Here is a 72,089-nt window from a genome sequence, read left to right as displayed (position 1 = left end):
AATGGCTCTTTGCTTTTCTGAGCACAAGTGTCATCTCTTTATTCTGTCTGCTGGGGATAACTTCCTCCATTGGAAACTTATTATGTTGGGGGCAACCCTGGTTCAAAGACCACTTCCTTGGTGCTATTTTTATTCTTCCCCAAATGGGTACCTGATTTTCCAGAAAATTTTCTAAATGAAAAGAAAATTTTCTGCCCCAGTTTGACAATCTTTCTTGTGGCATGCATTTCCGACATCAATGCCATTTCCTTTACCTGTTTTAAACAAAATTTGTTAGTTTAAAACGCGGTGGTTGGTTGTGATACTCCTACTTGGGATGGCTTTCCCCTTTCTCCTTCCTTGCTTTGCATTCCACAAGGGACGATATTATTTGCTGAGGATAATCCTTTTCTGCTAGGGATATCCCTCTTCTTTCGTGGCATGGCTCGGAGACTTGCATTTTTCCGACCTTTTAGTCTCGCATGAATTTTCCAAGTCATGCTTATTGCTCTCCTTGTTTGTCCATGGGTCTTGGCCTTGAAGTTTTAATAACCTCTGATTTTGGCAAGGATATCCCTTTTGACACTCGTCAATCCTTTTGTCAATTCCCTTTTGCTGGGGATATCTTTCTTGACACTAGCCTTGTGCTCGTTCCTTGCTGACTATACCACTTGAATGTACTAGCCATATCTCATCTTGCATAATTGGAAAGCTGATGGCCTATTTTGAAGTCATTTCCCACTGGTTCTGACCAAACAGACTCTACTGGGGAATTTTCTATGAAAGGAGAAAGATAAAAAGGAACAGAATAAAAGACAAAGGAAAAATATGACTCTTTAACAAAAGAAATTATAAAAACCTATCAAACGCAGACACCGACTCTAATGGTCATGACATGCATATGTGGCCTATCCTCCGTCGTCAATCGTCTTTCAAGATCTTCCCTTGACTATCCTCCATCTGATAACCAATCTTATTCGACTTGTAGTGCCCAAAAGGTTTTCACCATCAAGTCTCTCTCATTTTGGTTTTTCTCTCATCTTTCATCGCCTTATGGTGTCCGTGAAGATTTTCACCGATAAGACTCTCTCATTTATATCACTTTCCAGCTGGGGATTTGGAGTGTTGCCGGTATGACTCTCTCTACTGGAGATTAGAGTCCTTTCTGTTGTGGAACAGAGTGTTATGTTCACCGGTAAGACTCTCATTTGTATGACTTGGCATCTTTTGCAGACTGATCAGAAGGTCTTTCTTTGGATCGTAATGTAGGTTTTTTGGATAGGCTTAGAAAGAAAGGGTATTAAAGGCTAAAAAACAAATCAATTTGGGGTTCAAAATTACAACCTTCGAAATCATATTTGTTTATAACAAGCGCAACCCTTGCCCCAGTTTCTTGCTTGGGGATTATTTATTAATTTTTTATTTTATTTATTACACCATGCATATCATGCACATTATGCACACTATGCACCCTATGACCGAGCCGTGAAGCGCCTACGTATCCTCTTTGAGGAATCAGGTCAAACGTAGTTCCCAATTCCTCTGTTTTCATTTGACTTTTTTTTTTTTTTATTGTTATCATTTTTCTTTTCTTTTCCTTTTTTTCGTTTTTTTTTGATTTTTTTTCTTTTACCTTCCAGGCTCGTATTTCCTAGTCGTTGTTATTGATTCCGAACGAGGGGTATGAAAGAAAATAAATAAGGCTCAAAGGGGGGTAACGAGGGATAAAGTGTTTAGATAGCAGAACAAAATGCCTTCGTCATTCCAGTCTTCAAAACATGCCAAATGCAAACAACACAATTGATCATAGATTTATAGTCTCTTCCGATGGTGTTGGACTTGACAATTATGTTAAACACTTGCTTTTTCATTTGTCATTTCTAAAGCACCGTTGGGCGACACTCTCATTCTCATGAACGACCCTCATGCCAATTTGGCGAATCTTGCATTTAACGATTTTCTTTAAGTTTACTTGCCCCAATTCCACATGACTCGGGCTTTAAATAATCTCAAACTGTTCTTATTTCCCTTAAATGCTTTGATCACCTCTCCGGAGTTTTATAATTAACTTTTAAGACTAGGCCCAAACTGTGTGCGCATGTCATGTCCCTAGAATCGGCATTGAACAAAAGAAAAACAAAAGATGACTGGAAACAATAAAAGACCGGCTTTTGTATTAGACTACCGGTGAAATGGTTTGAATAATAAAACAAACAAAACAACCAGAATAAAATCCTAACACAACCTCGACAAAACTTAAACAAACTGATATGACAAACTGGAAAGATAAGAAGGTTTGACACAAGACAATATTCGGATTACAACCCTAAGAATAATCCGGACAACAGAAATGACAACAAAATAAGCCACCACAAGCTTCTCTTTTGCTAACCAAGGAACGGAGCGTCCTCCCATTTTATCGAAATTGACATCTTTAGCCACTGAGCTTTGCATCAGTATTGTCCAGCCCATTTCCAACTTCGATATCATCAACCTTAGTCAACAAGTCCCAATAGGATTCGAGTGCTTCTGTTATCATGTCTGATCCCCGCAAAGTGTGCTTCTGGGTCTTGTATTTCCGGCTTACCACAAACCAACCACCTTCTTTCTTTGCGATTCAAAACAAAACAGGTTAGAATGGACTCAGTTGGTCCCCATTATTAACAACATCTTTTTTTTCATTTTCTTTCTTTTTTTCGATTTTTTTTTTCATTTTTCCTTTTTCATTTTTTTTCATTTTTTTGTTGTGGTCGAATCTTATGGAGATTGCCTACGTATCATGACCCCGCATGAATCAGACCTTGCGTAGTTCGGACCAATAAAAGATGAACAATACTAATCATTTTTTTTCAATTTTCATATTAAAATAAACTGGGTTTCAATGGTTTGAAGATGACCTACAAACTCGAAAATCAAACAACCCACATATTTTAATCAAAAGATTTTCAAACTCAAAAACAAACGGCCAGCTTCCTTTCCCCGTTTGACAAATGCAATCAAACGGCTATTTTTGCAAATGTGGCCCCTTCCAAATTTTGAGGCCGAAGAGGATTATTTTATGACACTTTACACACTTGTTCGTTCTTTTACGAAAATAGCCTTTCGACAACTGAAAGATATTCTAAGGCTATTTCGGCAAGAACGGTTTAAGACGCGGCCAAAGCTGGCTTGACTTATTTTTGACTAAAAAAAATTCAAATGGTATTCACCTGACCGCTGACTCTTTTTTTTTTTTTCAAATTACAATAAAAACCGGGTGTTGCAAACACGGCCCTTCAGCACCTCGGGGACGAAGATTTTTTTTTTAAGGCCGTGTGGGTCAACTGGACCAAAATCCTACACATGACCCAAAAAGTGGCTGTTTATGCAAAGTCAGCCTTCCGGCGTCCTTTTCGGGAACATTCGGCTATGTCTTGATAAAACAGCGTCACCCGATTTCTTTATGACAAAATTAAAATTAGACATATTTTTTTGGCTATTTTTTTTAGCAAAGGGGGAGGCTGGACACTGCCCGACTTATTTATGACAAAATTAAAATTTTGACACGTTTTTTATTTATTTATTGGTTTTTGGCTATTTTAGCAAAAAAAGGTGGGAGTTGGACCCGATGAGGGTTGCCTACGTATCTCACATCCGGTGAGAATCAAACCAGCGTAGTTCGGGCAGGTTATGAATAAAGTAAATAAACTGATTTTAAATTATGATTATTTTTTTTTTTGTAAAAGAACTGCTTTAAAAGAAGAAAGGAAGTATTTTTATATATATTTTTTTGGATTTTTGATTGATTTTCTTTTTGAAAGAAAGACTTCTAAGAATTCCTTTTCTTTTGATTTGAACTTTGAGAATTTCAAAAGTAAAAGGAAGATATTTTTTTTTTATTTTTTTCTTATTCTAAAGAAGAAAGAAAATATTTTTTGGAATTTTACCTCTAATAAAAGAAATGCTTTCTAATTTTTTTTTTGAATTTTGAATTTTCTTTTCAATTTTTAAAGAAGAATGAAAATATTTTCGGATTTTTTTATTTTATTATATATATTTTTTTTAATAATTAAAAAGACTTTCTAAAGAAGTCAATAATGGAAAATATTTTTGAAATTTTTGTTTTGAAAATTGGGAGTCTAAACAAAACTTTTCTAGACATTTTTGGCAGGACAAATATTTTTGCAACGAATAAAGATATATGTACATTTTTTGAAAATAAAGAAAAACTTTTTGGATTTTTTTATATATATATATATTTGCAACAAATAATAAAACCACTTTCAACGCCCGACTCTTTTTATTTTATTATTTTGAATTTTTCAGAAACGAATAAAAAAAAACTATTTTAAAAGTAAGACTCTTTTTCATTGTCATTTTCAGGGGAAGACAAACTATTTTCCTTTATATATATATATATATATATATATATATATATATATATATATATATATATATATATATTTATTTTTATTTTTTTTGAAAAATAAGACAGAACAACGATTTTCTTTTTTTTTTCTATTTTTCTTTGCTTTTATTAAAACAAACTAATAAACATTTTTTTTCATTTTCTCAAAATTTCGACAGAGTTTTGACAGTATTTGGGCTTTGTTTTTTTTATTTTTTATTTTTTTTTTCAAAAATAAACAATCAATTCCCCAACCGCTATTTTTTTTCAATTTTAAAATATTATTCATGATATTCAAAAGTCAGTCAACACACAAATCCGGATCAAATAAATGCGCAAGTAGCAGCAAGTAAGATGCATCAGGATGATCATTTTTTTTTGGTACACCTGTCCTAGACAGACCCAACCCTTGTGTTGAGTCTCCAAAGTCAAATGCACGTGATGCAAACAATCGCTCCTACTAGGGATCCGACATGAAGGTGAGTTATTCTAAGTGAAAAAACCTGAGGCATATTGATCTAGCCCTGGCTTACCCAAACGGACAGTTTGAGCCGAAGCGGGGGCAACGTACCGGGAGCACGAAAATCTACCCGGCCTAGTTACTTGTCCCAACTTCGTCTTATTTGGTATGACTTTAACAGAAAGGTGGGCCACGCGCACGTGTGCACCATAAATTTAGAAGACTCAGAAAGAAGGGGGTTTCGTAGCAGTTGTATATATTCATAATTCAAATAATATTAAAGCGGTAAAAGTGTCATTTAGCACATTGGGCATATATCATGTAAAAAAAACAGATAATAAATAAAGCCAACTATAACAATTATTTTAAGCTCGAATTCTGGAACCCTGAACCAGTGGTTCTGGGTTTTGTCCCCAGCGAAGTCGCCAGAGCTGTCGCACCTCCTTTTTACCGCGCCCGCGTGGGTGCAAGAGAGTTTTTTCCAATTAAAGGACAGTCGAAACAGGATTTATTTTCTTATTTCAGAGTCGCCACTTGGGAGATTTAGGGTGTCCCAAGTCACCTATTTTAATCCCGAATCGAGGAAAATAATGACTCTGTATTACAGTCTGCGCACCAGAAATTCGGATAAGGAATTCTGTTAACCCGGGAGAAGGTGTTAGGCATTCCCGAGTTTCGTGGTTCTAGCACGGTCGCTCAACTGTTATATTCGGCTTGATTATTTTGATTTGCTAAATACATTTTTATTGCATGATTTTATTGTTACCGCTTCTATTTAGATTTAAAGTCCCTTCTTTGAATCGAATCACGCGTACGTATATTCGTGTTATAAATTATATTTTTTAAAACATGCGGAGTTGTGTCACGCGCACGTGTACACAATAATATAGATAATATTTTTATTAAAATAATTATTTTCGAAATTATGCTTTAAATAAAATCAAGAATATTCGCCCTTTTTGTATAATTAAGTAGTGAACCTCACATCTCGGGTTTTTATGAAATTAATAATGATATTCTCCGAGAAATCCCTTTTATTAAATATTCGATCGAAGTTGCGCGAACGCATAATCCGAATTGCCTTTAGAAATATAATTAGGTTACGCGAACGTATCCCTAATCACAAAAATATTCTTGATGGTAGTATAAATTTGTTTACAAATGTTTATTGCATCCATCTATTTTAAATGTAAGAGTCATGAGAAATCATTATTTGAGATGCCTCTAAATTCCTTGAAAAGAATTCACAATTCATTAAGTGTTGACCGCAAATTATATTTTTTACGTGTGAATTATATTCCTCAAAAACCATGAGTTTAAAGAGTAAAATAAAAATAAAATAAAAATAAACAACGTGTGATTAATACTACCATTTTTATGGTAAATACAATATTTATCTACCCAAAAAAAAAACGAATTGCGTATAAAACTTAGGAAAAACAATTGATTTAATAAATGAAGTAATATTTTTTTTGAAGAATTTTCATTGTTATATTTGGAGCAAACGCTATTTACACATTTTTTGACTTAAAAAGTTACAATCTATAAATCTCATCCTTCTTTTACACCACTTGTTTTTAATCCGAGGTTATAATTGTTTGGTTAATTTTGCTTACGAAGATTGGGTTTGAGATAAATAAACCAATTCTTATATTCTGCCTATGCGAATATTTGCAAACGTTAACTCTATATTTTGTAAAAAAATCATTGACATTATTTCATATATTAAAAGAAATGAGTTGATCGCGTTCCTAAAATAACTAAGCCATTTGTTATTAAGAAAGAGAACTAATCTACCAATTGATTTAATACTATATTAACCAACTAAAACAAAACTGAAACTTAAACTAATAAAATTTAAATGAGTAGAAGACATCCTTATAATCAAACTTCATTTACTTGCCATGTTGAAGCTTTTCATGACATGAATTTTCAGATATGTACCTGATATTGGAAGCAAAAGAAAATGATGATGAGAATCAGCAGCAATAATAACAGTACAATAGCAACAACTGCCCAGCAACAGTAACAACCCAGTAACAGACCAGTGGAGTAGTAATCCCAAAAACAAAAGCTTTAAGCTTTAAATGAAACAACAACCATTAATACTAATTTCTAACAAAGAAAGAAAGCAGTAGATTTTTTTTTTTTTAGTTTTATTTTTATTTTTGAAAACTTAAATATTTTTCGGAATTTTTCTCTCTTCTATTCTCTATCCGTTTTTTTTTTCTCTCTATCTGTATTCTTGTTCCCTTCATTTGTCTTCAAGACTTCACATATATAACACATCCCATAAACCTTTCAATTAATTAAAATCAATACTTTTTCTCTACCCAACCCATTATCTTTCCACTCATCCCCATTACATTAAATAAACATATCACACCACCCCATTATATTTTGTCCCCCATGCTTTATTTAAAATAATGCAAGGTTCCCCTTTAATTTAAATCTTGTCCCCCCTTTATATTAAATAATCATATCACAACCCACCCCATTTCATTTTGTCCCCCATGCTTCAAATAAACAATTTCAAAATGTACAATTCCTAAACTACCCCTTCCGACCTTACTGAAATTACCAAACTACCCCTGAACGTACTACAAATTTACCAAATTACCCATCAGCTATAACACATCATTTAATCAAACATAACCAAAATATAGTCAATATGATCAATTTCTAACAATGTTCAAACAACAATATGAACATGGATGAACATCATAACAACAATATCACATGAACATGATTTTAACAACAAATCACATGAACACAAATTGAACAACAAAGAACAACTAAAATTTGATTGAACAATATTTTGGCAACAAATAATTCTATTTTCGGATTCAACAACAACAACAAACAAAGTATGAAGATTTCTAAATTCAACCATATTGAACTTAAAATCAACTCTAACAATATTACAACCAACAATTCCTATATTAAACTTAAACAACAAGATTATGAGACAAATTCAAGAAATAATCATAAATGATAAACAAGAAATCAAACTATACAAATTTCGGATTCAAGAACAATCAAACAAAGTATGAACATGAATTGAATCTATTTTAAGACAACAAACATGACGGATTAAACGATTAAAACAATATATTCCTTTAATACAACTAAATTCTTTAAACAAATAACAAGATCGACGAAGAAACAATTATGAACTTAAACTTGAACTTAACAATATTAACAATTTCTAACAATACATACACATGAAACAAATTGAAGAAATAGTTGATTAAATTTCAATTTGAATCTAACAAACATCAAACTAACAAATACTTACTTAAACAATAAAACAAACATGAAATAAACATGAAAACAACTAATTAAACTTCCAATTTAAAATCTGAAAATTAATTTAACAAACAACACATGAACATGAACTAAAAATTAATTCAAACGATAAACAAAACAAACATTTGTTGATTTTAGATTTGAAAATATCAAAACAAAATACGGACAACATAAAACTCAAAAACTACTAACCGGATCGAAATGAAATATGTACGGATTGTTTCGACGAACCTCGAATGGGAATGAATCTGTCCGGATTCGACAACAAACTCAACAACGAACTCAAGACGAAGCTTGACGACCTCGGCTGAAACTCGACCAAACGATATGGTGGCAGCAACAACTGAAACAAAATAAGTTGCTCGTCGTGGCAACAACGCAGCAAAACAAGGCGGGTTTGGACGTAGCGAAGCAGGAGGAAGACGCTATGGTTTCAGAGAACGGACAGCAGCAGCCATGTGCGATGGAGGTCGAAACTAAGGCAACAACTATCATGGATGTCGAGCTTCAAACTCGACGCCGGAGAAGACGAGACAGTAGCCATGGTTACGAGCAGCAGCAGCATGATGGAGGGGACGGAAACAAACTACCACGACTAGGCAGCCATGGATGTCGAGCTCAAGCTCGAGCTTGACGAAAGACGAAGAAGATGAAGTGACGACGCAGAGATAGCTACGCGGACAGCAGTAGCTATGGTTCTTGGGGTCGTTTGGTCATGACGAACTGTTTGTTGATGGTGTTTGGATGAGAGGGGGTGGGGTAAAAGGCAGCCATGGTTGTGCTTTGGAGTTGTGAGGAAGAAGAAGGAGAATAGGGGGGGGGGGGGCGAATGGCTTTCCTTAGTTTTTAGGGTTTTTTCTTCTTTTTTTCTTTTGTTTTGTGTTGTAAAATGTAAGACAAAGGGGTTTGGGTCTTTTGGGTTATGGACTGGGTCGACCCAGTTCGAAATGGACTGGGTCGTAGGGAAGATTGAGCCATTTTTTGGGCCTATGGCTTGAAATTGAAGAAGAGGCCCAATTCCGACTTTCTTTATATTTTCGCTCTTTTTCTTCTTTTATTTTTCTAAAACTAAATTATAAAAATACTTAAACTATTATTAAGAACTAAATTAAGTTATAAAAGCACAAATTAACTTCCAATAACAATTAACGCACAATTAAGTGTTAATTAAGCATAAAATTGTATATTTGGACATTAAATGCTAAAAATGCAAACGATGCCTATTTTTGTAATTTTCATTTTTTATAAACAAATTTAATTACTAACAATTGTAGAATTAAATCCTACATGCAAAATGCGACGTATTTTTGTATTTTTTATTAATTTAACAAATAAGAAAACACAGACAAATACAAATAATTATCCAAAAATATCACAAAAACACTCAAAATTGCACATCAAGAAAAAATCATTTTATTTTGCATTTTTTTGGGAGTATTTCTCATATTGGGCAAAAATCACGTGCTTACAAGAATCACTACCGGGGCTTCAATAGACTCGATAAGGGGAATAGAACGGCGGGGGGATGCTTCTTCTTCATCATCATCAGAAATGATGCGTCTTCGAGCCCGTGGCCTTGTTATCAAAGAGCCCCCGTCTTCCTCTTCTTCAGAGCCTTGGTCATTAACGACTTTTCTTTTCGATGAAGAACTCAAGATTATTTCTTAGGTTCTTTCCAAAGAGATACGAGAAGCCGTGACCACCTCGGCAGTAACTCATCGAATAGCAAATCCTGATAGAAAGAAGGATTGAAATTAGTTCAGAGAAATAAAAAAATATATGTAAGATAAAAGCTCTTACCATGAGTTTTTTCTTTCCAACCAAATCGTTGAGAATGGTTTTCCAAGATTTACCATCCATTGGCGCAATCTTCAATAGCTTGTCTACCCAATCACGGAAATTGGGAACATCATCTACAACTCCCATAATTGCTGAAAAAGAAAGGCAAAATTAGAAAAATCAACAAAATTGAAGAAAAAGGTACGAGAAAGTTAGAAGACTCACGTGCAAAATTCCACTTCTCAGGGAAGGGAACGTTCTCATTACCCACTAAACCAACAGTGAGGGTAGCAACAAACCTGGCATACCAGCCACGGTCTTTGTCATCTTTAGGGCTAACTAGAACTCTTTTGCTCCCGGCTACTAGTGTAAAAATACCATTGCGAAAGAGTCTAGGGAAGTAAAGGTGAATTAGATGCGGGAAAGTAAAAGACACACTGACTGTGTTAGTCAAATGCCTCAAACAGGCGACAACCCTCCATATTATTGGGCCAATTTTACCCAAGCAAACATCAAAGAAATGGTAGAACTCGAGAATAATAGGATCAATAGCAAGTTTGAATCCTAAAGTGAAAGGGTATGTATAGACAAATGAAAATCCGGTTAAGTAGGAGGTAATTCTTTGATTCGGATTGGGAATAATGATAGGAAAGTCATGATCCCAATAGCAGTCTCTACGAACTAAAGAAATCAAACCTTCAGTAATTTGAGTGGGATAGATATCAGTACAGTCTAAAGAAGATACTTGATTTCTAAGAGATTCTCTGTCATTGAAAAAGGATAATTCTGCAGGAACTATTTCTTCTACTAAAGGTTCACGAAGAGGTTCAGAAGGTTCTTTACCCCTAGAAGAAGATCTTTATGAAAGAGAACCCGTAGTTCTAGAAGAGGGGCCAGAACTAGGCGAAGGAAGAGAAGAACCACGCAAGGATGAAGATCCCAAATTACGAAGCCTACCTCATCTTCTGCTCATACTGGGGACATCATGGAAGTTATCATCTATGGGGACCCTTCTAGGGTTAGGGTTTGATGAAGACATGATGATACGATGAAGAAGCAAAAAGAGATTTGAGAAAATGGGATGTTCAGAAAACTTTATGTGGTAAAGACAAAGAAGGAAGTTATATTTATACTGATAAACAACCGCCAAAGGAAAATGTACAATGATGGAAGGACCATAATAATGATAATTGACACTTCGTGAATAGTGAAGCCGTGAAAAAGCCTTAAAAAGATCTGCAAAACTGCAGAACTAATGAAAAGATGACACGTGTGAAGAGTATTAAATGGAAGTGACAATTAAAGCATCGATTCTGTCATAGCATTAATGGTGACAAAAACTCTCATTTTTAATGAAATCCACTTCCCAAATATTCAATCGATGAATAAATGGCAAGTGGGGGACTATCTGTATTGGAAAAATTGAGTTTACATATTAAAGTGGTGTAAAGATGACGTGTCATGACACATAGACTGGTCAAAAAGTTACAACTGGCAAAGAGGCACGAGTTGCAACAGATACGAGCAAAGGCAAAGGAAGAGGCACGAGCGGTTATGTAAAAGACTCAGCGCTCGTGCTTATTTAAATCCAAGAATTAAGGGGAATGAATCTGGCATTACATGAGAGTATAGATACAGTATTTATCGAGCCTTAAATACTAAAAACGTTAGAGAATCTGTATTAAATGCACTAATTATGTAACGTAGCATTTAATGTCTTTAATTGTCCATAATGGTCTTATTATGACAAAGGCAAAACGCATATCCCCAAAATAACTATAAAAGGGGGAGAGTGGGTCAATTGTAAGACACACGAAAAACTATCTGAATATACTGGTTTACTTGTGTTTCTTCTGATTAGATCATTGCTAGTAAAATTACTCTCTTTCATATATACTTTTGACTATCAGTAACCCGAGTTCTTCTAAACTTAAAGTTTTGACCGAAATCTCATTTTTTGGTTAAACAATTATATATTGCCACTGTAACCGATGTTATAGTCATATTCGTCATGCAATAGAAAAACATTTTTTTTTCTAGGAAAAAATCAAGTTAGTCTATATGCACTTCTAAAACCAACTGTGAAAATATATAAGATGCTAAATCGTTATAAAAGCGGCAAAAGAGTTGATGAGGGAACATTATGAATTGAAAATAACAAGACCGATTTAAATTTTAAAGCTAATTGAACATAGTAATAGTTAGGAGATTTAAATAATTAAGAAACATAGGAAAAAACAAATATCTAAACATAATAGTATAATCTATGTGCAAGAATGTACAAATTTTCATGCAAAAATATTATGTTTATCTCTTAAAAATTAACACTGATGATGTATTTAGAGTATATTTCATCCTCAGTCAGGATTCAAAAGAATCAACTCGATCCTCAATTATATATGAAAGTACAATCCATTTCTGAGTTTTTGCTGATGCAAAATCAATCTTGAGATAGTATGGTTCAGAGTTCAGATTCCCATTTTGTTACCAATGACTCGTAAGGAATGTGCATTGGTCGGGTTGATTCGGGTTTTTTAAATATCAAACCAAACCAATTGTGTCGAATTATTAAATCTATAGACTAAATCAAACCAACAAAAGTTGGCCTTTTCAATCTCAAGTTTTTCGATTTTCTCGTTTTTTGGGGGGATTTTCCCGATAAAATCTTCATAGTCCAAAACATATAACTTGTGCTCCAAATATTTCTTTGGTCCTTGGAGGATACAACTATACAAGGTGTTACTCAAGAAAATAACACAAAATAATGTAGATGAGTCATGATATTGTACTAAAAATATTCAACAATAAAAAATAATAAAATCCTATAGAACAAATTTTGCTAATTAATAAGTCATAATAAACTGAACATAATCTAAAAGTAGTAAGTCATGCTAAATTAAATACGACTAACAAGTTCTAAATATTAATTACATAACTAAACAATAAAAAAATAAAGAAGTCGCGCAATTTTAGTGTCTAAACAAATGCAAAACTAAAAAATAGATATCAACACTTATCATTCCTAATATTGAGTGGAATTTCTTTTGTTAGTATTATATTGACTTAGTTTTGCTTCGGACTTTATTTGAGTTACTAATACTAATAGATTATAAAATGGACCATTTAAAAATTCGAAGTCCGAGCATGAAATAATACGTTAAAAAGGAGAACTATGAAAAAGTTTTAAAAATATTTATAAATTACATTATAATATAAAATTTTATTTATAAAATATTTTAAAACTTGTATACATGTAATTTTCGGGTTGATTTGGTTTCGGTTTGATTTTTTTTAGTTAAAACCAAATCAAACCAATTATGGTCAAGTTATTTTTGGGGTATTATCACTTTTAGCCGGGCCAAAAATTATTTACATCTGGTAGCCGAAAAAGTGTATACAATTTGTATACTAATATTTATATATAACATACAAAATGTATATATATACAAAAAATATACAAATTTTTTACATTTTTTCGGCTATTATTTTTACCTGTACAATATCATTTTTACTTATTTTTTCCAACACCAAACCAAATCATAATCGGATTTTTTTCTGATATGACTCGGATTATCGATTTGACGGGGTTTATCCGTATCTTCTGTATTCCTCCTATCTATTGGGAATAGTCAGAGACAAATATAACAATCTGCAGTCCTGGGAAGGGCTAATAGTCCATCCAAAACGATGAGTTATGCTAACGGCTAATGGCAAATTATTCAATGGACGACCCACACGTAATATATTTTTTCAGGCACCAAACTGTCGGTGAACCTCACTAAACGCCTAGTTCTAGCAATAGTCCAAACCAACGTCTAGTTTTGCCATCCAAATATATGGAGACGTATTCTCTTATTCCATCCTATTAAGTGTTGCGACTTTCATGGATTTTCTGACACCTACTGGAAAAACAATGGAAGCAGTTTGGAATGTAGAAGACAAATGGAGAATATCAACCCAAGGAGCTGTTGCAGTATTGGTAATGTGCACCTGTTCCTTAGTTATTGGAACCTGCATTATTGCTGCTTTCAGGAGAAATATTGCAAGAAAGAGACCAGAAGATGAAGAACGGTGCATGGATGACTCAACAAACATAGACTGTTCGGAGCCACGTGAAGAGTTGGGTTCGGTGAAGGAGGCGCTAACGAGCACTGTACGGTGGAGCCAGAAAGAGAAGCTTCCACCATTGCTCGTTAGTCCAGGTCAGCTTGAAGTTGATTTTGGGATGCAGCAGAGTCACGGTTCAAATTCACCTATGTGGCAAAGGCCTATACTAATGGGTGAAAAGTGTGAGCTACCAAAGTTCAGTGGACTTATCCTCTATGATGAGAGAGGCCGGGCCACTTCGCCAGGCCGATAATGGATTCAACTATCATCAGGTAAACATAAAATGATTAAAGGCAACACATCAGAAAAACAACTAATACTAGTGATCCTGAAGCATTTGCATTTTCTCATATATTTCAGTTTCCATTGCTAGCTTTGAAAGCATACATATAAGTAGTGGCGGAGCCAGGAACTTTAACAAGAGGCTTCAAACAAATGCAAACACACACACACTGAGTAATACACTTAGCAATCTCGGGATTTTCATTCAACAGCTTCTTTAGAACTGAGTAATACACCGAGTCTAGTCTATTATTAATGAGAGTTAGTAAAATAGATAATATACCAGCTTCGTTAGCACTATGTCTAGTGTAGAACAAAGAACGTACAAATTCAATCGCAATTATATGTTATACCATGAATTACTTTGTTTTGAAGTAATTCTACATCTTCATTCCATCCATATCAGAAGAATGAGTTTGAAAAGGAAAACAGGAACAAGATAAAGAAAACGTGCATTGTGGATCCACACAAAGTTCTCCTGTTTCAATTTAGCAGAATATATGCAGAAAACAGATACTATTCAGGAACCAGGTGTAGTCGAAGGCGTCCAATGACTAGGAAACTGCAGTCAGCTTGCGCTTGGCTTCCCACCATTCTCCATACAATCCGGCGAGCACTTATTCTCACCTAGGACAGACAAAATAAAGGGATTTGCACAAATTAAAAGTATACTCCTTATTTAAGAGCTTGAGAAAGAGAGATATATGTTCACAAAATGCACATTTGGAGATGATTAGTAATAGAATCTTCTGGATAAAACAGATGCTAAAGGGATCGAGCATTTACCTTTCTGCGTAGGTGAACGGATAAGACACCACTTTCTTTTTAATATGTAGTTCACGAATCATGAATAAGACACTACTAAGTGTTCAGTAGAGTCTCCCGTTGAAGAATTTTTGTAATATGCATATAAAAGCAATTGTACGACTCCTAAAAGTGTTCCAATGCCATTTGGCACCTGAAATTCAAGTAGAGCCAGTTCGTAAGACAGGCAAGAGAAATAGGGTAAGACATTTGCATTTTTTATAAAAATAATTGAGTCTATCTTGCCCTAATATACTAGGGGAAGCAGGTTGGCATCCCTCTTTTTCTTTAACCCCCGGTATAATGTAAGAGGAGAAAGAAACTCACATATATAAACAGATCAAAACTGAAAGTTCCATACAAAAAGAAAGAGGCACTCATTAGGAAGGTGGAGAGGGACAGGTAAAATGGCATGAATTCGACGCTCCTGGTCCTGATCACCAGATTCTGGAAGACGAGTTAGTCAGTGAATCGGCAGAAAAGCATTAGAGAATAAGAACTTGATAGAAATATTCGTAGAGAATCCGAATGTCAACTATCAGACATACAATAATAAACAGTGGGGAGGCAAACATTGATATGAGGGAAGCACAACTCAGGGAGCCAATAATGATGCGCCGGAGTTGAAGGTCAAGTATAAGCAAGCTTCCAATTACAATAATTGCAAATAGGCCAAAGACTGTGAGTATGCATCCCAGCATCCTGAACTACAAACAACATTGATGGGCATACAATTTAAAAGGTTACTTAATGAACAAGTGGAACATCTGAAAATTTGTGGAACTGCTTTAAATCAAAATACAAAAGAGGATTATTAACCTTTTTCTCTTTCTCTGTATGCATTACAAAAAGTACAATGTAGGCAAGTTGAAAAACAGCACCAACTGAATTGACTGTTGTTACCAACAAATTGTCAGGAGATACAAGAGGTGTGCCGTACCAAGCACAGATCAAGCAGTTCAAGAGCCCATATATGTATGGCAACCCCGAGAACTGTTCGGTTGATTGATTTCTCATTATTCTCCTGAATGTAGGTCTGAGAGTAAAGATAAAATGTAACAGATTATGGGAAAGAAGTTGTTCAATATTATGGAAGTGCGGTAAAGCAAAACGAACTATGCAAAGCTTAAAACTTACATTGGAGACAGGAACAACCCAAAAGCAAAGATGTTCCCTGCAACGAGCAGCCAAGATGGTTAATTTTTCTCTTGAGTCACTACAAAGCTCAAGAATAATTTTGCTAACCTCATTTAGCAAAAAAGGGAAAAATTACGCAACTAAAGAATGACCTAAGAAATAAAGGGTATTATCTCACTGTTCCTTTACAATCTATATCATTTTAAGGCAGAGCATAGGACTCCAATGTGTTTGAGCAATTTTGTTTTTAACATGAAAAACACTTCATCAAGAGTTTAATCTGAACAAGTTTTAGCTCAAATGGAGCTTCTAAAATTGCTCTAGGCCTAAAAGTTGGACACTATTTGAGGTCTACAACTGTTTGCCCAACTATCAAATTAAGTTATGCTAGTTCTATACATGGGTGGATTTATAAGCTAATTTATGGGGTAAGTGAACCATGGACTCTCCACCAAACTAGATATTTCATGTATGTATTTTTCTGGAATTAGTCAATTATTTTCTGATGGCACCCATGCTCCACAAAAGCTGAATGGTGCACTTGGTTAAATAATGAGTTATTTACCCAAAACATAACTATATTGAATTCAGAACGTAACTATATAAAATTCAGAAAGTAAGTATGCCCTTCAATCTTCATTAGCAGAGTTAAAAATAGTTGTTTGCTTAGCTAGCTTAATTTATTTTCCAGAAAGTAAGATCATTTTGTCAAAGAAGAAAACTAGTTCCATTGATAAAATTCAGGACTGTCTTCTAATTGCACGAAGATGTTTGCAGAAACCCACAAAAAAATACAAGCCCAAATCTATATGAAAAAAGGAGTGTAATACAGAGAGAAACTGAGGTGTACCGGCGATTCCAGCTGCATCTTTACAAATTTCCAGAGTTTGAGACGAAGCCAAAGGAACCATCAAATTTTGACACCCCAAACACTTTAATCTTTAAACTCCAAGAAGAAAAGGCCAACGACTTGTTTTCTTCTGTAACGCTGTACTTTAAAGCTTAGATGTTAAAGAACCCACTTGCATTAAAATTTCTTGACAAACATTAATTGACTATTTGGTCAAGCTTAAAAATCAGCTTTTAAAAAAAAAAAAATTAAAATAGAGCAACAATTATTATTTGGCTAAATTTTTAAAAAGTACTTCTAAATATATTTTCTTAAAAGTATTTTTCAAAAAAACATTTTTCAAAAAAAAAACTACTTTTTCTACTTATCAAAAACTATTTCTATTTCTACTCAAAAATTCTTTTTTTCCCCTCTAAAAGCTTATAAAAATGTCTTTAACTTTGGGCAAAAAGCAGTTTTAGCCCAAAAAAATATTTTTGACTGAAAAGAAACTTGATCAATCATGCTATAAATGCTAAAAATATTTTGAAGTATTTGAAATTAATAACAAGGAATTGATGTGTTCAATATAAAATTATGAATAAACACAATTTTCATTAAAATCATTGAACTAATCCTAAAATTATTTAAAGAAGAAACTTAATATAAGTTTCATATTTTCTTTACACGAGAAAAGACTAATGGTAGAAATGTAATAGAGAGATTAGCGATCCATCGCGTAAATTTTTCTATACTATAACTATAACTACTAGTATTAGTACCCGCGCGGACACTAACCATGTCAAATATTTGAGTTATTTGGATTATATGTAAATAATCTTAAATTTTAAACCTTCTCGACAAATATAGATAATCATTGAATATTAATTAAGAAACACTACATGAAAAAAATTAATCATTTCTCAAATCTCCTAGTTATAATTATACATTTCTTTTTTGGTACAATTCTCGCCGGTGTCATTGGATCCTAAAAATAGTCAGGAAGTAAAATAATAATTCATATTTATGGCAAAACAATTAAAGGTTGAGACTATGAAGGGCTCTTTGGATACGACTTGACTCTTTTACTACTACTTGAACTCTTATTTGGTGTGTTGATATCTTACAAAAAATATTTCGATTTTAAAATTTCAGTTTCTAAAACTTTATTTTTCAATAATAATTATTTTTATAATAATATAAGTGAAAATATTATCCTTAATTCAAAACTCATTTTAGTCGGCTATCTAAAAATTTTAAAAAAATCTTCAGCCAGTGATTTTTTTTTTCACAGTATGACTCCATTTTGATTTTTGATATTAACCATATTAGATATCTGAGTTATTTGAATTATATGTAAATAACCTTAAAATTTAAACCGTCTAGATAATTATAGATAATCATTAGATATTAAGAAACACTACACGAAAAACAGCTAATATTTTCTCAATTCTCGTAGTGATAATTTTATTCTTGCACCATTTTCATTGGTGTCATTGGGACCTAAAAATAGCCATAAAGCGAAATAATAACTCGTATTTATGGCAAAGCACAAAAGTTGACACAATAAGAATGATTCTTTGGGTGACTTTTTTACTACGACTTGAACTCTTATTTGGTAATGATATTATCTTTCAAAAAATATTTCTATTTTGAAATTTTAATTTCTAAAACTTTATATATATATATATATATATATATATATATATATATATATATATATATATATATATATATATATATATTTCAATAATGATTATCTTTATAATGATGCAAGTGAAGATATTATCCTTGATTTTTTTTCACTTTAATCGGCTATCTAAGAATTTAAATAATTCCTTAGCCAGTGAAACTTTATTTCAGTATGACTCCATTTTGAGTTTATCGATATCTCTAGCCAAAAATTTTGAATTTTGAATACCCTATATATACAGATTTTAAAATATACTTTTGTTACACTTGAAATTCACTATAGAAACTATCAATTAAAAAAGAATATCCCTCTTGCTGAATTCGAGAAAAAAACCTTTCACATAATCAAGTGATTCAAAACTAATATTCTACAACGAAATATATTATACCCTTGCAATGTTGGATTGACTGCAGCTAAATAAAGAGGTTTCAACTTATACCCTTCAATTCATAGAAGGTGCTAAATTGAAATTAATGATCGCAATTGTACAACTAAGGTTTTGTTATTTGTTTGATGTCCATTTATACAAATTGACTCTTCAAACAAACATTCTTCAAAAAGAAAAAAATTACTTTTTTTTGAATATTGATAGATTTTTGTGATGTTTCTTTCTGATATTGATAGCCTGTATCAATATTGATAGCATGTATGTGCACTTCATTATATATGTAAATAAACTTTTATTCGATTTTTAAACTCTTTTTTGTTATCTGGGTAAACACAGATATGTCCTATATATTACATTAATTTTAAAAGAAATTTGCTTTATTCAAATCTAAGTATAGTGTTTTACATAACTATATTTTAGGGTTTTAAATGTGAAAGAATTTTATAGTTATATGTAGTAGTTTTTTTTTCTTTTATTTCTTTGCCAGAGGCGAAGTAATATTTAAATAATTAGAAAAGATAATAAAAGTTACTTACATAATTGCATATGATTATTAATCGAATTAATTATGATAACATGAAAACAAAATATAATTTTTTTTAATTTTAATTCAAATTTTAAAAGTTTGTCTATAAATTCAAAATTATTCTTTAATTCAAAACTAACATTTTCTCAAATCTCGTAGTGATAATTTTATTTTTGCACCATTCTCATTGGTGTAATTGGAACATAAAAATAGTCATAAGCGAAATAATAACCCGTATTTATCGCAAAGCATGAAGGTTGATACAATATGAACGATTCTTTTACTATGACTTGAGCTCTTATTTGGTATGTTGTTATCTTTTAAAAAAATATTTCAATCTTGAAAGTTTAATATATATATATATATATATATATATATATATATATATATATATATATATATATATATATATATATATATATATTGTCACGACCCGAATTTTCCACCCTCGGGAGTCTTGATGGAGCATACTAGTGAAAGCTAGGCAAACCAACCATTTGAATTATTTACCCTTTTTTCCCATTTTAATCCTTTTACAATTAATAACCAATAATTGAATAACAGTGGAAATCTAATAAGCGAAAGACTGAAATGTAATAATTTAAGAAAGATGCTAATACCAATCCATACAATAACTACCCAAGACTGGTGTCACAATTCCACAGACTGTCTAGGATTACTACAAATAAAAGTCTGAAAGATTTATTACAACACTGTCTCTGAAATATATGAAAGAAACAGACTAAAAGGATAGGAGAAGACGCTAAGGCCTGAGGACGCCTGCAGGACTACCTCAGAATCTCCCACTGGCTTGAAGATAGCCACCCAAAGCTACGGTCCGAAAGCTGTTGCTCCAGGATCTGCACACAGTGCAGAGGGTAGTATCAGCACAACCGACCCTATGTGTTGGTAAGTGCCTAGCCTAACCCCGGCGAGGTAGTGATGACGCTAGGACCAGACTACCAAATAAACTTGTGCAGTTATATCATATACAACAAAAAATAAAAGAAGAAATGTACAGTTAAGGATGGGAGGGTGTCACAACCCGGATTTCTCACCCTCGGAAGTCGTGGTGGCGCCTACTGATGAAAGCTAGGCAAGCTAACTGTTTGAACAAATTACCTTTTTCCCATTTTAATCCTTTAAAAATTATGAAACAATAGCTTATAGACAATGGAATTTAAACAAGCGGAAGAAATAATAAAACCATTTAAATATATCCAATACAACTTCTTAAACAAAGACTACCCAGAACTGGTGTCACAGCTTCACCGACGGTCTAGGAATACTACAAACAAGGTCCGAAAAGTAAATGCAACACTGTTTCTGAATTACATAAATGAAATAGGGAGAAAGGATAGAGGGAGACGCCAGGGCCTGCAGACGCTTGCAGGACTACCTTGGATCTCCCTATGGACTGAAGGCAGCTACTCAAAGCTAAGGTCCAAAAGCTACTATGCCGGGATTTGCACACAGTGAAGAGTATAGTATCGCACAACTGACCCCATGTGCTGGTAAGTGCCTAGCCTAACCTCGGCGAATTAGTGACGAGGCTAGGACTAGACTACCAAATAAATCTAAGCAGTTAAATTATATACAACGGAAAATAGAAACAGAAATGTACAGTGAAGGATGGGAGGGGAAAACATGCTGTGGGGAAACATCAATTAAAAATAGAAAGATAGTAAGTAAATACGAGGAACAACATATCTCAATTATCAACAAGAATCAGAAATCAAACAAATGCACGGCATCACCCTTCGTGCTTTTACTCTCGTCCTCACCATAAGAATCAATATATACTGCACGGTATCACCCTTCGTACTTTTACTCTCATCCTCACCATAAAGTCAATATAATCGACACAGAATTGTACATCGTGCGACACGACATCACCCTTCGTGCTTTACACTCTTCCTCACAAAATCATATACGACATCACCCTTCGTGCTTTAACACTCTCTCACCAAAACAATACACGACATTACTCTTCATGCTTTAACACTCTTCCTCACAAAATCATACACGGCATCACCCTTTGTTTTTAACACTCTCTCACCAAAACTATACACGGCATCACCCTTCGTGCTTTAACACTCTTCCTCACCCAAACAACAATCACAAGCAATAGAGGCAAGGAAATAAATAAAATTACAATAAAATCCCGGCAAGGGAACAATAGTTCAACAATCAAATCTCGACAAGGGAACAATATCAAAAGCATCAACATCCCGACAAGGGAGATAGCATTAAAAGCAACAACCGACAAGGGAGAAAATGTAATAATTCTCTTCTCTTTTTCACTTTTCTTCGCAACTCACTTCAGAACTTGAGCCAACGCTCCTCAATGTTCAAATATCACTGTTACTTCCACGGATTTGCCCAACAATATAAATCATCAAAAAGGGCATGAACAATATAAACGATGTCATAATAATCATAATATAAGACTCACGGGCATGCTTGACACCAACGTATAGATACTTGTCACCATGCCTATACGTCGTACTCAATAAATAGCACATAAAAAATAGGACACAACTCCTAATCCCTCAAGCTAAGGTTAGACCAAACACTTACCTCAAAGCCACGGACACAATTAAGCCTCAACTACCGCTTTACCTCTTGATTCCACCACCAACTCGCTTGTATCTAGCCACAATTTACTTAACGATATCAATAAATGCTAAATGAATCAATTCTAATGCATGAAAATAGGTTTTATGAATATTTCCTCAAAAAGTCAAAAATCGACCCCGGGCCCGCTTGGTCCAAACCCGAAATTCGGACCAAAAGCTGATTACCCATTCACCCCCGAGCCCGGATATATAATTGGTTTTGGAATCCGACCTCAACTTGAGGTCTAAATCTCCAAATTTCAATATTCTTAGGTTTTACCCAAGTCTCAACACGTAGCAACTAGGATACAACTCCTAATCCCTCCAGCTAAGGTTAGACCAAACACTTACCTCGATGCCACGAACGCAATTCAAGTCTTAACTATCGCTTTACCTCTTGATTCCACCACCAATTCGCTCGTATCTAGCCACAAGTTACTTAACTATATCAATAATTGCTAAATGAATCAATTCCAATACATGAAAATAGGTTTTCTAAAGTTTTTCCCAAAAAGTCAAAAAATTCCCCCGGGCCCACATGGTCAAAACCCGAGGTTTGAACTAAAACCCGATTACCCATTCCCCCACGAACCCAAATATATAATTTATTTTTAAATAGGACCTCAAATCGAGGTCCAAATCCCCAAAATTTGAAAAACCTAGGTTCTACCCAAAACACCCAATTTCCCCCATGAAAATCATTGATTTTGAGTTGAAATCATGTGAAAAGATGTTAAAGATTAAAGAAAACAAGTTAGAAATGACTTATAATCGATTTGGAAGAGAAGTTATCTTTGAAAAATCGCCCAAGAGTGTTTTGGTTTTGAAAGGGTTTGAAAAATGGAAGATTTTCGGCTAAGTTATAAATTTGCAGGTTGCAGATGTCGCAATTGCGACCAGGGTTCGCAATTGCGAACCCTTCAGAAGTCTGCTACCTTCGCATTTGCGAACCCTGAGGAATCCAAGCCTCTTCGCATTTGTGATACTGCCTTCACATTTGCAACAATTACTTCGCATTTGCGACCAAGACAGCCCAGGCCACTTCTCGCATTTGCGACACATTGCTCGCATTTGCGAGCCATGCAAAGCCTGCAGGCCTGCAACATATAAGCAAATTCCTAAGTTAAAATTCCACCCCGTGGCCTATGCAAAACTCACCCGAGCCCTCGGGGATCCAAACCAAACATGCACACCAACCTAAAAACATCATACAGACTTGATCATGCAATCAAATCCTAAAAATAACATCAATAACTATGAATTTACCCCCAAAATCAAATGAAATCTCATGAACTTTCAATGTTTCAAAATTTTCAACTACGGTTCCGAATCACGTCATTTCAAGTCCATTTCTTACCAAATTTTACAGACTCGACTTAAATCATATATAAGACCTGTACTGGGTTTCGAAACCAAAATACGGGCCCGATACCATCAACATCCAAACATTTTTCATTTCCAAAAACTCATATATATTCTAGAAAATAATTTTCTTTAAAAATTCCTTTCTAGGGCTTGGGACCTTGGAATTCGATTCCAGGCATACGCCCAAGTCCCATTTTTCCTAAGGACCCTTCGGGACCGTCAAATTACAAGTCCGGGTCCGTTTACCCAAAATGTTGACCAAAGTCAAATTAAATTCATTTTAAAGGCACTTTTTATCATTTTTCATAGATTTTCACATAATGGCTTTCCAGCTATGCGCCCGGACTGTGCACGCAAATCGAGGTGAGACAGAAAAAGGTTTTTAAGACCTCGAAATACAGAATTTATTTCTAAAATAAGTGATGAACTTTTGGGTCATCACATTCTCCAGCTCTAAAACAACCGTTCGTCCTCGAACGGACATAAGAAGGAAGTACCTGAGTCGGGGAAAAGATGGGGATAACGGCTTCGCATATTGGACTCAGACTCCCAGGTTGATGCCTCAGCAGGCTGACCTCTCCACTAAACACGAACAGAAGGAAAACTCTTCAATCTCAACTGACGAACCTTCCGGTCTAGAATAGCTATCGGCTCCTCCTCATAGGACAAGTCCTTGTCCAACTAGACAGTGCTGAAATCTAACACATGGGATGGATCGCCATGGTATTTCCGAAGCATGGACACATGAAACACTGGATGCGCGACTGATAAGCTCGGCGGCAACGCAAGTCTGTAAGACACCTCTCCCACTCGATCAAGAATCTTAAACGGGCCAATGAACCTAGGGCTAAGCTTGCTCTTCTTCCCAAATCTCATCACGCCCTTCATAGGCGACACCTAAAGCAATACCCGCTCACCGACCATGAATGCCAAATCACGAACCTTACGGTCGACATAATGCTTTTGCCTGGACTGAGCTGTACGAAGCCTATCTTGAATGATCTTGACCTTGTCCAAGGCATCCTGTACTAGATCCGTACCCAACAACCGAGCCTCTCCCGACTCAAACCATCCAACCGGCGACCGATACCGCCTACCATATAAAATCTCATAAGGAGCCATCTGGATGCTCGATTGGTAGCTGTTATTGTAGGCAAACTCCGCTAAAGGCAAAAACTGATCCCAAGATCCTCCAAAGTCAATGACACAAGCTCGGAGCATATCCTCCAAAATTTGAATAATGTGCTAGGACTGCCCGTCCGTCTAAGGATGAAATCTTGTGCTCAACTCAACCTGTGTGCCCAACTCTCACTGAACTGCTCCCCAGAAATGTGAGGTAAACTGCATACCTTGGTCCGAAATGATAGACACGGGCACACCATGAAGACGAACAATCTCCCGGATATAGATCTCAGCTAACCTCTCGAAAGAATAGGAGACTGCCACATGAATGAAATGTGTTGACTTAGTCAGCCTATCAACAATAACCCACACTGCATCGAACTTCCTCTGATTCCGTGGGAGTCTAACAACAAAGTTCATAGTGATACGCTCCCACTTCCACTCGGGAAGCTCAATCCTCTGAAACAAACCACCAGGTCTCTAATGCTCGTACTTTACTTGCTGACAATTCAAACACCGCACCAAATACGCAACAATATCCTTCTTTATCCTCCTCCACCAATAGTGCTGCCGCAAATCTTGATACATCTTAGCGGCGCCCGGATGAATAGAGTATCGGGAACTATGGGCCTCCTCTAAAATCAACTCTCGGAGTCCATCCACATGAGGCACACAAACTTGACCCTGCAACCTCAAAACCCCATCATCTGATAATGTAACCTGCTTGGCACCTCCGTGCTGCACCGTGTCTCTAAGGACACACAAATGAGGATCATCATACTGCCTATCTCGGATACGCTCCAATAAATAAGAATGAGCGACTGTGCAATCTAACACACGGCTGGTCTCAGAAACATCCAACCTCACGAATTGATTGGCCAAAGCTTGAACATCCAAAACAAGCGGTCTCTCACTGACCGGAATATAAGCAAGACTGCCCATACCGACTGACTTCCTACTCAAGGCATAGAACACCATATTGGCCTTTCCCGGATGATATAAGATGGCGATATCATAGTCCTTTAATAGCTCCAACCACCTTCTCTGCCTCAAATTTAGCTCTTTCTGATTGAACAAATACTGCAGACTCTTGTGATCCGTGAATACCTCATATGACACGCCATATTGATAGTTCCTCCAAATTTTCAATGCGTGAACAATGGCTACTAACTCCAAACCATGGATTGGATAGTTCTCTCATGAATCTTCAACTGACGTGATGCATAAGCAATGACCCTGCCCTCCTGCATCAATACCGCACCAAGTCCAATACGAGATGCGTCACAATAAACTATATATGACGCTGAACCTGTGGGCAAAACCAACACTGACGCCGTAGTCAAAGTTGTCTTAAGATTCTGAAAGCTCGCCTCACACTCGTCCGACCACCTGAACTGGGCCCCCTTCTGGGTCAACCTGGTCATCGAGCTGCAATAGATGAAAACCCCTCCACAAACCGATGATAATAGCCTGCGAAACCCAAGAAACTCCGGATCTCTGTAGCTGATGCGGGTCTAGACCAGTTCTTGACTGCCTCTATCTTCTTTGGATCTACCTGAATACCCTCTACTTATACAACATGACCCAAGAATGCAACCGAACTCAACCAGAACTCACACTTCGAAAACTTAGGATACAACTGACTATCTCTCAAGGTCTGGAGAACAACTCTCAGGGGATACTCATGCTCCTTCCGGCTACGGGAATAAATCAAAATATCATCAATGAAGACTATCACGAATGAATCCAAGTAGGGCCTGAACACTCAGTTAATCAAATCCATAAAAGCTGTTGGGGCATTGGTCAACCAAAATGACATCACCAAGAACTCATAATGCCCATACCGAGTGTGGAAAGCTGTCTTAGGGACATCGGATGCCCTAATCCTCAACTGATGGTAGCCAGATCTCAAGTCAATCTTCAAAAATACCTTGGCACCCTGAAGCTGATCAAACAAATCATCAATCCTCGGCAATGGATAGTTATTCTTGATTGTAACCTTGTTCAACTGTCGGTAATCTATACACATTCTCATCAATCCGTCCTTTTTCTTAACAAACAACACCGGCGCACCCCAAGGCGAAACACTAGGTCTAATGAAGCCTTTCTCAAGCAAGTCTTGCAACTGCTTCTTCAACTCTTTCAACTTAGGCGGGGCCATACGATACGGCGGGATAGAAATGGGCTGAGTGCCCGGAGCCAAATCAATGCAGAAGTCAATATCCCTGTCGGGTGGCATACCCGGCAGATCTGGAGGAAATACCTCAGGAAACTCACGAACAACAGGCACAGAATCAATAGAAGGAACCTCGGCACTAGAATCACGAACATATGCCAAATAAGCCAAACACCCCTTCTCGACCATACGCCGAGCCTTCATATATGAGATAACACTACGGGTAGAATGACCAGGAGTCCCTCTCCACTCCAAACGAGGTACACCGGCAAGGCTAAGGTCACAGTCTTGGCATGACAGTCCAAGATAGCGTGGTAAGGTGATAACCAGTCCATCCCCAATATGACATCAAAATCAACCATGTCCAGAAGTAACAAATCTACACGAGTCTCAAGACCCCTAATCACAACTATACATGAACGATGGACTCGATCTACCACAATAGAATCACCCACCGGTATAGACACATATACATGAGCACTCAAAAAATTACTATGCATGACCAGATACGATGCAAAATAAGATGACACATAGGAGTATGTAGATCCTGGATAAAATAAAACCGAAGCATCTCTACTACAAACCAGAACAATACCTATGATAACTGCATCGGAAGCCTTAGCCTCAGGCCTGACTGGAAGAGCATAACATCGGGGCTGGGCCCCTCCACCCTAAGCTACATCTCTAGGATGACCTGCTGCTAGTTGGCCTTCATCTCTAGCTACCTGACCTCCACCTCTAATACCTCTACCTCCACCTCTAGCACCTCTACCCGCACCCCTAGCTGGCGGAGCGGGCGGTGGAACACCTGGCACCTGAACCATGGCACGGGAGCCCTGCTGCTGCGACTGAATACCCACTAATCTCGGAAAAGCCCTCCAAATATGACCATACTCACTACACTCAAAGCATCCACCTGAGTGTTGTGGCTGAGGAAACTGAGACTGACCCTGGCGGCCTGAATGACCACCTCGAAAACTTTGGAACGACAGTGCACTAATAGGAGCTGGTGGTGCACTGTAGGACTGCTGATCAGAATACTATATATGAGAACCACAGCTACCTAAAGCACTGTGAGAAACCTGAAGTGCTGACTGGAAAGGCCTAGGAGGATGACCTCTACTATACGAATCTCTGCCTCCAAATGAGGCGCCACTGAATCTACCTGAATGACGAGGTCTCTTATTAGACCCCTGACCACCTCCCTGCGATAGAACCATCTCAACTCTCCTGGATACATTGGCTACCTCCTGAAAAGAAATCTCACTCCCCATCTCGTTAGCCATCTGAAGTCGAATAGGCTCAAAGAGTCCCTCAATGAACCTCCTCACCCTCTCTCTCTCGGTGGGAAGTATGATAAGAGCATGCCAGGCCAAGTCGATAAATCTGGTCTCGTACTGAGTAATAGTTATAGAACCCTGCTGGAGACGCTAAAACTGCCTCCGATAGATCTCTCTCTGAGTGATAGGGAGAAACTTCTCCAGAAATATCTGAGTAAACTGCTCTCAAGTCAAAGCTGATGATCCGGCTGGTCTAGCCAAGCAATAATCCCTCCACCAAGTCTTGGCGGATTCAAATAAGCAAAAAGTAGCAAAGTCGACCCCATTGGTCTCCACTATCCCCATGTTTCACAGAACCTCATGACAACTGTCTAGTTAATCCTGGGGATCCTCAGAAGATGCACCGCTGAAAGTAGTAGTGAAGAGCTTGGTGAACCTGTCCAATCTCCATAAAGCATCGGCAAACATAGCTGCTCCATCCCCGGTCTGAGCTACCACACCTGGCTGAACTGCTCCAACTAGCTAAGCTACCGGAGTCTGAAACTGGGGAGCCATCTGCTCTGGAGTGCGAGTAGCAGGAGTCTGTGCTCCTTCTCCAGCCTAAGAGACGGCTGGTGCTACAGGAAGTAAGCCTGCCCGGGTGACATTCACCATAAGGCCTACTAGACAGACCAGAGCATCCTGGATTACTGGGGTAGCAATGAACCCCTCTAGGACCTGAACTGGGCCCACCGGAACTGTCTGAGCCGGATCCTCATCATCAAACTCAATCCGAGGCTCCGCCGCTGGTGCTGCTTCTCTGGGCTGAGCTCTGCCCCTACCTAGGCCTCTTGCATGGCCTCGACCTCGCCCTCTACCCCTCGTGGGAGCTATTGTTGGGGGTTAGGGCTGCTGATCGGTGGATGAGGAAGCGCGTGTTCTCGCCACCTGCGAAAGAGCAGAGCAGAAATTCAATTAGCACTGAGAAACCAAACCGCACGATAGGAAAGAATAGATGTAAAGCTTTTCCTAACTCCGTAGCCTCTCGGGATAAATACTGACGTCTCCGTACCGATCCCTTAGACTCTACTAAGATTGTTTGTGAATTATGAGACCCATGTAACCTAGAGCTTTGATACCAACTTGTCACGACCCGGATTTCCTACCCTCGGGAGTCGTGATGGCACCTACTAGTGAAAGCTAGGCAAACTAACCATTTGAATTATTTACCCTTTTTCCCATTTTAGTCCTTTTGCAATTAATAACCAACAATTGAATAACAACGGAAATCTAATAAGCGGAAGACTGAAATGTAATAATTTAAGAAAGATGCCAATACCAATCCATACAATAACTACCCAAGACTGGTGTCACAATTCCACAGACTGTCTAGGATTACTACAAATAAAAGTCTGAAAGATTTATTACAACACTGTCTCTGAAATATATGAAAGAAACAGACTAAAAGGATAGGAGAAGACGCTAAGGCCTGAGGATGCCTGCAGGACTTCCTCTGAATCTCCGATTGAACTGAAGGCAACCACCCAAGGCTATGGTCCGAAAGCTGCTGCTCCGGGATCTGAACACTGTGCAGAGGGTAGTATCAGCACAACCGACTCCATGTGCTGGTAAGTGCCTAGCCTAACCCCAGCGAGGTAGTGACGAGGCTAGGACCAAACTACCAAATAAACTTGTGCAGTTATATCATATACAACGGAAAATAAAGCAGAAATGTACAGTTAAGGATGGAAGGGGGAAACATGCTACGGGAGAATATCATTTACCAACAACAACTCAGGAGAAAGGCATAAAGAACAATTTAAAATTCGCAGCAGAGAGAATAAGGAAACCGTAACAAATCAATATCCACTTTTATCCTTTATTATTGTGGCAAACAACCCGATCCAAATCATAAAAACACTGTTGCGGCGTGCAACCCGATCTATATATAATATTATTGCAGTGTGCAACCCGATCCAAATATAATATTATTGCGGTGTGCAACCCGATCCAAATATAATATTGTTGCGGCGTGCAACCCGATCCAAATATAATATTGTTGCGGCGTGCAACCCGATCCAAATATACAATTCAACACCAATCACAAAAGAGTCCCGACAAAGGAACAAATAAGGGAACAACAATATCCCGGCGAGGGAACAATATCAAAACATCAACATCCCAGCAAGGGAGATAGCATTAAAAGCAACAATATTCTGGCAAGGGAGACAACATAATAATTCTCTTTTCTTTTTCACATTTACTTCACAACTCACTACACAACTTGAGCCAATGCTTTATAAGGTTCAATTACCACTTTTTACTTCCACAATTCATTTTACAACTTGATCCAATGCTTCTCAATATTTAATTACCGGTACTACTTCCACAAGCTTTGCTCAACAATAGAAATCATCACATAAGGCATGAACAATACAAACAGAGTTACAATAATCATAATATGAGACTCACGGACATGCTTGACACCAACGTATAGATACTCGTCTCCATGCTTATATGTCGTACTCAACAAATAACACGTAGCAACTAGGACACAACTCCTAATCCCTCAAGCTAAGGTTAGACCAAACACTTACCTCGATGCCACGAACGCAATTCAAGTCTCAACTATCGCTTTACCTTTTGATTCCACCACCAATTCGCTCGTATCTAGCCACAAGTGCGAACCCTTCAGAAGTCTGCTACCTTCGCATTTGCGACAATTACTTCGCATTTGCTACCAAGGTAGCCCAGGCCACTTCTCGCATTTGCAACACATTGCTCGCATTTGCGAGCCCTGCAGGCCTGCAACATATCAGCAAATTCCTAAGTTAAAATTCCACCCCGTGGCCTATCCAAAACTCACCCGAGCCCTCAGGGCTCCAAACCAAACATGCACACCAACCTAAAAATATCATACGGACTTGCTCGTGCAATCAAATCCTCAAAATAACATCAATAACTATGAATTTACCACCAAAATCAAAGAAAATCTCATGAACTTTCAAAGTTTCAAAATTTTCAACTACGGTTCCGAATCACGTAATTTCAAGTCCGTTTCTCACCAAATTTTATAGGCTCGACTTAAATCATATATAAGACATGTACCGGGCTCTGGAACCAAAATACAGACCCGATACCATCAACTTCCAAACATTTTTCATTTCCAAAAACTCATATATATTCCAGAAAATAATTTTCTTTAAAAATTTATTTCTCGAGCTTGGGACCTCGGAATTCAATTCCGGGCATACGCCAAAGTCCCATATTTTCCTATGGACCCTCCGAGACCGTCATATCACGGGTCCGGATCTGTTTACCTAAAATATTGACCGAAGTCAGCTTAAATTCATTTTAAAGGCACTTTTTATCATATCTTTTATAGATTTTCACATAATGGATTTTCGGCTACGCGCCCGGACTGCGCACGCAAATCGAGGTGAGACAGAAAGAGGTTTTTAAGGCCTCGGAATACAGAATTTATTTCTAAAACAAGTGATTCCATATATATATATATATATATATATATATATATATATATATATATATATATATATATATATATATATATTATATTTATAATGATGCAAGTGAAGATATTATCTTTAATTTAAAATTTACTTTAATCGGCTATCTAAAAATTTAAATAATTCTTTAGCCAGTGAAACTTTATTTGAATATGACTCCATTTTGAGTTTGTCAATATCTCTAGCCACAGATTTTAAATTTTGAATACCCTATATATACAGGTTTTTTGGTTCATTAAATCATCAGATGTTGAATTAGTTGATTGTTATTATATAACATTGCATATATTATCTTAAAATTGCTAAGTAATTTTTTCTCGATACTATACTTGGCTTAACTTCAATGGAAACTACTCAAATTGTATTTAAATTCAAATTCGAATATCATAGCAGTTTGCTAGTAATAGTGATTTTTTAAAAATGACACACAATGTAAATTAAAAAAAATTCTAAAATGTCCTTATCTTATGATCTATGTATTTTAGTTGAAAAAAATATTTGAAATCGATGAGATCAGCTTCCAAATTTATTATACTCAATAAAGATGAAATAGAAGAAAAAATGCGTTGTCATCTCTTAATTTTGATTTTTAGATTTTTCATATATATTTTTCTATATTTATTTTTGCTTTATCTTATTTTTTATTTCTTTCTTTCTTTCTTTTGTTACAAAAAATTAATTTAATCACTATAAAAGGATGAGTTTTAATTGAAATATTCTACTTAAAAACTTTATTTATATTTTTAGTTCTTTGTTGAAATTCTTTCATATGTTTCTTTTGGCTTTATTTAATCAACCTAAATAGGTACTCAACCAACCACTTAAATTAAAATATTGAATGATGTGTAATTTATATATAATATATGTATAATTATGTGTGTCGGCATATTATCTATGTATATTAGCTATAAAAAGTAAACAATTAATCTGGCCGGATATTTATGTAAATATTCTATTAGATTTCGGTTTCTTAATTTTATCCATGATATGACTTCTATTATAATAATTTTAAAAACTCTTTACTAAAATTCAAAAATATCTTATCTTTTTTATTTTTAAAATTACATTGTCTTTTAAAAAATAATATCATTTTGAAATAATTTGTTTATATTTTTTATTTAAGAAAATCATGTCATACCAAGGAGGATGTTAAAATAGGCTAAGGGAACGAAGCCCAAGCGAAAATAATCAAAAGCTACACAAATCCTGAAATTACCAAAACCCGACCCCGGGGCCCACATCTCAGAATTCAATAAGTTTTACATCAATAGATTCCTTATCTCCCCACGAGTTCATACATATGAAAATATCTTAAATCCAACGTCAAATGGTCCTTCAAATCCTCAATCAAAGGTCTAAATCTCCAAGCCTTGGTTCTTCAATTTTTAGCTTAATTTCCATGATTTCTCAGGTGGAATTCACATAATAATTGAGTATTAAGTCCAAGAATCTTACCTCCAAGTGATTCCCTTTGAATCCCTCTTCAATCTCCTTCAAAAGCTCCAAAACGACCAACTATGGAGGAAATTAGGCCCAAAATCGCGGACAAGATGAGCTTACAAACCTTCTGCCCAGGCATTAATTCCTTCTTCGCAAACGCGGTCAAAGCCTCACCTTCGCGAAGCACAAAAATAACTTTGACCAAAATCCTCTTACGCGAACGCGACACGACCCTCGCGAACGCGATGCTTTACCCAGACGAACCCTCGTGAACGCGTTCAAACCATCGCGAACGTGATGGGTTAATTCCACTGAAGCTCAGCCTCTCAATTCCTTCTATGTGAATGTGACTACATGCGTGTGAATGCGATGCACAATCTCGCAGCCCTTCGCGAACGCGAAGGCTAAATTTCCACCTCCCTCAGTTGAGGCCCCTGGGACCTCAACCCGAAACTCACCCGAGGCCCCCAGGACCTCAACCAAAGGCACCAACATATTCCAAAACCTTATTCAAACTTGTACCAATATTCAAAACACCTCAAACAACATCAAATCGACCAAAACACCTCGAATTCAAGCTTAAGTTTCCAAAATTTTCCAAATTCCGCTTTTGATAAAAAACCTAACCAAACCACGTCCGAATGACTCGAAATTTTGCACACACATCCCAAATGACACAACGGAGCTACTGAAACTCTCAGAATTCCATTCTGACCCCTATATCAAAATCTCGCCTACCAACCAAAAATCGCCAAAATATCAACTTCGCCGATTCAAGCCTAAATCTACTCTGTACCTCAAAAAATCATTTCGATCACGCTCCTAAGTCATAAATCACCTCCCGAAACTAACCGAACTATTGGAACTCACATCCGAGCCCTTTAACCCATAAGTCAATATCCGGTTGACTTTTCCAACTAAAGCTTTCTTAAAACAGAACAAGTGTCTCAAACCTTACCAAAATCATCCCGGATTCGATCCGACCAACTCGATACCACAAAACACAGATAACAAAGCATAAAGAAGCATAAATGGGGGAAAATAGAGTGTCAAATCATGACACGACTGGCCGGGTCATCACAATTTGTCATGAATATTTTGTAATGACCCGACTGGTCATTTTACTTTTTAGAGCCCTGTCCCCCTAAATAAAACTTCTCGCGCTTGCTTTAACTTATTTACGACCACAGGGATGGTTGGTTCGGGAATTTGAACAATTTGGGTTGAAATATGCTCATTTGATTCCTTAAGATTTTCTTAAAATGCTAAGTTTGACTTTGGTCAATATTTTTAGCAAACGAACTCGGATTCATGTTTTGACGGTCCCGGAGGGCCTGTAGAAAAACATGGGACCTGGGCGTATGCCCGGAATCGAATTTCCAGGTGTAACGACCCGATCGGTCGTTTTGAGCTTTTGCACTTCGCTCGCCAGTTCTCGGCCATGACTTGCCCTGTGTGATGTAATATGACTTATGTAAATCGTTGGTTTTGGGTTTTAGGGTAATCAGAATGAATTTGGGAGAACAGTTCTCAGTTTAATGCTTGAAATTTGAAAGGTTTGACCAAGATTTGACTTGTTTGTATATGATCTCGGATCAGAATTTTTATGATTTGGTTAGCTCCGTTGGGTGATTTGTGACTTAGGAGCACGATCGGAATGGATTTTTGAGTTGTAGAGAAGATTTAGGCTTGAATTGGCGAAGTTGATATTTTGGCGATTTCCGGTTGATAGGTGAGATTTTGATATAGGGGTGGGTATGGAATTCCGAGAGTTGCAGTAGCTTCGTTGTGTCATTTGGGATGTGTATGCAAAATTTCAGATCATTCGGACGAGATTTGGTATACTTTTTGATTTTTAAGAGTTCTTGGAGTTCTTAGGCTTGAATCCTATGTTAAATTGATGATTTGATGTTGTTGTGAGCATTCCGAAGTTTTGAACAAGTTTGAACGATGTCATGGGATGTGTTGGTACAATTGGTTTGAAGTTCTGGGGGTTCCGGGTAGGTTTCGGGATGTTTTAGGCGGAAAATCATAGCTGTAGTAGGTCCAGAAGGGTTGCAGGCCTCGGAACCCACCAGCGCGGTCCACACAAAATGAAGTGCGTCTGCGCTAGGTGCTGTGCGGACCACACAAGATACAGTGCGGCCGCGGTGGGGAACATTTCACTAGTCTTACTTCGGAAGCTCATATCTTTTCATCTACAAGGAATTTTGAGATGATTCACAAACAAAAGTTGTAGCCCTTCGTGTCTAGTTTCCAAAAAGTTAAAGATATCGCAATTTTGAAATCTATACCGAACGTTATGACCTAGAGAGCTCGGATTTTGGCGATTTTTCGAAAGTTTTTCAAGAAATTCATCGAGGTAAGTGATTCTAACTCAGATTTGGCTAGAGTACATGAATCTATCATTGAATTCATCATTTAATTCGTGATTTAAGATGGAATTTGGGAAGAAAATTTATGGCATGTTCCAAAAATATAAAATGATGATTTGAATGACCAAATGGTACCAGAATTGGATAATTTTGGTATGGTTAGACTCGTGAGGGTATGAGGTTTCTGAAAATGTAAATTTTACCCGATTTCGAGATGTGGGTCCAGGGCTCGGGTTTTGGTAATTTCGAGAATTGTGCCCTTTGTTGATTGTTTTCGCTTGGGCTTTGTTCCCTTAGCATATGTTGACATACTCGTTTTGATTTTGGATAGATTCGACGCGCGTGGAGGCCGATTTGAGGGGCAAAGGCGTTGCGAGCTAAGGATTTAGCCAGTTCGAGGTGTGTAATGATTGTATATTATGTCCTGAGGGTTTGAAACCCCGGATTGAACATCATAGTGCTATATTGAGGTGAGGCACGCGCTCGACGACGAGCGTGGGGTCTTGTACTATTGGGGATTGTGACTTGGTCCATCCCGATTGATGATTTTACCGCATATTTGATTGAAAACTATTTGCTGTCATTATTATTTTAGCTGGATGCCATATTTGGGCCTAGTACCAGCTATTTGAAGCCTCCGAGGATTTTTGTTGATATTTCCTCACTGTTTTTAACTTTATACTTGAACTCAGTCATGTTATATTCTACTGTTTCCAAAACTCAGCCATGTTTATTTTGCTTTAACACTTGAAATAATATTTCAAATTAATATTTTGGGCTGAGCATCACGTTTTACTGTTGCCCCAGTGGCTTATGTGATTTTGACTGAGTAAGGCCGAGAGCTTGTATTGTGAGGATACTTTTGGATCGTGTTGCACGCCGCAGCAGTGGTATACTGATTTGATTATGAGGCCGAAGGCCTGAGATATGTATGCCACGAGGTGGCTTGTTGATTGATATTAGGCTGAGGGCTTAGATTTGTTGCCATGAGATGGCTTGATATTGCGCTTGGTCCGTAAAGGGCACCTCCCGGAGTCTGTACACCCCCAGTGAGCGCGGGTACCCATTGTGATGTGAGATATAGCCCGAGGGGCTGATATTGTTCTATGTGATAGCTCGAGGGGCTGGTACCGTTCTGTGTGATAGCCCGAGGGGCTGGTACCGTTTTGTGTGATTGCCCGAGGGGCTGGTATTGTTCTGAGATATTTCCCGAGGGGCGGAGTTGTTGACATTGTGCCCGAGGGGCGAACCTATTACGGGTTTATCTTTTATATTTACCGGTCATTTACTTGTTAAACTATGGTATTTGTGCCCGAGGGGCGGCTTTTTGTGTTTATTTGCACTAACTGTTTTGCATTTATTTGTATAACTATTGAAAAAGTCATTTTCAAGGAAGTTTAAACTGAGCTAAAATGTTTTAAGAGATTGTTTTTACAGCTTCACTACTTTTTTACTGGTTTTTGAACTACTTCTATACAGCACCTTGATATGCTTTACGTGTTTTCTTACATTTCAGACTTTAGTTATGATTATTACTCACTGAGTTAGAGTGCTCACTTTACTCCCTGCACCTTGTGTGCAGATTCAGGTATTTATACACCTGGTAGCGAGTTTTGGCTGATCGGAGGCAGAGTCATCAGAGTTTAGCAAGGTAGCTGCCGGCGTTCGCAGCACTGCTTTTCTCTCTCTTCATTTCATTAGTTTGTATTTGTACACTTCAGACTTTCAATTGTAGTTATACCCTAGTAGATTCTCGTGACTTGTGACACCCCGGTTAGGGCTGTGTCGGGCTGTATTTCCACTACTTATTATCATTAAATCATGTTTAGACTTCTTTTATATTGTTTACTATTTTAAAAAGTGAATTGGGTTTAAGTGGATGGCCTTGTCTTCACGAGAGGTGCCATCACAACCGGGTTCGGGGTTAGGGTCGTGACACGAGGTCCCTAGGTCGAGTAATGAATTTTTATTAGAAATTGTTAAACTAAAATTCTAAGGATTTAAAGAAACTAAATAATGATTGATCACATGGGTATCGGGCTCGTATGTTGGTTCCGAAGCCCGGTACAGGTTCGATATAACATTTAAGACTTGCCCGTAAAATTTGGTGTCAATCCGAGTAGTTTAAGTGCGTTTCGGCTCGTTAGAGGAAAATTAAGAACTTGAAGTTCATAAGTTTGATTCAATTGGTTTTAAGGGGTGATTCTTAGATTTAGCGTTGTTTCGGGCGTTCCGAAGGTTCGAGCAGGTCCGTTTCATGATTTTAGACTTGTCGGTATGTTCGGGCGAGGCCCGGGAGCCCCGAGCGTCAATCGGACGAGGCTCGAGTGAAGTTGGAAAGATTGAGAAGAGCTGAAGCATCTGCTTCTGTCATAACCACACCTGTGGTTGGTTAGCCGCAGGTGCGAGACCGCAGAAGCGGTCGTCCTCTCGCAGATGCGGCCAAGGCAGGCCAGGCCCAAAACCGCAGAAGTGGCTCCCAAGACGCAGAAGCGGCTTCAAAATCGCAGAAGCGGTCCTAGCCCGCATGGCCAATTCCGCAGATGCGGTCTCTTCCTCATAGAAGCGGGACCGCAGACAGGTTCCCTGACCGCAGATGCGGAAATCACTGAAGCAATGAGCTTCATTTATTACGGGCTCTAAGTCATTTTGGACATTTTTCACTCATCCATTGGGCGATTTTGGAGCTCTTGTGAGAGGACCTTCACCTAGCATCTTGAGGTAAATTTATCCTACCTATTTTTAGTTTAACACTTGTGTCTTAGGTAGATTAAACACTAGGATTAAGGTAAAATCATGGGGTTATAGCAAAACCTAGAGTTTTGACAAAAGTTAGATTTGACCACAAAAATTGTTATGAAATGAATTATAAATCATCTATTATTGATCCTTGGGTTATAAAGAACAACTTTCTTCGAAATTTTTTGGAATCCGGGCACGTGGGCCTGGGGTCGGAATTTAGAAAACTTGTGTTTAAGGTTGGAAAATTGCTTTAATAGTGACAATGTGATATTGTGAGCTTATATTGATTAGTTCTTACCTTATTTAACTAGTTTTGGATCGTTCGGCTCCAAATTGAGAGTTCAGGCTCGTTCTTGGTATTGGAAGTGCATTTTGGAGCGAGGTGAGTCTCCTTTCTAACCTTGTAAGAGGGAATTGTTCCCATAGTAGTAAAAATTGTATAATTTGCCACTAAATGCGGGGGCTACGTATGCACTAGGTGACGAGAGTCCATGCGTAGCTACTATCATGTTAATTGTCCGGGTAGTTTAGGACCCGTATCATGCTGTATTTTCCAATGTTATATGTCTTCTTGATAATGTGATCATTTCTGGACATGCTAGAGAATTGGAAATGAACATAAGTGAACACATGCTGTGTTGGGCACTTGTAAGAGCTTATTTGAATGTAATTGCGCCTTCTTATATTTTTCTGTTGATAATTGAGATTTGTGGATCGGGCCGATCGCCTCGGTAGAAATAGATGCATCTATGATTCACGCCATTCGACCCTTTGGCAGTGCACAATTTCTTTTATGTTGGATCGGGCCGTCGACCTCGGCATAACGTGCACATGATATTTATGTGAATTTATTATTGACGATTTTCCTGATACATGGTTTAAATTGTAAATGATTAACTGGGGTATTAAAATGAAATGACTTAGAAATACTTATTTCAACTATTATATATTGTGACCATCATGCATGGCATAACATCATATTATATTATTTGGCCCTAGTAGGTATCAAATCGACCTCTCGTCTCTATTTCTTCGAAATTAGACTGGATACTTACTGGGTACATATTGTTTATGTACTCATGCTACGCTTCTGTACTTAATTGTACAGGCTCTGAGGCAGGTTCATCTGGCTATCAGACCGGTGCGCGTCCCTGATCATAGTCCGAGACTTCCACGGTGAGCTGCTTTCCCTTCCTGTGCCGATGGAGTCTTCCTTACTTTTGACTGTCTATTCTGTTTCAGACAGTAGGATAGATGTATTATTTTGTATATTCTACTAGTTGCCCACAGCTTGTGACACCAGGTCTTGGCACACACATTAGTAGATGTTTCTTTTGGATTGTATAATTATTATTGAATGTTGCATATTATCACCTGTTTTTAATCACAAATTAAGAAAAATGTTGTAACTATTTTGGGTAAGTAAAAATAAGAATTCATTAATACTTCCGCATTGGCTTGCCTAACAACAGTGTTGGGCGTCATCATGACCTATTATGGAAATAGATCGTGACATATTTACTATAATTATTTTATAAATATTTATCTATTATTAGTGAATAAAATAAAAACTCAAAAGAGAAAAAGAAAATACATCAGGCTATGATTCTTGCAACTCAATCATTGAATTAATTATATGGATGGTATTTCACATCTGCGGTTTGGGGACCGCAAATGCGGAGCCGCAGAAGCGGCGTAGAGGGCGCAGAAGCGGAATTTGGGAATTCCTCAGGAACCGCAGATGCGGTGAAATGTTCACAGAAGCGCAACTGCTCCTGTGGTCAGAGTTCCGCAGATGCGGAAGCTGGCATTTAAATGAAAGTCGTAGATGCGACGTAGTTTCCGCAGATGCGGGACAGTAGATGTGGTTCCAGGGCCACAAATGCGGGAATCGCTGGGCAAAATATATAAATAGTTGCCTTTGCGATTTTGAGCTATTCTTTCACCATTTTCATCCGGGTTTGAAGCGTTTGAGAGAGATTTTTTAGGAAAACAAAGGGGAATCGCTTGGAGGTAACATCCTTGACTTCATAACTCATTTTTATGTGATTAAAGACCTAATTAGTGGTGAGAAATTTGGAGAAAATAGTTAATTAGGGCTTGGGTTTAAGAGGCCTTTAAATGAGGATTTGAGGGGTCATTTGGACTCCGATTTCAGTGTTCTTGTTATGTCTAGACTCGTGAGAGTATGAGGTTTCTGAAAATGTAAATTTCACCCGATTCTGAGATGTGTGCCCAAGGGGCATTTTGGTCATTTTACATAATTTTGCGTATTAGCTTAGACTTTAATTATAGAATCAGTTACTTGAAAAGGTATTTACATCATGCAATTGAATTGAATAGATTTGGTCCATTTGGAGTCGAGTACTCGTGGCAAAGACGTGGTGTCGGGTTGATTTTGAGCTGGTTCGAGGAAGTGGCTTGTCTAGCCTTATGTGGGGGACCTTCCCCTTAGGATATGATATATTTGATAATTGAAATGCCTTGTACGTGAGGTGACGAGCGCGTACTTGAGCTAATTGTTGAAAATCCGGTTTTTCCTTAAGTATTTCAATGAGTTCCTTTTTTCCTGTTTTATTCTACTTGTGAATTTCGCCTGTTGCTAGTTTAGGGAAGCATGTTTAGTTGACTTAATTGCCTATTTGCTTAAACTGCCTTAATTGCATTACGTGAAGCATGTTAGGCTAGAATTTACGGTTTACTTAGTTCGAAATTTGCATTTAATTTAATATTCTTGTGTTGTTGCTGAGTGTTTTAATTTGGGACTACGGGACGACATCCCAGGAGATCCCCTGTACGTATTTATGATCTGGACTGAGCTGCGGGATACCAAGATATCCCTGGCACGTAGATTGAGGATACCAAGAGATCCCTGGCATATATTGAGGATATAGAGAGATCCTCGGGATACCAAGAGATCCCTGACATATATTGAGGATACCAAGAGATCCCCGGGATACCAAGAGATCCCTAGTATATATTGAGGATACCAAGAGATCTTCGGGATACTAAGAGATCCTCGGTTATTATCCTTGTTGTGAGAGGTATTTCCTTGTGGTTTGTGTTTATTTCTGTTTCCGTTAATGTACTCTTATTGTACTGTATAGATTCTTATTATAGATTCTCAATTTTACTACTTATCTTATCCTGTCATTTTATTATTTATTAACCTCAGTAGGGCCTTGACCTTCCTCGTCACTACCCAACCGAGGTTAGACTTGGCACTTACTGAATACTATTGTGGTATACTCATGACTCTTCTGCGCATGTTTTTCATGTGCCGATCCAGGTACCGCTACTCAGTCCTATTATCTTCGAGGAGGCGACTACTTTAGAGACTGCGAAGTACATCTGCCGCGTCCGCAGACCGAGAAGTCCCTTTCTATTCCTGCTTTTAGTATTTAGCCCTTTGTACTTTCCTGTTCTTATTAGGTATTCCGGAGTTAGAGCTATGTAGTATTGATCTTAGCTTGTGATTCGTGGGTTTCCAGGTCTTGGATTTATGTATTGGAATTGAGAGTTAAACATGGTGTAAGCCGAGCGGCCCATTTAAACACTGTTACTATTTTATTTCTGTTTTAAATTGTTTACTTTCGCATATTTTGGTTTTTCTTCTACAAATTAGGCTTATCTATTCGTAAAGACTAGATGCCATCACGATGGTTCACGGAGGGCGACCTGGGGTCGTGACAAGTTGGTATCAGAGCTCTAGGTTCATAGGATTCATGTATCACAAGCCGGTTTATTAGAGTCTCGTTGATCAGTACAGAGACGTCTGTACTTATTTACAAGAGGCTATGTAACTATTAGGAAAATTTCCACTTCATTTGATTCCTTGTCGTGTGATATTTTGACATCACAATTCTAAACTTCTGTCTTCTATTCTCTTATAGATGGAGTGGACACGTGCTACCCGAGATGATCAGGCACCCACACTCCCTACTGCAGTCTTCAAAGGCCGGGGCCGGGGTAGAGGCCGAGGACGAGCATGTGGTGCAGCCAGACCACCTGCGCGAGCTGCCACTAAGGTACCACTAGCAGTTCCAGCCTGAGTCCAGACACCTGACACGCCTACTGCTATAACTACTCTAGCTCTTCAGGAGACTCTGACACAGTTCATGAGCATGTACACCACTCTGGCTAGGGCCGTGCATTTGGATCGGATATCCAAAATCCGATCCGATCCGTTCAATTTCAGATTTCGAATTTTCGGATATTTGGATCGGATTCGGATTTGATTTATTAAAATTTCGGATTTTCGAATTGGATTTGGATTTGTATAGTTTGAACCTGATCCGATCCGAAATCCGAATTTATTAAGGGAAGTATAAATACTAATTTTATTTTTAGGGTTAGGTCTTATTTCATTCTCGTTCTTTTCTCACAAGTCACAGCCTTATCTGAGACTTAGAATCCACCCACACCCAGAGACTGCTGCTCATTTCACGCCTCAAGCTGCTCCTGCTCGTCGCTTCCTCTATCTCTTCTCTGTGTTCCGGCGACCGGCGACCGCACTGGTGAGACACTAAAACTCACTCCTTCTCTCTCGTTCTCTCTCTCTTTCTCCCCCTTCTTAGAGCTTAAAGGAAGTGTTTGTTCTCTTTTATTTCTTGGATAAAATTGATGAAATAAATTGGGGGTTTCACTCTTGACTTTCTTAAACAGAAATAGACCATACTGTACTACTATTTTGAATCCGATTTTACTTTTAATTTTTTGTTTTGTTTCGTAGATGGAAGATGAGGTAGAGATGGTGAATAAAGTTCAAGCTCTTGTAAAATGTGGTGAAAGTGGTGCTTCAAATGATTCCACAACCAACGTCGAATCTGAATCTGGTTCGAAGAAAAGAAAAACCATGAAAGAAAGATTAGTGGCTTGGCGACACTTCAGTAAGTTCACTGATGACGAGGGTGTTAAAAAAGCGAAATGCAAGTACTGTCTAGAAGAATATGTAGCTAACACCAAAAACAGTGGTACAAGCAATTTGCTATCACATCTTCTCAAGTGTCCGAACAATCCCCACAAGCCGGAGACAAGCCAGACAAAATTAGCTTTTCAACCGAAAGGTCAAACAGGTGATGTCTCACTTATCCCTTGGAAATTTGATCAAGAGGCATGTAGGAGGGCTTTAGCTCGTATGATAATTATAGATGAACAACCCTTCATTTCTGTTGAAAAGGATGGATTTAGAGACTTCGTGAGAGCTCTTCAACTTTTATTTCATATTCGATCTCGTACTACTATGACTAGAGATTGTCTTGAGATTTACCATGATGAAAGACTTGCTTTGAAGTCAATTTTTAAAGAATCAAAACAGAGAATTTGTATTATGACTGATACATGGACATCAATTCAAAGAATTAACTATATATGTGTTACAGCACATTACATTGACAAGAATTGGAATTTGCATAAAAAGATATTAAATTATTGTCCAATTACTAGTCACAAAGGTCAAGATTTAGCTAGTGGTGTTGCTAAGTGTTTACTTGAATGGGGAGTGGATAAAGTATTTACTGTGACAGTTGATAATGCAAGTTCTAACGATGTCATGGTTAAAGAATTATCCAAACAATTTACTAAATGGAACACTAACTTGATGGAAGGTAAGCATGTTCATGTTAGATGTATGGCTCACATCATCAATCAGTTGTTCAAGATGGGTTGAGAGAAGGGAGTGTGTCTGTGGAACGAATAAGACAAGCTGTTAGGTACATTAGACAATCTCCAGCAAGATGGAAGAAGTTTAAAGAATGTTGTGATCTCGATAGGATAACTTCTAAAAAATCATTGTGCTTGGATATTCCTACTAGGTGGAACTCCACATATTTGATGTTGAAGTTTGCTACAATTTATGAGGAAGCCTTTACAAAATATTGTGATATTGATTATGGTTTGATGTCATGTATTTCTAACTGTATTTGTGAGGATGGACAGCCTGCAGATCCACTTTTAAGTACTGATTGGGATAGTGTAAGACGTATTGTGAAGTTTCTTGAAATATTTTATGAACTCACCTTGAAGGTATCAGGTACACTTTATATTACGTCTAATGTGCACTTTCTTGAGATATGTATTGTTGGTTCTTCTTTGAAAGAGTTGATGCAAAGTGAAGATGCTACCTTGAAAGAAATGACAAATAATATGAAAGAGAAGTTTGATAAGTATTGGGGGGATCCACAAAAGATGAACAAAATGATTTTTATTTCATGTGTGTTCGATCCACGCCACAAGTTTCAATCTCTTTCGTTTGCCCTTGCTGCCATGTTTGGAGAAACAATAGGTGTGAAAATACAAATTGAGGTGAAGACATACATGGAATCTTTGTTCAATGTGTATGCAAAGAAGAATGGTGGTTCTGGTTCATCTCCATCTTCTCCATCTTCCGGTTCATGTCCATCTTCTCCATCTTCCCCTGGTTCATGTCCATCTTCTCCAACTTCATCTACTTCTTCATCATCGCTTTCAAAATTCATGTTAGATTTAAAGAAGCATAAGAAGGGTGAAGGAATTGATTCTAAAACAAAGTTAGATAAATATTTGGGTGAAGATGTTGAAGAAAACTTTGGAAATTTTAAAATTCTGGGGTGGTGGAAGTTGAATTCACCTAGATTTCCCGCACTTGCTGAGATGGCACGTGATGTGCTAGCCATTCCTATTTCTAGTGTTGCCTCAGAATCAGCCTTTAGTACCGGTCCTTGCATACTTGATCCATTTAGGAGTTTATTGACTCCTAGATTGGTTCAAGCTCTTGTGTGTGTCCAATATTGGCTTGGGAACGAATCAACAACTCCGGTTAAAATTGAAGAAGATTTAGATAATCTTGAACAACTTGAAGCGGGTAAGACTATCTTATTTCTTCAATTACTTTACTTGTGTTTAATGTATACTTATGTTATGTTTCTTTAGATTATTTTTAAACTAATTTATTCTATTACTATCTTATTCTACTGACTTTATTAATACCGGAAGAGAGCCTTGCATCGTCGACATGTAGAAGGTAGGATTTCATTTCCCAGACTTTAGTAATTCTGCTTTTATCCAAATGAATTGATACATTTGGGTGCTGATATTGCTTTATGAGAAAGTATATCTGGTGTTTAGTAGTATGTTCAATCTAACAACATTTATGGTGTTCATCAGTTTTATGACTTTATCCAGTATATGATTTGAGAGTGAAGTTTCTAAGATTATATGATTTTCTTACAAATAACTTTTGGTGGCAGATTACTAACCATTTATGTTTACTTGAAGGAATTACTTTGATTTGTTTCATTTGCGAAATCTTTGTATGGTAATATGAGTATATTATCCAAAAAATGTATATGTTGCTTTCCTATTTGTATGGTAATATGTGGACTTTGCTGAATACATTTGAGAAAACATATAAAGGGCTTGTGCCCGTATCACCATATACCACACCAAGTATTTGAAATGCTAGATCAAGAGTAGCCAAAAGAGGCATTTGCTAATATGTCATTTGCTAAGGTATTTCTTCCAAATTGATACTTTGTTCTGTTGGAATGGATATTGCAACATGCTTACATACTTTGTTCTGTTGTACAATTGTAGTGTGTTTGAAGTTTGAGAAATGTTCTGCCCAGTATTAGGCTGAATGGCTGATGCGTGGAAATTGCTTGTACCACTGTTTCTCTCATTTACTTAGGGCTGTGATTTACTGATCCTCTCATTTTTGACAAGTGCAGTATTGCAGAACTTGAAAGTGTGCCAAGAATTAGGATTGAGTGCGATGGCCATAGAAGTTGGAACTTGGAACTCTTTTGTGTAGTCTATTAAGGAATTCTGGTTGAGGATTTCAGTTCATTAGACATATATTTGAGATTTCAGTATATTTTTTTTTGTTATGAAGATTGTGTTTTGTTTATGTAATGGATTCTATCACAAGAATTAGGATTTGTAGCTTTCCTTTTCTTGTTGAATTATAATTATTAACTATGTGTATGTCAATGAGGACTGATGTTCGAGAACTTTGTTCACAAGAATTAGAACTATAGAGATGACCAAGAACTATGTGGATTAGGACTGATGTTCACAAGAATTAGAACTATGTTAAATTGAACTGTTGTTTATGTTAATTTTGTTCTGTTATGAACTGTTGAATCCAATCCAAAAATCCGATCACCAAACCGATCCGAAATTATGCAATCCGATCCAATCCGATATAATTTGGATCGGATTCGGATTGCATTTTGTGGAATCCGAAATACGAAATTTCAATCCGAAATGTGCTAAATCCGATCCGATCCGATCCATGCACAACCCTAACTCTGGCTCAGGCAGGGTTGTTTCCCCTTACTGCAGCTACATCTCAGGCCGGGGGAGGAGCACAGACTCCCACCGCCCGCACTTCTGAGCAGCGAGTGCATGTTGAGCAGGTCCCTGAGATTATTCTTGTACCGCCTGCAGTGCCAGTTCAGCTCAAGGACAGGGCAGCGACTTCCGAGGAGGAGCAACTGAGGCTTGAGAGGTTCAAGAGGTACAGACCTCCTGTATTCAGTGGTCTAGCATCAGAGGATGCTCTGGGATTTCTAGATGAGAGTTACCGCATTCTCCGTACCATGGGTATATCAGGATCGAGCGGGGTTTCCTTCACTACTTTGCAGCTTTGATGAGCCACCTCCGAGTGGTGGCGCACCTATGAGTTAGACAGTCCGGATGAGGCTGCTTTGCTAACTTGGACTCAGTTTTCAGATCTATTCCTGAGAGAGTATGTTCCTTAGAGCCTCAGGGATGCATGGCGCATAGAGTTTGAGCATTTGCGCCAGGGTGCTATGACTATCTCAGAGTATGTTGTCCGTTACACCAGTTTGGCTAGGCATGCACCAGCCTTGGTTTCTACTATTCGTGAGAGGGTTCGCCGATTTATTGAGGGCCTTATTCCCAGCATCAGGTCTAGCATGGCTCGTGAGTTGGAGATGGATATTTCTTATCAGCAGGTGGTGAGCATTGCTAGGAGGATTGAGGGTATGCATGCTAGGGAGAGAGAGGAGAGGGAGGCCAAGAGGTCTCGAGAGTCGGGCCATTATTCTGGTGCCCGTACCCCAGCTGCAGGTCGTCATGGTAGGGGTTATATGAGTCATCCTATTTATTCAGCTCTTCTAGCGGTCATTAGTGCTCCAGCTCCTCCTAGGCCTCAGGAGCCTTATTATGCACCTCCGGTTTCTAGCACGTCTCTTGTGCGGAGTGCTTTCAGAGGTCAGTCCAGCAGACCTGGTCCGAGCCAATCACAGCCGCCACGTCCTCCCAAATCTTGTTTTGAGTGTGGTGACACATGCCACATGGTGAGGGATTGCACTAGACTTAGGAGGAGTGCACCTCCACAGACTTTTCAGCCACAACATGCCCCGTAGAGTTCAAAGGCTATGATTATAGCTCCAGTTGCTACCCTACCTACTCAGCCAACTAGAGGTAGAGGCGGGGAGGTAGAGGTCGCCCTAGAGGGGGAGGCTAGGCTAGATACTATGCCCTTCCCGCCCTTACCGAGGTTGTTGCCTCCGATTCTGTCATTACAGGTATTATATTGGTTTGCCACAGAGATGCATCGGTTCTATTTGATCCAGGCTCTACTTACTCTTATGTTTCTTCTTATTTTGCTCAGTATTTGGGTGTATCTCGGGATTCTTTGAGTTCCCCTGTTTATGTTTCTACTCCTGTGAGAGATTCTCTTGTTGTGGACTGCGTCTATCTATCGTGTTTGGTTGCTCTTAGTAGTTTTGAGACCAGAGCCAATTTATTGTTGCTCAGCATGGTAGATTTTGATATTATCTTAGGCATGGATTGGTTGTTGCCCCATTATGCTATTCTTGATTGTCACGCCAAAATCGTAACGCTTGCTATGCCAGGTATATCACGTGTTGAGTGGAAATGTACTTTAGATCACACTCCCAGTAGAGTTATTTCTTTTCTTAAAGCTTAGCGTATGGTTGAGAAGGGGTGTGATGCGTATTTAGCTTATGTGAGAGATGTCAGTATTGATACCCCTTCAGTTGATTCAGTTCTAGTAGTACGGGATTTTCCCGATGTGTTTCCAGCTGATCTTCCAGGCATGCCGCCTGATAGAGACATTGATTTTGGCATTGATCTATTACTGGGCACTCAGCCCATTTTTATTCCTCCATATCGTATGAATCCTCCTGAGTTAAAGAAGTTGAAAGATTAGTTGCAGGAATTTCTTGATAAGGGTTTTATTCGGCCCAGTGTATCACCTTGGGGTGCTCCTGTCTTGTTTGTGAAGAAAAAAGATGGTTCCATGCGTCTGTGTATTGATTATCGCCAGTTGAACAAGGTTACAGTGAAGAACCGTTATCCTTTGCCTCGTATTGATGATCTGTTTGACCAGTTTCAGGGCGCATGGGTGTTTTCTAAGATTGATTTGCACTCAGGTTACCATCAGTTGAAGATTCAGGAGCCAGATATCCCGAAGACTACTTTCAGGACTCAGTATGGTCATTAAAATTTCCTTGTTATGTCATTTGGGCTGACCAATGCCCCAGCAGCCTTCATGCATTTGATGCACAGTGTGTTCCAGTCGTATCTTGACTCATTCGTCATTGTCTTTATTGATGATATTCTGGTGTATTCTTGGAGTTGGGAAGATCATGAGCAGCACCTGAGGACTGTGCTTCAGACTCTGAGAGAGAAGAAGTTATATGCTAAGTTCTCGAAATGTGAGTTTTGGTTGGATTTAGTGGCATTATTAGGCCACGTGGTATAGAGTAAGGGCATTCAGGTGGATCCAAAGAAAATAGAGGCCATGCAGAGTTGGCCCAGACCATCCTCACCTACAGAGATCCGCAGTTTCCTTGGTTTGGCGGGTTACTACGGTCATTTTGTGGAGGGGTTTTCATCGATTGCGGCCCCTATGACCAGGTTGACCAAGAAGGGTGCACCGTTCCAGTGGACGGAGGAGTGTGAGGCGAGCTTTCAGAAGCTCAAAACAGCTTTGACCACAACCCCAATTTTGATATTGCCTACAGGTTCGGGGTCTTATATGGTCTATTGTGATGCCTTGAGGGTTGGCCTCGGAACGGTGTTGATGCAGGACGGTAGGGTGATTGCCTACATGTCCAGACAATTGAAGATACATGAGAAGAACTACCCTATTCACGACCTTGAGTTAGCTGCCATTGTTCACGCCCTGAAGATTTGGTGCCATTACTTATACGGTGTGCCTTGTGAGATTTATACTGACCATCGGAGCTTGCAGCACTTGTTCAAGTAAAAGGATCTAAATTTGCGCCAGATGAGGTGGTTAGAGTTGCTGAAGGACTATGACATCACTATTTTGTATCACCCGAGCAAGGCCAATGTGGTGGCTGATGCTTTGAGTCGCCGGGTGGAGAGTTTGGGGAGTTTGGCTTATTTACCAGTATCGGAGAGGCCTATGACGATGGATATTCAGGCCTTAGCTAGCTTGTTTGTGAGATTGGATCTTTCGGAGCCTAGTCGGGTTCTAGCTTGCGTGGTTTCTCGGTCTTCCTTATTTGACCGTATCAAGGAGCGGCAGTATGATAACCCTTATTTGCTTGTCCTCAAGGACAAGGTTCAACACATTGATTCCAGAGATGTGACTATTGGTGATGATGGGGTATTGAGGATGCAGGGTCAGATTTGTGTACCAAATGTTGATGGGCTTCGGGAGTTGATTCTGGAAGAGGCCCATAGCTCGTGGTATTCCATTCATCCGGGTGTCGTAAAGATGTATCAGGATTTGAGGCAGCACTACTGGTGGAGGCGGATGAAGAAGGATATAGTTGGATTTGTAGCTCGGTGCCTCAACTGTCAGCAGGTGAAGTATGAGCACTAGAGACCGGGTGGGTTGCTTCAGCAGATAGAGATTCGGGAGTGGAAGTGGGAGCGAATCACCATGGACTTTGTAGTTGGGCTCCCACGGGCTTTGAAGAAGTATGATACTATTTGGATGATTGTGGATCGGCTGACCAAGTCCGCTCACTTTATCTTGTGTGTACTACTTATTACTCAGAGTGGCTGGCGGAGATCTATATCTGGGAGATTGTTCGTCTGCATGGTATTTCGGTTTTCATCATTTCAGATAGAGGTACCCAGTTCACATCACGGTTCTGGAGAGTTGTTCAGCATGAGTTAGGTACTCGAGTAGAGTTGAGTACAACATTTCACCCTCAGATGGACGGACAGTCCGAGTGCACTATTCATATTCTTGAGGATATGCTCCGTGCATGTGTGATTGAGTTTGGAGGGTCTTGGGATCAGTTCTTGCCATTGGTGGAGTTTGCTTACAATAATAGCTATCAGTCCAGTATTCAGATGCCACCGTATGAGGCTTTATATGGGACACGGTGTAGATCCCCGGTGGGTTGGTTTGAGCTGGGTGAGGCCAGATTGTTAGGCACAGACCTGGTTCAGGATGCTTTGGAGAAGGGTAAGGTGATTCAGGATAGACTCCGCACAGCCTAGTCCATACAGAAGAGTTACGCAGACCGAAAGGTTCGTGATGTTTCCTATATGGTTGGAGAGAGGGTTCTGCTTCGGGTTTCGCCTATGAAGGGAGTCATGAGATTCGGGAAGAAAGGGAAGTTGAGTCCAAGATTTATTAGCCCTTTTGAGATATTATGGCTTGTTGGGGAGGTTGCTTATGAGCTTGCCTTACCTCCCAGCTTGGCCGGAGTCCATCCGGTATTTCATATTTCGATGCTCCGGAAGTATTACGGTGATCCGTCACACGCGTTGGATTTTATTTCAGTCCAGTTGGAAAAGGATCTATCCTATGTTGAGGAGCCAGTGGCAATATTGGACAGGCAGTTAGAAAGCTGAGGTCAAAGAACATTGCTTCGGTAAAGGTTTAGTGGCGGGGCCAACCGGTCGAGGAGGCGACCTGGGAAACCGAGCAGGATATGGAACAGTGTGAAGAAGGACTCGGAATAGAAGTCTGATCGTTCCGTTAGCTCTATTGTGTGATTCCGGGGTTAGGAGCATGTTCAGATTGTGTTTGAAGGTTCGTAGCTAATTTAGGCATGAAATGCCGAAAGTTGAATTTTTGAAGTTCTCGGTTCGATAGTGAGATTTTGATTCGAGGGTCAGAATGGAATTCCGAAAGTTGCAGTAGTTCCGTATTGTTTAATGTGACGTGTGTGAAAAATTTCAGGTCATTCAGACGAGGTTTGATAGACTTTTAGATCGAAAGCGTATTTTGAGGAAATCTGGAATTCTTAGGCTTAAATACTTGGTTAATTCGAGTTTTCGATGTTGTTTTAAGTGTTTTAAGGATTGATACAAGTTTGAATAAGGTATTAGGTGAATAACATATTGTTTCGATGCGGAAGCTGACATTTAAATGAAAGTCGCAGATGCGACGTAGTTTCTGAAGAAGCGGGACAGCAGATGCGGTCCCAGGGCCGCAAATGCGAGAGTCGCTGGGCAGAACATATAAATAGTTGCCTTTGCGATTTTGAGCTATTCTTTCACCATTTTCATCTGGGTTTGAAGCTTTTGAGAGAGATTTTTTAGGAAAACAAAGGGGAATCGCTTGGAAGTAACATCCTTGACTTCATAACTCGTTTTTATGTGATTAAAGACCTAATTAGTGGTGAGAAATTTGAGAAAAATGATTAATTAGGGCTTGAGTTTAAGAGGCCTTTAAATGAGGATTTGAGGGGTTATTTGGACTCTCATTTCAGCGTTCTTGTTATGTATAGACTCGTGAGAGTATGAGGTTTCTGAAAATGTAAATTTCATCCGATTCCGAGATGTGGGCCTAAGGAGCATTTTGGTCATTTTACATAATTTCGCGTATTAGCTTAGACTTTAATTGTAGAATCAGTTACTTGAAGTGTTATTTACATCATGCTATTGAATTGAATAGATTTGGGCCATTTGGAGTCGAGTACTCGTGGCAAAGACGTGGTGTCGGGTTGATTTTGAGTTGGTTCGAGGTAAATGGCTTGTCTAACCTTGTGTGGGGGACCTTCCCCTTAGGATATGATATATTTGATAATTGAAATGCCTTGTACGTGAGGTGACGAGCGCGTACTTGAGCTAATTGTTGAAAATCCGATTTTTCCTTAAGTATTTCAATGAGTTCCTTTTTTCCTGTTTTATTCTACTTGTGAATTTCGCCTGTTGCTAGTTTAGGGAAGTATGTTTAGTTGACTTAATTGCCTATTTGCTTAAACTGCCTTAATTGCATTACGTGAAGCATGTTAGGCTAGAATTTACGGTTTACTTAGTTCGAAATTTGCATTTAATTTAATATTCTTGTGTTGCTGCTGAGTGTTTTAATTTGGGACTACGGGACGGCATCCCGGGAAATCCCATATACGTATTTATGATCTGGACTGAGGTGCGGGATACCAAGAGATTCCTGGCACATAGATTGAGGATACTGAGAGATCCTCGGGATACCAAGAGATCCCTAGTATATATTGAGGATACCAAGAGATCCTCGGGATACCAAGAGATCCCTAGTATATATTGAGGATACCAAGAGATCCTCGGGATACTAAGAGATCCCCGGTTATTATCCTTGTTGTGAGTGGTATTTCCTTGTGATTTGTCTTTATTTCTGTTTCCGTTAATGTACTCTTATTATACTGTATAGATTCTTATTATAGATTCTCAATTTTACTGCTTATCTTATCCTGTCATTTTATTATTTATTAACCTCAGTAGGGCCCTGTCCGTCCTCGTCACTACCCAACCGAGGTTAGGCTTGCACTTACTGAGTACCACTATGGTGTACTCATGCCTCTTCTGCGCATGTTTTTCATGTGCAGATCAAAGTACTGCTACTCAGGCCTATCGACTTTGAGGTACATCTGCCGCATCCGCAGACCGAGAAGTCCCTTTCTATTCCTGCTTTTAGTATTTAGCCCTTTTGTACTTTTCTGTTCTTATTAGGCATTCCAGAGTTAGAGCTATGTAGTATTGATCTTAGCTTGTGATTCATGGGTTTCCGGGTTTTGAATTTATGTATTGGTATTGAGAGTTAAACATGGTGTAATCCGAGCGGCACATTTAAACACTGTTACTATTTTATTTCTGTTTTAAATTGTTTACTTCCGTAAATTTTGGTTTTTTTTTCGTAAATTAGGCTTACCTAGTCGTAGAGACTAGGTGCCATCACGATGGTTCACGGAGGGCGAGCCGGGGTCATGAAATGAATGATTTTATTATTACATAATATTTTAATTTTTTTGATGCAATAAAATAAAAGTTAAATGATCATTAAAAAAATTATCCCTCAATTATTTTGTGTCCTTGGGGTTAAAAAAGCACGGGCTAGCCAGTTTTCGGACTGGTCATTCAAAAATAGCCAGCATTTGCCAAGTCATTGAAACATAGCCTCTATTTTGTTGCAACAGAGACCAGTCCAACATAATATACTGAAATTCGGTGCACCCGTGTATGAACTTCCAGCATATTATGCTGGACCGGTATACTTTGCTAGCTTTAGTATAATATACTGGAGTTCCAGTATACTTTGCTGGAACTCCAGTATATTTCCAATATAATATACTGGATTTCTAGTATATTATGCTGGAGTATTTTTCGGATTTTGAACAACGTTTTCGTTCTGATTTACCTTTACATGAAAAATGGCTAAATTTCGATGACTTTTGAAACTGTGGCTATTTTTGAATGACCACTTGTAAATCTGGCTATTTTTGAATTTCTCTCGTCCTTGGGACCTCGGCCCATACCCACCATCCACATTAAGGGTTTATTTTGGAATGCCACCATGCAATTAGATTTGGGTGTAATTATATAGCTTTGGCATGTTTGTCTAACCAAGTAATTATCTGGTCAGCATGTAATTGAGTGTAATTGAGGAGATGTAATTACACTCTTCAATTCTCAAGAGAGGGCCGAGAATTGCTAGTAATTACATGGTGTAAGTACAAGGTTATTTTATGAATCTTTTTTCTTTTCTTTTAAATTTACTTTTTATTTCTATTTTTTCTTTTTAATTTATTTTATTTTAACTTTTTAAATTCTTTTTTTTTCAAATATTATTATTTTTACATTATTTAACATTTATTTCCTTATTTCTTATTTTTCTTCCTTTACTTCACGTGTTTCTACATAATTTTTCATATTTTATTTATTTTTAAAATTATTTTTCTTTATTTTTTTTATTACACCTAGCTATGTTACTATTATTTTAATTTTTTTTAAAAAAATTATATCTTGTAATCTTAGAAAAATTAAGTCATCCACAAACTTGATTTATAATGACTGATGTCATTAAAGTTGAACTTTGTTATTGGATGAGGTTATATGTAAATTTAACTATATTAAACTTATATATTAATTTTTAATATTTAAATAATATTCTCATTTTTCAATATTTATGTTTTGTGGTTCCATATTTATTTTTCTTTATTTTCTTCATTTAGCATAATTGTGCTATTATTCTAGTTTTAAAACTACACCTCCTAATATTAGAAACAATGAATAAACTTGGTATATAATGAGTGATGTTATTAAAGTAGAATCTCATTGTTGAATGAGGTTATAGACTTATGTTTTCCTTTTCTTATGAATTATATTTACTTAAATTATGTTGAAATTTATTTATGCTATGTTGTAATTTTACATAAGAGTAGTACATTAATTTTGTTTTTAGATTATGAATTTATATTATAATTTCGGTTCTATTTTATTTGCTTTAACAGTATTGACTTATTAATTCAGATTGCATGTCATTCATTTTTCAGTTAGAATTGATAGATAATTTTTTCATAAAATATTGATTAATGTTGTGACATTATATTTATAAATATTAATCTTTTTATCAAGCATACAATCGATGATGTTCTTACAAAATATGTACTTTCAGTTTTTATAATTAATTAAAGTCAAATATTATTAATTTAAAAAATATATGCCAATTAGTTTTACAATATTAATTATAAATATATAATTAGTAATTAATATATTTTGAAGAAACAATATGTGTCTCAAATGTTAAGTTTAATATTGGTTATAAAGGTATATATTTGTTAAATCAACCTTTAATTTTTGATAATTAATTTATATTTAAAATTTAATCTAATTGTGTAATTACACTTATGCAATCAATCAATATACTTGTAATTACATTATGACAAACAACGTGTCATCATAATTACAATACTGTATAATCATTAGGCCGTATAATTACTACCTTAGTAATTACACCAATTCTAATTATTTGGTGACTTTTCAAACCGACCCTAATTAGCTTGCCGAAAATTACATTTATTGTTCGATATTCTTTTTTTTTTGTTAAAAGGGATATTGTATATATATACTAGTTAATAAAAGGAACCACATTAGGGACATTACTGGGGTATCGCAAAGATCCCATAGTTGCAATATTTTGCATAATTGTATTTAAGTTACAACCCACAAAAGACCTAACTAGTTCAGTTTCTAGGATGTCTGCCCAAAATACATCATTGACAAACATCGGAAGAACTGATAATGTCATAGATTTGTTCAAAAACATCTCTTTTGCTGCTTCCTTGGCCAAAGCATCAGCTACTCTGTTCTGCTCCCGGTAGATATGCCTCACTACCACACTACCCATCCTTTGGATGATTGACCTCCATTCACAAATTAGAGGGTCAAAAATCAGATTTCCATTCAAAAGTATATTGATTGTTTCAGCTGAATCAGTGTTTATTTTTAGTGGAACTAGATGGTTTTGCTCCGCCAGTTGTAGACCCCGTATGAGGGCCTGAACTTCTGCCCTTGTATTTGTTGTTTGGGGGATATTGTCCATGTAGCCCAATATCCAGTCGTTGTGGTTTCTGAATATTTCCCCTGAACCTCCTATTCCTGGGTTCCCCCTTGCTGCTCCATCTGTATTCAGTTTGTTCCAGAGGTTCCCATTTTAACATGATCTGGTGAGTTACCTTTGTTAAGTCATTGTAACGACCCGACCGGTCGTTTTGAGCTATAGCACGTTGTTCCACAGTTTGGGGCCATAAGCAGCTTCACTTCAGGTATTATGACTTGTGCACACGGTCGGAGTTGAATTTCGGGAAGTTCGGAGCTGATTTGGAAAGAGAATTCTCATTTCGGAAGCTTTAAGTTGAAAGAATTGACTAAGGTTGGATTTTTGAGTAAACGACCTTGGATTCAGGATTTGAAGGTTCCAGCAGGTTCATATGATGATTTCAAACTTGGGCATATGTCTGGGTCGGGTTTTGGAAGACCCGGGAGCATTTTAGCACCTATTGCAGAAGTTAGCATTTTTGGAAGAATTCCATAAGTTTGTGTTAAAGTGCATTTCAGTGTTATCGATGTCCGCTTGAGATTCTGAGTCTGGGAATAGCTCTGTATGGTGATTCTAGTATTGAGAGCGTGATCGGAAGTTAATTTGGAGGTTTGTAGGTCATTTTGGAGTCATTTGGCTAAAGATAGAAATTTGAAGGTTTTTGAGAAGTTTGACCGGAAGTGGACGTTTTGATATCGGGGTCGGAATCCAATTTCGGAAGTTGGAGTAGGTCCGTAATGTCAAATATGACTTGTTGCAAAATGTGAGGTCAATCGAATATGATTTGATAGGTTTCATCATCGAATGTAGAAGTTTGAAATTCTAAAGTTCCTTAAGCTTGGAGTGGGGGTCGATTCATGATTTTAGCTTTGTTTGATATGATTTGAGGGCTCGAGCAAGTCCGTAATGTGTTTTGGGACTGGTTGGTATGATTGGTTGGGGTTTCGGGGGCCTCGGGTGGATTTCGAATGGTTAACAGATCAATTTTTTAAATTGAAAGAGGAAGTGCAATAGCTGTCTTCTGGTGTAACCGCATCTGCGAGGCTTGGGCCACAAGTGCGGGGCCGCAGAAGTGTCCAGGAGAGCCGCAAATGCGATTTTGGGCTGAAAGTGTAAGGACCGAAGATGCAGTCATCTCGCCGCAGAAGCGGGACCGTACCTGCAGGAATTGAGGCGCAGAAGTGGAAAGAGGAGCCCGGAGAGAAACCGCAGGAGCGGTAGAGGAGCCGCACCTGCGGAACCGCAGAAGCGATTGTGTGACCGCAGGTGCGGAATTGCTGGAGGCAGTAAGGTTCTTTTAAATCGGGAGTTGGGTTCATTTCAACCCCATTTCTTCCATTGGAGCCGATTTTGGAGCAACTTTGAGGTTCCATTTTCACCACCAAGCATGAGGTAAGTGGTTTATGCTAGTTTTGAATTAAATACATGATTGTATATGGATTTGAGCATGAAAATTTGTGGAAAACTTGAGGTTTGAGGGAAAACCTAGAAAATTGGTATTCTTGGATTTTGACCACAATTTTGGGCATGAAATTAAGAGTAAATTACATATTTGAGTTCGTGAGGTTATGGGTAAACTTTATCTTCGAAAAATTTCGAAATCCGGGCACGTGGCCCGATGGCGATTTTGTCAACTTTTCGATCGGGATTCAAAATTTTTATAAATCGGATTGTAATGAGTAATTGAACATATACTAATGGATTTGCATAATTATTGGCTAGTTTTGGAGCATTTAACATCGATTCGAGTCTCCGGAAGGGCGTGGAATGTCGGTTGTGGATCTTTGGAGCGAGACGAGTCTCCTTTCTAACCTTGTAAGAGGAAACTATCCCCATAGGTGAAATAATTGGTTATGTGCTTCTATTTGTGGGGGCTACATACGCACGAGGTGACGAGAGTCCGTGCGTAGCTACTATTATATGTAAGTCCGGGTAGTCTAGGATCCAAAAATATGCTATACTTGAAATATCCATAATTTTGTTGGCAGTTGAATTGCTTAAATCTTATCAAATTGGTAAATGAATTTCTAAAAGGATTAAACTTCATTTCTTAAATGTCTAAAAGAGAATAGGCTTTTATTTGGATAAACGTTCCCCGATAAATTCTTAATTTGCTGTTTGAGCATGTATTTCTATGTGTACCTACGTCGCATGTATGATTCGCGAGCAGGGTATTTGTTTATTTATGTTGACTCCATCGCATGTATGATTCGCGAGCGGGGTAATAGATGTATCTATGGTTCGGACCATTCGACCCTCGGCGGTGCACATTTTACATTTATGTTGGATCAGGCCGTACGACCTTGGCATGATATGCGCATGCTTGGATTGTTGCTTGAGATTTATAAATGTTGATAATTGCCCTTCCTGGCCAGTGATAAATTGATAAAGATAATAAAAAGTAAATCCTTAGAAATCCTTTATTATTTGAGAAGTTGTTTACCTGCTATCCGGCTTTATGAGTTTATAATTGCTTTATAAAATCCATGATCACCTCCCATTTTTACAGATATTATTATTGGACCACTAGTAAGTGTCGAAGTCGACCTCTCGTCTCTACTTCTTCTAGATTAGACGGGATATTCATTGGGTACACATTGTTTTCGTACTCATACTACACTTGCTATGCATTTTTGTTGCACAGGCACCTGCATCTCTAGTGGCCTAGTGGGCGTAGCAGCATGGTTAATACGGAGACTTAGGTGAGTTGCACTTCTTGAGACGACCCGCAGCTAGCAGAGTCTCTTTCAGATTATTGTGATTACTTTCTGTCCAATATTGTATTCCGGACGGTTGTTGTATTACATTATTTCCTAGAAATTGCTCATGTACTTGTGACACCGGGTTCTGGGATGATTATGAGGTATTCTATATTTACTTCCAACATTCTTTTATTTATTTTTCTGCAAAGATTATCTTTTACTAGCTGAATTGAAGGAAATTTTCAATTTTCAAAATTATTAAGATAAGAATTAAATCAAGCATTTATGGTCGGCTTGCCTGACAGCGGTGTCTGGTGCCATCACGACCTGGATGTTGGAATTTGGGTCGTGACAGTCATTCTTTGTAAGCATAAGGTACTCAGTTGCTTTTGAGATTGTGTTATTGACATTGATGTGCTCTTTCTTTTTATTGAACACATCGTTGTTTCTTGTTAGCCAATTATGCCACAGACAAAGGGGAATGAGGTTGTCCCAACAGATGTAGTTGTTGTAAGGGACAATTTTGAGAGAGTTCCATGTTGATATCCACTGGTGGCTATTGAAGACTGGGTGATTATTTGAACTATTTTCTGTGGATTTGGATAGAATGTCATTCCAGAAATGGACAGCATTGGGACATTCAAAGAAAATATGGGCAACGTCTTCCTGGTCATTGTTACAGTAGTGGCATTAGGGGACACAATTGATTCTAATAGAGTGGAGGAAGCTCCTAGTTGGAAGTCTCATATGGGTTAGGTGCCAGATAAAGTATTTGATTTTGTTGGGGGCTTGAAGCTTCCAGAACCATTTAAAGGGGGCTTCTTCCCCAAAACAGAGACTGGTTGTAGTCCTGCTTAGGAAGGAGTAAGCAGAGCTATTTGAGAACTGGTCATTAGGAGTCAAATCCCATATAAGATTATCATCCTTAGTTGTAACAGGGGGAATGAACACAGAGTTCAATAGGTTCAGAATACTTGGGGGAATGTTAATGGACAAGGTTGATGTGTCCCAATTGCCCAGGTTGTGGATTGAGCTAACCTTGGCCTCAAGGTCATTTTGGGTTAATGGTCCTTCTATCATATGTCTGATTGCTGGCTGATTAGGGATCCAAGTGTCATTCAAGAAACTGACCCTATTTTCTTTGTTGACTATCCATCTGCTTGCTTTGTTGCATATCTCTCAGCCCTTTAGAATACCATTCCAGGTTGGAGATTTTGGGTGTTTAGGGTGTCTAAATGATGTAACTGGTCTAGACATGTTGCAATGTTTGTGAATGAGCACTCTAACCCAAAGACTATTGGTATTCTTATATGTTATCCATGCCAGATTTGTGAGTAAAGCTTTGTTCTCGATACTAGCCTTTTGGAGCCCTAGCCTTCCCTCAGCCTTGGTCTTAGTGACTACCTCCCACTTGATCAGGTGCAACTTCTTCCTTTCAGGGGTGGTGCCCCAAAGGAAGTTTCTCTGAATTCTATCAATCTGATTGGTGATTTTGGTGGGTAGATTTATGTATTGCATAACATGACTTGGAATGCTGTTCAAAGAGGTTTTGGCCAGGACTGTTCTCCCAGCCATGTTGAGGCATTTAGTTTTCCACCAGCCATCTTGGATTGCATGTTGTCAATAATGAATTGGAAGTCTGCAGCTGATTGTTTTTTTGTGGAGAATGGGAAATCCTGGGTATTTTTCAAAGGATGTTGTGTGCCCGATGGACAAATAATTGGTGAGGTGCTGTATGACATCTTGAGTGATGTTTGAAGAAACAGGACTCTTGATTTAGTGAGATATATCTTTTGTCCTGACTGCTCATTGAAGTTCTACAATATTGAAAGAATGGTATTGCAGTTCCTGTCATTGGCTTTAGCAAAGAGGGTGAGGTCATCCGCAAAGAATATGTGGGATATTTTTGTTCCAGACCTACTTATACTTATGGGGTGCCATTGGTTATGTAGTACTGCCTTATCAATGGATCTTGATAGTCTTTCCATGTACGCAATGAATAGGTAGGGAGACATAGGGTCGCCCTGCCTAATGCCTCTTGATGGTTTGAAAGACTCTGTTTTTCCCTCATTGGCAAGAATGGAAATGGAGGATGTACTAATGCATGACATGATGAGTTTGGATAAGCCCTTGGGGAAAATTGAAAGCAGCTAGAGTGTCTCTAATAAAGGACCATTCTAGCCTATCAAAGGCCTTCTCTAGGTCTATTTTTAGGATCATGTTGCCACTCTTCCCCCTCATTTTCCTGAAGTGAGTGATATACTCTTGGACAATGATAGCATTGTCATAGGCTCTCCTATTAGAGAGAAAGCTTGCTTGGCTTGGCCCAATGATGTGGGGTAGAATAGACTTTATCCTGTTCACAATGATTTTTGTGACTGACTTGTCGATGGTATTACAAAGTCTAATGGGCCTGAAGTTCTTTAGCATTGAAGCTTGGGGGAATTTAAGCTTTAGGCACAGTAGAGTTTGGTTCATGGTGCTATCCATAGAGCTTGTGGAGAAGCATTTTTGGCAAAAGTTTGTGACATAGTCCCCTACTATATCCCAATACTTTTGGTAGAAGAAGGGGTGAAGGCCATCCGGGCCAGGAGATTTGAAGGGTTCATGGGAGAAGAATGCCCTTTTAATCTCACTCACATGAAGAGGTTTGTCCATAAAAGCTCTTTGGCTTTGGGACAGAATGAGTTCCATGGTGGAGTGGTCTGTGGCATCCCAAGGGGCTTCAGTGTGGGAAGTTGTGTATAGATCAGTAAAGAAGCCCACAATAGCTGAATGGATGTCCTTTTGGTCATGAAGCCAATTTTCATTCTCTTCTTTAAGGGAGAGGATTTTGTTCCTCCTTCTTCTATTGAGGGTGGATGTGTGAAAGAATCTAGTGCTAGCATCACCCTCATTTAGCCAGTTGATTCTAGACTTAAGTTTCCAAAAGTCTTCTTCACTTTTGAGGATTAGGTTGAATTCAGCATTTAGCTCTGTTTCAAGGTGTAACAGGTAACTACTGAATTGGTAGCTAGGAGACTTTTGGATTCCATAGATTCTTGCCAAGAGTCTCTTCTTTTGATGGAAGATGCTTATAGAGATGTCCTAGTTCCACTTGGTTACCAGAGTCTTGAAGCTTTTAGTGGATTGAAGAAGGGTGGAATGGTCAGAGAAGGCCCTATTGATGATGTTGGGGAAGGAAGGGTGGCTAGCTCACATTGACTTAAAACCTGAAGGGCCTTGATGGTTTGTTGTTTGGAGGCCCTACCAAGTTAATTTGCAAAGGGCAGTGGTCTGAGTGGGTCCTAGGGAGGTGAAGTACAGTAGCTTCAGGGTACTGCTCAATCCAGCCTTCATTTGCGAAGCTCCTATCTATTCTTTCCAGAATTAGAGAGGTTTTGTTACTATACCTTTTATTAGTCCAAGTGTATTTGCTTCCTTTATAGCCTAGGTCTATTAGGTTACACTCATTTATACAGTTCCAAAACAGGTTGTTGCGGCTCAGGTTTATGGGGTTACCCCCAAATTTGTCCCTGGCCTTTAGGACTTCGTTGAAGTCTCCTCCTATAAACCAATTTGTTTTTATGTTTTTTGATATTGTGATTAGGTACTCCCATAGGAATTTCCTATTTTCTAAGAGATTACTAGCATAAATAGCAGAGAAAAGCCATGGAGGGTGGTCTGGACTTACCTTCACCATTGCATGGATGCCTTGGGGGGTAGTTTCCACTTTTTCAACAGCCACGAACTCCTTTTTCCACATAAACACAATACCCCCAGATGGGCCTACTGCTAGAAACTGGATGATCATATCGAACTGAAGTTGCTGGGCTAGGGACTGGTGGTCTGCCATCTTCGTTTCAATCAATACAAGCATGGCAGGCTTGTGCATTTTCACCATTTCTAAACAGTGTTGTTTGAACTCGGCATTGTTTCCACCCCTAATATTCCATATGATGTAGTTCAACATTAGAGTTGTGGGTGATTGGTGAGTTCCCTCTTGAGGGCTCTTTGGTCCTTGCAGACCCAACATTTGAGGTAGGGGTGACTTCCTCTTGAGACTCAGGACTTGAGTTAGGTTGAGAAGGGGTTTCATCAGACCGTATGTTTGGGCTGAGACTAGGCTCATTTTACATTTGGTCATTGTTCTGGGGAATAGCACCACTACTATCTCACTGGTATCCGTGCTGAACTCTATCGATATCACTGAGTCCAGGAGAAATGAGTCCGTTCTTGGTATGGCATAGGGTATTTCCCGTTCTTCTGAGGCATTCTTCTTCTTGAGTATCTCCAGGGCTTTGGAGATTCCTTTCTGGATATTCTAAAGAGGTAGAGAATTGCTCTTCCCTTTTGGAGCAGAAGATGATGGGTTGTTTTGGGTTGGCTGGTCGATCGTGACGAAGACCGGCTCCGCTGCTGGGTCCTCTTTTATCAGATCTGGGAAGAAATGTAGGGTTTGGAAGCTCTATAGAATGTGATTGTTGAGAGATTGAGGGTCCGTTAATGGGGAGTTGTTGTCGTTGTTGACCAACGATTGCCATAAGAGAGGTCGAAAGGCTGCCAGTGCTTTGCTTAGTGCTTCCACCGTGACCCTGGCTAGGTGGGATGGGTTTTGCACTATTGGGGTCACCCTCTGATTGGCCAAGGTGAAATTGTAGGAGAGTCCCTACCCTTGCAAAGCAACCTCCAACCAGGAGGCCGGATGGTGGTCCGGTGGTGTTGGTAGGGAGGTGATAATTGTCTGTTGCATTTCTTTTGCCATTTTTTTGTTTCTTTGTCTTGCTACTTTGGGTAACAAGGGGGTGAAGTTAAGGGACTGTCATCCCATCAGAAAACCTTTTGGTGTCACATCTTGGACAGTTGAAGGATTTCTGGGCATCAGAACTAGGGGTGGGATGGTCATTAATTGGGGATCTAATGGAGGTGACGGTTGTAGTCTTTTCATTTGGAAATGGGGAGGGGGGTCCCAGATAGGGCACTCGATTATTGTTGGTGACTGTTGATATTTCTCCATTAGAGGTCGTTTCAGGCATGTTGGTAGGGAAAATGTAGGTTTGTGTGTTTGGGTGGGGAATTGGGTTGTTAGTGGTACCCTTGGTGGAATGTCCGTTTAGGGAAAAGGGATCGGCCCCATTGGGTGTTTCTCCAGTCTCGAGGATTGTGGTCTTGGGAGTTGGGCTAGAGGCCCCTTGGACGTTGGGCTCATGATTGGGGTTAGTGGGGTTGTCAGACGTTAGCCCCACTTTCCTTTTGGCACCTGTACTTGGCTACGTCCGTGGGCCTATTTTCTGACCATATTAGGGCAGATCTTGTGTGTTAGTGGAGTTTTTATTTGGGTCATTGGGCCTCTTTTGGTATTTTGGGCGGGGTATACTTTTTTTGAATTATAACGAAGAGTTTGAGTTTGGAGAAATTTACCTGAATTGGCATCGAACAAATATACTTGTATCTCTTCCGTCTGTGGAGCATGTTGTGGTTTATTCGTTCTACCTTCATTTTTTGCTTGTTGTTTTTGCTTGTCCCTTCTTGCATCTTCTTGGGAATGTGACAGTTTTCCACTCACTTTCCTCAGAAATGACTGCTTTCTTTTGATGATCATCCTGTGGTTCGTGGGTTGTTGTGGGTGTTGGTGCCCTGTACTTGCAAATTTGTGCAGTGTGCCCTATTCTTCCACAAACGATGCACAGAGTCCCCTCTCCTTCGTAGATCACAGCCTGCTTATGGTCCCCTATTATTACTGATGTTTCTACTGGGGTTTCCAGTGGAACTTGAATACAAATACGGGCATATCTTCCCCTTAGGGTAGAGGATGTATATTGGTCTATCTTGAGAAGTTTACCCAGCTTTCTACCAACTTTCTCCGGGATATCCTGGTCATAGAACTCTGTTGGTAGTTGAGGTAGCAGGATCCATATGGCAGTAAAAGTAAGAGTGTCTTCTTGAGGAACAAACTTTGGTTCCCATTTATGTACGGATAGGAAATTTTCAGACATGAACCAGGGGCCTAGGTGTAGAGCCTTAACCATACTTTCTTCTAAACTAAATTTAACTATGTAGAAGTGCCACCCTAGGTCAATCAAGATTAACTGTTCGGATGGCTTCCATAAGTCGTTTAGTTTAGATCTAAGGAGATGGTGAGGCATCTTTCGCTTGAAAACTTTGATAATCATCGAGTAACGCCATAGCGCTCTTTGTCATTTTGTGAGAGTGGAATTGATGTGCTTCCCTTTGTCCAGATCTAGAATTGGCTGGTGGTCGATTTCATAGTAATTTGTTTAGTTGCTCACTGGTTTGTCCAAGAGCATTTACTTATAGAAGTGATGAGGTAATTTTACCTCCATTTAGTTGTGCTTATCTGGGGGTTCCGATGGGAGTGGTGGCTTGATCGAAGGGGGATCCATAGTATGGGAATAGTACTTCCAAGCTAACAGTAGATAGAGAGGCTAAGTTGGGACTCAATTTCGTATTGAAGATTTTATAATAGTTATTATAGAGCTCCTTGTGCAATACATCTATTGTTCGATATTCATTTGCACAAAAGGAGGGCATTTTGTGGTTCCTAGTTAGAGACAGAAGAGAAATTGGTTTGTGTTATTGATAATTGCACGTTTTTCCTTTTACCATTCATCTTGGTCTTTCTTTCCTTAAACCACCATTTCCAACTATAATGGTAATTTAATTGGGGGAAATGAAATAAAGGGAAAATTTAGTCATTGTAGGTCCTACTATCATTTTCAAGACCAGAGGGACCAGATAGTGACATGTCTTTTAATAGGCAACACTTATCGCTTGTGATAATTATCGGCAGACCATTCCCTTTATTTCCTTTTCACGTGCAACCAATTTGAACATTATTTATTTTATTTTTTTCAACAAACTTTATTTCTTTCAATTGAGTAACTTTTTAACACTTATCCGGGCATCTCCAACCCTGCATCATTTTTTTACAGCAAAATGGTGTTGTGACAACCCAGCCAATTATCTTAAAAATTAACGCCTCGATCCTTATTAACTGCTTTTCTCCTGTTTGCTTCCGCTATTTTGATTTGTCAGGATGTTCGATTTTGAGTTTCGGAAAGTTTTGGGATATTTAGTCCCTAAATGAGAGCTCAAGTTTTGGAAATTTGACTGTAGTCGGAACAATGTGAAGACGGCCTCGGAATGGAATTCTGATAGTTCCGTTAGCTTCATTGGGTGATTTCGGGCTTAGGGGCATGTTCGGATTGTGTTTTGGAGGTCCGTAGCTAATTTAGGCTTGAAATGCCGAAAGTCGAATTTTGAAGTTTCCGGTTAGATAGCGAGATTTTGATCCGAGGGTCGGAATGAAATTCCGGAAGTTGGAGTAGCTCCATAGTATTGAATGTGACGTGTGTGCAAAATTTTAGGTCATTCGGATGAGGTTTGATAGACTTTTTGATCGAAAGCATAAATTTAGAGTTTTGGAGTTCTTAGGCTTGAATCCGTGGTTGATTCGTCGTTTCGATGCTGTTTTAGCTGTTCTAAAGATTGGTATAAGTTTGGACAGTGGTATTAGACTTGTTTTTGTTTTTGGTTGAGGTCCCGGGGGCCTCAGGATGATTTCGGATGGTTAATGGAAAGTTTGGAGTTGGAATTTGCAGTTGAAGCTGCTGAGTCTGCTGTCATAACCGCACCTGCGGCTTGGGGACCGCAGGTATGACCCCGCAGAAGTGAAATGAGAGCCGCAGATGAGGAAAAGAGGAAGAAGGACTGGAGTCGCAGATGCGGGTGTGTAGCCGCACCTGCGAGGCCGCAGGTGCGGGAAGAGTATCGCAAAAGCGGAAAGGCGATTTAAATGAGAAGTCGCAGATGCGACCTTGTCTCCACAAAAGCGGGACTGCAGGTGGGGTCCCATGACCGCAGAAGCGAATTAGCTAGGCAGAACATATAAATAGTGTCCTTCGTGAATTTGAGTTATTTTCACCTCTTTTCAAACGGGAAGAAGCCTTGGGGAGCATTTTCAAGGGAGATTTTCAGAGGAATTCATTGGGGCAAGGCCTTTGGTCCTTAAACTCGTTATGGAGGTGATTTTTATCATTATAATCATGAAAATTTAAGAAAAATCAGTGGTAATTTGGGGGTTAGTGCTTGATTAATTAGAGACCTTTGAGTGATGATTTGAGGGACCATTTGAGGTCCGATTTTGGTACTTTTGGTATGAATGAACTCGTGAGAGTATGAGGATTCTAAAAATTTAAATTTTACCCGATTCCGAGACGAGGGTCCGATGGACATTTTGGTCATTTTACCTAATTTCGCGTATTAGCTTAGAATTTCTTTATAAAATCAGTTATTTGAAGTGTTATTTACATTATGAAATTAAATTGAATAGATTTTGGATATTTGGAGTCGAGTACTCGTGGCAAGAGCATGATTTCGGATTGATTTGAGCTGGTTCGAGGTAAGTGGCTTGCCTAACCTTGTGTGGGGGACATTTCCCTTAGAATTTGGTATTTGTGGTAATTGAAATACCTTGTATGTGAGGTGATGAGTGCGTACTTGTGGTAGTTGTTGAAAATGATATTTTCACTAGAGTAGCTTTAATTGTGTTTTCCTTTCCTGCTTATTCTACTTGAAATTTAAGCCTGCTGTTAGCTTAGAGAAGCATGTTTAATTGACTTAATTGCCTTATTGCTTGAACTGCCTTATTTGAATTATGTGAAGCATGTTAGGTTAGAATTACCTGCTTTACTTTGGTACGAAATTGAGTTTAGTTGAGTATTCTTTGTGTTATGGTTGTGTGTTTTACTTTGGGACTATGGGATGGCATCCCGGGAGATCTCCTGTACGTATTTCATGATTTGAGTTGAGGTGCGGGATACCGAGAGATCCCCAACACGTATATTGAGGATACTAAGAGATCTCTAGCATATATTGAGGATACCAAGATTTCCTCGGGATACCTAAGAGATCCCTAGCATATATTGAGGATACCAAGAGATTCTCGGGATACCAAGAGATCCCTGACATATATTGAGAGTACTAAGAGATCCTCGGGATACTGAGAGATCCCCGGTTATTATCCTTGTGAAGAGTGGTATTCTTGGTGATTGTTTTTGCCTCTGTTTCAGTTGTAGTTATCCTTATTATCATGTATTAATTCTTATTGTTATTTTTCAACTGTACTGCTTTATCTTATACTGTCGCACCTTATATTTCATTTAATCTCAGTAGGGCCCTGACCTTCCTCGTCACTATCCGACCGAGGTTAGGCTTGACACTTACTGAGTACCGCTGTAGTGTACTCATGCCCTTTCTGTGCATGTTTTTTATGTGCAGATCCAGGTACCTCCACTTACACTTATCATGCTTGAGACGAGGCATTTGTAGAGACTCCGAGGTATATCTGCCGCGTTCGCAGACCGAAGAGTTCCTTTCTACTCTCCCTTTTAAGTATTAGCCCTTCTGTATTTTCTTTCCTTTGTTAGATATTCTGGAGTTAGATACTTGTAGACATTTAAAGGATTGTGATATTGAGATTTCGGATTTTGGGAAAAGTATTTAGTTTTCAAGAGTTGATATTGTGTATGCCGAGCGACACTTTTAAACACTGTTTTATTCACTATTTTGGTTTTTATTATTTCTTCCGCAAATTAGTTTATTTCCGCTTTGTTAGGCTCACCTAGTCGTAAAGACAAGGTGCCGTCACGATGGTTCACGAAGGGCGAACCGGGGTCGTGACAAGTGTAAATATTAAAATGGTACAAATTAACTCCAACCCATTACACTAGTTTTACACCAAAAAGAAATATTCCTTTTATATTCTTCTCTCTTTATATCATATTATTTTCTTTTATTTAAATTTATTTTTTATTTCATAAAACAAATCCTTTCAGATTTGCAAAATATTGTGTTATTTATTAACAACATATTATATTTTAGATTTGCACTTTTCATTTTTTTGATGGTTATATATATACAATTATAACTTATAATAAAACTAACTTATAATTTTATATAAAAATAAAATATACGAAAATTAATTAATAAAAACTATACATCAAAATTAATATTATAAAGATATTACATAAAAAGTATAAGTAATCACAAAATTTATAATTTGTTAAATTAAAAGTATTATATAATAAAAGATAATAATAAAAGATGGCATTGGGTTGGAGCACCAAAACATCAAATCTTACATCAAAATAGTGTTTGGTGTCAAAAATAGTGTTGGGTTGAAGATGGTCTTAGGTGCCTAGGCAGGTGTTTGTTTGAACTTTTTATGAATATTCAAACTGTATTTATGTGGGGGATTTTTATTGTTGCTAAAATAACCCAAACAAAAAAAACTCTAAATTTTAATTTGTGTCCTTTTTTTCCTTTTAATGAACGATTCTGATGCCACTTATCGAGGTAAATATTATTAACTATAACTACTCAAGGGAATTAGAGAATCAATGGATTAAATTTGGATATTTAAAAAGTTAACTTTCTTTTGTGCCAACTGTTTGACCAAAAATATAAAAAAAATTTAACTAATTAGATTTATACAAATAAGGGTTAATCTTGGTTAATAATAATATCCTAAAGACAAAATTTCCGGTATTATGATAAATAGCACGTAGATCTATTCCGAAGGTTATGATGGTGCACAATAATGACAATATTCAAGGATCCCCACAGAAGGAATATAGCATTAAATAGTGATGAATAACAATTAATGGCATTTATATAAATTAAATGAAAGAGTCACCCGAGATAGAATGAAATCAGTGAATGTTCTTTTTGACAATGATGAATGATGGATAAACCTTTGAATATTCGAGTTATTCTCGGATCCAGTGGAAAAATATGATCAAGAATCTTAATGAAAATGTTGTTTTCGTATGCCTGTAATAAGAACAGATTTTCTCTATAAAGTCAAAATGTATTTTACAAGTGAATGTCTCATGTCCCCTATCATTGTGTCTCTTTCTATTTATAGGGAACAAGTTCATAGAAACCCTAATAGTACAAGTGCAGAGAATATCTAATATTCTCTTCAATGTCTTATCTTGAAACTAGCCAGTTATAACTCTGTCATAAGTATTTGACCTCGGCCTCGATCCTTGATGACTCCTCGACCTTAGTCCTTGCTGACTCTTCGACCACGACCTTCATTGTTCCTTAAGCTAGGGGCAGATCCAGCAAGAGTGAAAATCGATATCACGTGACACCGCTTCGTCGTAAATTTTTGTTAAATGTATATAAAAATCTACAAAATGCCATATAAGTTACATAAATTATTAAGTGTGACACCACTTGTCATCACCGCTTCTTGGCCAGTTGGTATAGCGCTTGATTTCTTTAGGGAAGGTCATGGGTTAGAACTTCCTTGGAGAGTGTTTCATTCAGTGGTTAAACACTTTTGGCTTTTGTTGTTTCTTTTTAATTTTGGGTTAATTAAGTTATTTTGTTACTTTTTTATTCTTTAGTTCTTTTACTTTTTTTTGTTAGAACTTCTTAAAATAATTTTATTTTATAAGTGTACTCTATAAAATTATTCGAGGTTCTCAAATAGATACTTTTATTTATAATTCAACTTAAATTTTAATAGATTATCCCAAAGCATTTATCAAACTTTCACAATCAAGTTCAGAATCTCAAAATTTATCTAACTTGGAAGAAACGACCAATGGTCGAAGCAACATCGACAAAGTAAAGGAGTTAATTTAAATTCCTTAAAGATTGACGCTGAAAGATTGACAACTCAAAAATATTATTTTTTGAAGTACAATATAACCAAATATGTGATCTTTTGCTTCTATAGTTACTTGATTCAAAATGAATGCATTAACTAGGGGGAAGGAAATGTATTTTTAAGTATAAATTATAGACCCGAGCGAATGCATCATGGTTGAAGTGCAGTCGAAAAGGTATAATTTTTTTTCTTCTTTAAATGTGACACCGGTTAAGAAAAATCCTGCTACGCCACTACCTTAAGCCACTTCAACACGTGGCGACCTGGGAATGTTTCGCTAATGTTATCATGACCCAAAAGGTCATCTTCTGTTTCAGAAGTCAAATCTATGTTCTGAGGCCTTAAAAACCTCATTATATCTTCTCTTGATTTGCGTGCACAGTCTGGACGCATTTCCGAAAAGCCCTTATGTGAAAATTTGAGAAAAAAATAATTTTGCCTTTAAAAGTTGATTTTAGTTGACTTCGGTCAATATTTCGAGTAAACGGATCCGGACCCGTATTTTGACGGTTCCGGAGGATCCTTAGTAAAATATGGGACCTGGGCGTATGCCCGGAATCGAATTTCGAGGTCCCTAACCCGAGAAATGAATTTTTGGTAAAAATTGTTAAACTGAAATTCCAAAGATTTTGAGAAATTAGTAAATGTTCGATCTCGTTAGTATCAGGCATGTAATTTAGTTTCGGAGTCAGGTACAAGTTTAATATGATAATTACATCATGTATGTGAAATTTAGTGAAAACAGAGTTTTCTTGACGTGATTCGGACCTTTGGTTGAGAAAATAGAGGTTTGAAATTATCTTGAAAATTTCATGTGTTTTGGTGTTGAATTCTTAGTTGTAGGTATTATTTTGGAGATTTGATCGCATGAGCAAGTTCGTATGATGACTTGTGTGCATTTTTGAATTGGAGCCCCGAGGGCTCGGGTGAGTTTTGGATAGGCTTCTGAGTGATTTGAACTTAGAAAAATATTGCTGGTATGCTTCAGCTGTAGCAGGCCCCTGATCTCGCAATTGCAAGATCAGGCATCGCAATTGCGAGCCCTGCAGGGTCCGCATTTTCAAGCCTTTCATCGCAATTGAGATTAGAAGGCTGGGCCAACAGAGTTCGCAAATGCGAAGAGAGTCTGGGAGGGGTATGGATCGCAAATGCGATCTTTTGTTCGCATTTGCGAGGTCAGTGATCGCAGTTGCGACACTTTCCTCACATTTGCGAAGGCGGCAAGAATTGTGAAGGCTTCGCAATTGCGATAGACCCTTCGCAATTGCGAGCTTCACATATACGAAGCTCAGGTCGCAAATGCGACATCTGCAGCTGTTCAAAACATAACTTAGACGAGATTTTCTCCCATTCTTCACATTTTCCCAATCCTAGAACCCTAGAGGCGATTCTCCCAAGACCAAATCTTCCCTAAAACTTTGGTAAGTGATCCTAACTCACTTTCTTTCACTTTTCCATCACATTTCATGAACTGTCAACCAAAAATCTAAGATTCTATGGTAGAAATTGGGGGTTTGGGTAGAATTAGGAATTTTTATAAATTGGGGATTTAGAACTCGATTTAGGGTCGGATTTGAAAACAAATTGTATATTCGGGCTGGGGGTGAATGGGTAATCGAGTTTTGGTCTGAATTTCAAG

At 38.1% G+C, this 72,089-nt stretch overlaps 5 protein-coding genes across 5 annotated transcripts; 2 read left to right on the top strand and 3 right to left on the bottom strand.

Annotated features, from left to right (window-relative positions):
• Positions 1-13,769: 13,769 nt before the first annotated feature.
• Positions 13,770-14,373, top strand: LOC107821557 (uncharacterized). Its single transcript, XM_016647984.2, has one exon. It carries the CDS (start codon positions 13,798-13,800, stop codon positions 14,272-14,274), a length of 477 nt encoding a protein of 158 aa, XP_016503470.2. The 5' UTR covers positions 13,770-13,797; the 3' UTR covers positions 14,275-14,373.
• Positions 14,374-14,625: 252 nt separating this feature from the next.
• Positions 14,626-17,248, bottom strand: LOC107821558 (bidirectional sugar transporter SWEET2-like). The gene is made up of 7 exons (XM_016647985.2): positions 17,095-17,248; positions 16,245-16,281; positions 15,927-16,143; positions 15,656-15,814; positions 15,435-15,554; positions 15,090-15,261; positions 14,626-14,930 (listed from the first exon to the last, which is right to left on the bottom strand). The coding sequence occupies exons 1-6, from the start codon at positions 17,153-17,155 to the stop codon at positions 15,148-15,150; spliced, it is 708 nt and encodes a 235-aa protein (XP_016503471.1). The 5' UTR covers positions 17,156-17,248; the 3' UTR covers positions 14,626-14,930; positions 15,090-15,147.
• Positions 17,249-43,036: 25,788 nt separating this feature from the next.
• Positions 43,037-59,958, top strand: LOC107768734 (zinc finger BED domain-containing protein RICESLEEPER 1-like). The gene is made up of 7 exons (XM_075223901.1): positions 43,037-43,910; positions 43,955-45,145; positions 58,575-58,594; positions 59,224-59,277; positions 59,374-59,518; positions 59,706-59,787; positions 59,871-59,958. The coding sequence occupies exons 1-7, from the start codon at positions 43,037-43,039 to the stop codon at positions 59,956-59,958; spliced, it is 2,454 nt and encodes an 817-aa protein (XP_075080002.1).
• A 2,014-nt stretch (positions 59,959-61,972) lies between these two features.
• Positions 61,973-62,782, bottom strand: LOC107759646 (uncharacterized). The gene has a single exon (XM_016577631.2). The coding sequence runs from the start codon at positions 62,780-62,782 to the stop codon at positions 61,973-61,975; it is 810 nt and encodes a 269-aa protein (XP_016433117.2).
• A 1,459-nt stretch (positions 62,783-64,241) lies between these two features.
• On the bottom strand, positions 64,242-64,892 carry LOC142165322 (uncharacterized protein At4g02000-like). Its single transcript, XM_075223900.1, has one exon. It carries the CDS (start codon positions 64,890-64,892, stop codon positions 64,242-64,244), a length of 651 nt encoding a protein of 216 aa, XP_075080001.1.
• Positions 64,893-72,089: the final 7,197 nt, after the last annotated feature.

This window comes from Nicotiana tabacum, chromosome 10 (genome assembly GCF_000715075.1).
Source record: "Nicotiana tabacum cultivar K326 chromosome 10, ASM71507v2, whole genome shotgun sequence".
Lineage (NCBI taxonomy): Eukaryota > Viridiplantae > Streptophyta > Magnoliopsida > Solanales > Solanaceae > Nicotiana > Nicotiana tabacum.
Note: the sequence above shows the minus strand (reverse complement) of the source record. Positions and strands in the feature narration are given on the sequence as shown.

What these genes read in the sequence shown, in the direction of transcription:
- LOC142165322 (XM_075223900.1), bottom strand. Translation starts at nt 64,892, where the DNA reads ATGCCTCACCATCTCCTTAGATCTAAACTAAACGACTTATGGAAGCCA.
- LOC107759646 (XM_016577631.2), bottom strand. Translation starts at nt 62,782, where the DNA reads ATGTTGGGTCTGCAAGGACCAAAGAGCCCTCAAGAGGGAACTCACCAA.
- LOC107768734 (XM_075223901.1), top strand. Translation starts at nt 43,037, where the DNA reads ATGGAAGATGAGGTAGAGATGGTGAATAAAGTTCAAGCTCTTGTAAAA. An exon ending in GAACACTAACTTGATGGAAG is followed by an intron (nt 43,911 to 43,954) that starts GTAAGCATGTTC and finishes ATCATCAATCAG; the next exon opens with TTGTTCAAGATGGGTTGAGA. An exon ending in TCCCAACAGATGTAGTTGTT is followed by an intron (nt 59,278 to 59,373) that starts GTAAGGGACAAT and finishes GGATTTGGATAG; the next exon opens with AATGTCATTCCAGAAATGGA.
- LOC107821557 (XM_016647984.2), top strand. Translation starts at nt 13,798, where the DNA reads ATGGATTTTCTGACACCTACTGGAAAAACAATGGAAGCAGTTTGGAAT.
- LOC107821558 (XM_016647985.2), bottom strand. Translation starts at nt 17,155, where the DNA reads ATGGTTCCTTTGGCTTCGTCTCAAACTCTGGAAATTTGTAAAGATGCA. An exon ending in AGATGCAGCTGGAATCGCCG is followed by an intron (nt 16,282 to 17,094) that starts GTACACCTCAGT and finishes TGCTCGTTGCAG; the next exon opens with GGAACATCTTTGCTTTTGGG. An exon ending in GTTTTGATCTGTTTATATAT is followed by an intron (nt 15,262 to 15,434) that starts GTGAGTTTCTTT and finishes CTTGAATTTCAG; the next exon opens with GTGCCAAATGGCATTGGAAC.